Below are 60,948 nucleotides of genomic sequence, written 5' to 3'. Positions count from 1 at the left end.
TCCTTGTGGAAATCACGATCACTTTATATTGGAAAATATGCGGGTGGGCTTGCGCGTGCGTGCGTGCGTGCAGCCCACCGTGCAAACAAGGCTCGCGCTCGCTCTCAAACGCCGCACGCTCGAAATTCCTCCAAGGAACCTCTGCGAGCTTTTCTTTTTTCATCACGCGCGAGCTAAAAATAGAAACGGGGTTGGATCGTGATCCAGAAATAGATAGGGGGCATCACTCCTATAAAAGGCATACCATTCAAGAGTACAGTGAGAGAAGAGAAAATCCGGAGCAGATTTAATGGACAAATATGGTTTTTAGTCCATTTTTTAAAAGCTTATTTCCGTGCTTTTATCAGAATCTCTGCAGCTACAACGGTGAGTTGTTCTAACCTTTCTCTGAATGCACCTGTTTCCTTTTTATCCCAGTATTCTGCATCAGTATTATTCCTTGTTGTTCTTTTTACGCACAATTTTGGGCACTGCAACTCTTTGATTAGAATGGGACGCCTGCTTGAAACAAATAGCATTTAAGGAGAGCTTTTTTTTTTCGTAAGAATTGCTGCTATTTCTGCAGCTTGCTGGAAGGAACATCAACCGGTGTGTGCTTACAGCTACACGGGGATCACCCTCAGCCACTGTTATTAAAATAGCTAAATTAGTCTTCTCACTGTTTATGAGAGATGAATTGTCAGCATGAGTCTTGCTGTTGTTACCTAGTGATCCTCATTCTGAGATTTGTTGAATGGTTCTCAGCCAAGAAGTGTGAAGGGAGCTGTCCTTCTGGTAGCGGTGCTGAAGCGGTTCAGGTAGCGGTTGCTGGTTTACCCCCAGTGTAACTACGAATACCGCCATGGGCAACTCTGATTAGTTTGATGCACCAGAGTTTTATGCTTTTTGATGGGTTTTGATCTTCACGCATTACCGCTGTGTGAATAAACATGATTTTTATTTTTATGCTTAAACTGAAGCGAGAGGAGTTCGACGCCTCACACCAAATGCTACGTTTAGAATTTGAATTCGTTTGCAGAATTGTTTTTTTTTCCTTTCTTTCTTTTTTTTCCATCTCTCCTCCCTTTTGTGCACGATGAGCCTCGAGTCGTGACTGCTAAAAGTGAGTAAGGCGCGTGCTGCGTCAGTGGCGTCTGGCTCCGGTGCGCTCGAGACAGATGGGGAGAATCGTGACAGGCTGGGGAGACGCGTCCTCGACTGAAAGACTGGGCGGCCCAATGAAAACGAGGCGAGGGTGGGGCCCCTACATCAGCAGCTGGTGATTTGGAGCCAAAATTAACCCTTTGCAAATAATGAAATAAAACTTTATGTTTATTTAAGATGAATGCGCTCTGAGTAGCACGTCCGGTTTGGATCCACACATCTGATCTAGATGAAAAGTCGTGCGTTTTTAGCTGCAGCCTGATTGTTTTAAACCGCTCTGATGTCCATGAGAGCAGAGGTAGTCAAGAAACTGTCAGGTGCTTTGGCCTCCTGCTTTTAGGTGCTCTTTTTCTTTGCATCCCTATTGGTGGATGACTGGGTACCCTGTCCAATCAGACCACAAGCATTCCTCTGCTGCGTGTTAAAGTCTATAACGGCGATAAGATACCGCCTCTCTTCATCGCCGCTCTTTTTAATAACAAGGCTGCGTGTTGCTGCAAAGCCAAGACCAGTTAGACGAGTGTTCAGATTAGATACAATTCAGTCAGTGAACAAGTCAAACGACAGTGCAAAAAGCTGAAGACACTTTGAGGATGAAGACCCCCGGGGAGTCGTGGACTGGAGATTCACTGTGATTTATAGCAGCTGTCCGTCACGAATCTTTTTGCGGTCTGGGCTTGCTGTGCATACATGAATCCGGGAAGCCCTTACCCCAAAAAGCATTCGTGGAGGACGTTAACGTCGCTCGTGTTGTTTTGGATGGAGGAGACACACTGCTGCTGTCAAAACGGGCTCTCTGGTGTGTTGTAGCAACGAGAGCTGGACCCTCAAAGTGCTTCCGCACACACAGGCAGTGTTTGAATGTAATAGCTTTGAATGTAACGCTTTGTTAGATATTAAATACAACTATTATGTCTCTGCATCTACTGAAGGAGGAAAAGGCAACTACGAAGATGCACGCATCTTTCATACACAGTTCACTCTTCAGCAGTTTGCACAATTACGCAAAAATGTTGCTTAGCTGTGCAAAGGGGTAAAAAAGAATAAAGACATTTAAGAAAAAATATCTGAATTTCAGAAGAGTTGTGAAATAGAAAATAATTTATTTTTTGGACACTTATTTTTATTTTTTATATTATATATATATTGATTGCACTTATCTATCTATCTATCTATCTATCTATCTATCTATCTATCTATCTATCTATCTATCTATCTATCTATCTATCTATCTATCTATCTATCTATCTATCTATCTATCTATCTATCTATCTATCTATCTATCTATCTATCTATCTATCTATCTATCTATCTATCTATCTATCTATCTATCTATCTATCTATCTATCTATCTATCTATCTATCTATCTATCTATCTATCTATCTATCTAATCTCAGCTTGTTTAAATTTTGTTCTATTGCAATATGTGAATTGTAAACAGGTGCATGTGAAAGACTGCGTAATGTAATAAGTGGAAGAAAATAAAAACAATTATCATTATGCCCAGAATTTGCCATGTAATAAGTTATCCAATATCTGGTATATATTTTGATTTTTGAATTTTGAGACATCTATACAAATACCAAATTGCTTTCTTTTTCAACTCACCTTTCATGTGCAATTTATCGCATGTATTATTACGTACACTTAATCTGAAAATATAAGTTATTTGTACGTTTATTTTTTATTGAATCTATCCACGTTCATCATATATCCTCCATCACACCAGTGTGCGCATGTTTTCAAATCATTTTTCTATTTGACGCAGCAAAAGAAATTTAATTTTTACTGTTTCTGCTCCCTCACGTTGTGTTTACTTTCTAATTTTTTTACCGCTTTAACTCCTAGGCTCCCCACTTCACATGCAAATACAGCACACAACAGCTGGAGACAGCAGGAGTGACCAAACAACATCTAGGTCAGCAAGTGGACTCTACACTGAGTGGGAAATCCTGTAAAAAATGTAAACAAAAATTTTCATCATATTCTGTTTTTACTTTTGTGAAATGTTCAAGAATGTCTGCCTTTTCATCTTTAAACTGCACTTCAACTGAGTCTATTAAGACATCAAGAGTTTGTTTTTCTATCTAGCTATTAATGATGTAAATACTAAAAATTCCACTAGAAAGCAAATTAATTTGTCTCATCTTATTTTTGCAACCTGTGATTAAGTGTTCTATTTATGCGCTGTATTAGTGGTTGGTTTCTGAATATTCAGGGGAATGATTTAACCTTTTGTGTTCTTCTTATTTTTTACCTTTCACACATTACCGCATCTTTTATTAAACTCTCCATACATAATATTTTTTATAAGTAACCTGTACAAACCTTAAATGTGGTTTAAGGTTTAGCACTGAACAATTTATACAACATCTGAATGTTGTATAAATCTGAATGTTTTCTTTATTTCTCTAACAAATTGAGCACATGATTTTTTCGTAATATGTCGCTGACGTAAGTGACTGAACAGTTCATTAATCTTAAAGCTGCTTTAAATAGCTATGAGGCTGATATTTTACCCATGTCGAGGAGCATGGGCAGTAAACTTCCCTCACACTTGTTTCTGGAAATGGTCAAATTCATCCAATTCCTCACAAACTAAGGAGCGTCATGTTTTGTGATTCATCTCTTTCTTTACAATTTTTCATCTCATACACATCAGCGTCTGCACATCGATCACAATCCCTTGAAAAAGCAGGGGGATTAAAGTATTTTCTTATCATGTGACAATTTAAATGGATTTAAAACTTGTGTCTCTTGAAATAAACAATGTTTAGAAGCTGAAAATTTTTTTTATTCTTATTGTTTTTTGTTTTTTTTGCAGGGTTAAAATGTATTTTCATTATGCTCCTTTTTTCATGAGAAAATCCATCAGAACGCAGAACGTATTTTAACTCTTCATAAATAAAAACAAGAACTATGAATCAACATTAACTGTGATGACTGTGATAATCTTTGACACTATCCAGTCTTTTTCCTTCTCTTTTATTATTTAATTCTTTATTTCTGTACACAGTATGAGCTTGGATTTTAATTAGGAGCAGTTTGACGGTGCTAGGAGTGTACAAGTATCTGGATGGGAGACATTCTGATCATCATAGTTATTTACAAGCATCAGTCTAAATTGATTGAAACCATGCATGCATGTGTCCAATTGGTCTCTCTAAACTGCCCTCAGGAGTGAATGTGCGTCGTGCATGTCTATGACAGACTGACAATCTGACCAGGGTGTGACCTACCTCTCGCCCATTAACCACTAGAGATAGGCCACCCTTACCCCAGCGACCCTGCAAGAATAAGCAGGGGTATACAATGGATGGATGGGTAAATGGGTAGATGGCTGGATGAATGTGTTCTAGGTGGAAAGACATTCTGCTGCACAGTTAATGGGATTGCTGTGTTAAGCTCTCGCAAAGATGTGACGTGGTACTAATGTCACCAAAGACCAGCATGTATCAAACACTGAATTGAAAAAAATATATATATCTCACTATTTTGGGCTCAGTAGAAAGCAGTTGTAGTATGAATCTTATTTGTTTTTCTCCAATAAGGTTGGTGACATAAAACTGATACATCAGAAGTTATGTTAATGCCCATCTTTGTTTTAAAATCTACATGTATGGTAAATGTATTTACCCCTGTGTTTTCAATCAAAAAGTGAAAACACCCTTATTTGTGTTTTCATATCTCGCTCTGCTTTTTTTTTTTTTTTTTTTTTACTTATTCTTTTTGCTGTTATTATTATGGTTATTATTTAAGTGTGTGCAGTTGTGTATAGATTGCATTATTATTCAAATAAAAAATACATATTTTTAAACTTTTGTATTATTGGTGAGCTCACTTTGTCAACTCTACTGATGCATAAATGCAAAAGTAATATAGATTAAACACTGCTAACATGTAATCACAAATAATATAGATTAAACACTGCTAACATGTAATCACAAATAATATAGATTAAACACTGCTAACATGTAATCACTGTTGATGTGAATTCTGATTAATAATAAAAAAAAAAAACAGAAGGAGATCCAGATCAACACGAACATTTTACACAAATTTAGGAGATATAATATCCACATTTGCTTTTGTGGTTACCACTGTGAAGACGTAAATGAAAGTTAGTGGAAATTATGTTTATTTTATTGATTTTGTTCTAAGTTGAGTTGAATTTATGCAATGAAGAGTATATAAAAACATGAGTTTATTATTGTCATTGTACGCCTGCAAAGCAACTAAACAATAAGGTAGAGTTTAATAAGCATAAAATAAAAGGAAAGCCCAGGAAAATAAAAATGTGTGACCATGGGTCTGCAGCATTGTTTTACTGTACAGCCATTTTAAGTACAAATATATTAACAAGCTTGGCACTTTTTTCATGAACCAATCAATGCAACAAGTTGAAATCAACACTCTTCATTCACCTGCAACACACTCACTCACTGAGGCATGAGCAGCAGACTCACAGGACTTGCCTGGGGGCTTTCACAGTAAGGATCAGCTGCCGGTCCATCTGCGACCAAGACAAAGCTCTGATTTAAATTTCATTCAGGTTGCTTTGAAAGTCCAGAGCCGTCAGTTTTGACCCATGTTTACAATTGGTGCATTTCTATTTTTAGTAGCAATGCGCTTATGTAACGCTCACACTAACGTTATAGACCACTGATGTCTGCTCCACTTGACTGAACTATGTTATGCATATGTGTGTGTATGTGTTTGCATCTGCAGACTAACTTGGACATAATTATGTGGGTTATTAAAACATGAAGGAGTTGTGTTAACATTCATAAAGTTTTAAACCTATTCACATTGTGTCCTTGTGAATTTTTTTAGTGCCATTGCTGACTTAAGGTCTATTATTTTCAAACAAGGGAACAAGGTTCTCCAAAATGTTAATCAACAAATCTAACAATATAACCCATAGATGCATGAAAGCACAAAAACCTAAAGAAAGTTAAAAATAAAACAGTGTTGTATAAAATAGCAGTCAAATAACACAAGTGAAATGAAATCAATGATTGGCATTTGAGGTGAAAAATATAATTCCAACACAATCAAGAAATTATTAAAATACAATCAGACTAAACATTGGCTATTTCATTTTATTATATATAGAGTTCAATTTTTCAGTTTTTAATTTTTTAACTGGTTTTCTTAACATGATAAATCTAGTACAAAAATTATGCAAGATATAAATCATGTTCATACCAACATGATTTATGTCATGTTGGTGAAATTGAATATTGCATATTCAATTTCATAAGTCTTTAAACAAAGAGGTAGACAAACAAGCAAATGTCTATTACTTTTAAATATAAAGCATACAGACCTTATCTTCATATTCACCACCACATAACTTGTAGATTTGATTGTACAGTTCAGTCAAGTACCAAATATATCAAATGAATAAATATTTAAATAGACTTAAAATTCTGTAAAATAAATGAATATAAAGATGTAGCTGAAAATCAACTGTATAATAAAAAATGACAAAAAACCCCCCGAAAAACTAAATATATATTATTAAATACAATGGAAAACTTCTGAATTATGATACTTTTTAAAAATATCTTGAGATATAAAAAGAAATTAGATTTAAAGTGCAAAGACTACATAGAAAAAAAGAGTTTGCAATGTATTGAGTGTAAGAGTGTGTTTTAGTTCATTGGTTTATGGTTTTTAATTTTTAGTTAAGTTATGAACTGCACTGACTAGTATATTTTAACATATTGTTTTTTTGCACGTATATATTCAAAACAGGTTTCTCCTGAAATTACACCTTGTATTTTAAAGATTTAAGAGTATAAATATAGTGGGGAAAAAACATAACAACAAAAAGACAAAACATACACACACACACACACACACACACACACACACACGCAAACGTGCGAACACACAAAAGGCAAACAAACAAACAAAAAAACCAAAAACAACAACAAAAAAAACAGGCATAGCTGTAGAGTTAAGTAAATGATAAATCGGGTGTTTATATACAATCTATAAATAAATAAAACAAGCTTACATTAAAATTCCGTCTTTATTAAAGCAGTTCATAAGTGAAAAGATATAGCCCTGATATCTATTTTATAAAGTATAAAATAGGATATAAAATAAAAATACAACTCAAGTAAAATGTCTGTAACACAAAAAATTGTTTATTTCCAGAGAAAAAGAGAATGGTCCAGTTATCGATCGTCGAACAGTTTGAATTCTTGACATGTTGCTCAACCATAGGTGGTGATAATGCTTCGGTTTTTCACTGTTGCTAAGAAACGTACCAAAGAAGAAGAAGAAGAAGAAGCGGAAGGACCCAATCACCAGCAGCGAAACACAGATGAGGAAGCATCCGACACGGGCGTCTAAGCTTGGATTCCCTGTTGCACTTTGAGCAGCGGCTGTTTCATTAATAAAGAGGTTAGAAGTCCAGGTGTCAGTGTCACCACAGAGTAGAGACAGAGGAGGGACTGGTGCGGGTATGTCTTTCAGCGGAGAAGCCATGTTGAAAGCCGTAGAAGCGCCGCTGTTCTGGCTGGGTGTTCTAACCGCGGCCTGGCTCTCAGTGTGCTCCGTGTATCGGCTACTGTCCGGCTTCAGGGTGTGGGTGCTGGGCAACGGAAGACTCATCTCCCCCAACAAACTGGGAAAGTGGGCAGGTGAGAGTCTAGAAGGCTGGAAACACTAATGTCAAGTATTATCGCAGTTAAAACTGATCTTAAGCATCCAGAAATGAAGTGATAGTAAGTCTTTTTGATAAGGTTTGGGTGAAGTGAGAATTGTAGCAAGGGGCGTTAAATGATAAAATCAAATCTTGCATATTGTTGTACTAGCAACCCAACATGTATTGTTTTGATCTAACGTACAGTACAGACCAAATGTTTGGACACACCTTTTAATCCAATGAGTTTCCTTTATTTTCATGACTATTGACATTGTAGATTCACACTGAAGGCATCAAAACTATGAATAACACATGTGGAAATATGCACTAAACAAAAAAGTGTAAAACAACAGAAAATACGCCTTATATTCTAGTTTCTTCAAAGTAGCAACCTTTTGCTGTGATTACTGCTTTGCACACACTCTGCATTTTCTTGATGAGCTTCAAGAGGTAGTCACCTGAAATGGTTTTCACTTCATAGGTGTGCCCTGTCAGGTTAATAAGTGGGATTTCTTGCCTCATTAATAGTCATGAAAATACAGAAAACCCATTGAATTAGAAGGTGTGTCCAAACGTTTGGTCTGTACTATATATCTATATCTGTCTGTCTGGTCTGTATTTTATTATACTTCTCTTGTTATCGGATTACAGCAAGAGTAGAAATATGTAATCATAAAGATGCACCTATCAGTTGGAAAGAGATAATATTAACATGATTTAATTTGCCATCGAGAAGCTCAGACTGGTGATCGCCATGTCCAATAACTGACCTTATTTATTGAAAACTAAGTAAGAGAGTTTCTCGTCTAAAACCTAAGACAGCATGTAATTTGATTCAATTGCCATTTTAGATAGTATGGTGAAATTGCAGAGTTTCTCTTAGGCTTCTTCAGAGCCACTGCAATACAGACTACTATGAAGATCCTTCCTGCCCACAGCCATAAGCATCAACACATTTTTTTTATCCAAATCTAGGGAAACATTTTATACCATCTCTGACCAATAAATATATGTGGTATATTATTTTCATTTTGATATGCAACATTTGCTCCTGAAGACTTAAAATCTTGTTGCAAATGTCTGCATATCTACATGCCCTTTTTCCCATTGAATTTGAGTACCGACTTAAGGAACAGATAGTCTTTAGAGTAAAGACACTACCTCACTAGATTGTGCTTTGTATATAGCACTTAGAATGGCCTTGCAAATGAGAAAATAGCTGTGTCAGCATGAAGACAATGTGCACCATTCAACTGTAACAAACAACATCTAGTTGCAGTTGTTTTCTTTGTTCCCAGCTATAGTGTATCCAGTCTGTGTGAGCAATGTATAGAATTACAATGACAATGTGCTGAATCAAGTTTGCAAATAGGAAGATAAAAAAAGCCAAATGTAATAAACTTTATACATTTATCACAGTCTTGTTGTCCATACCCTTAAAATGCTTTTGGTCTGTATAACTAATTGTAGTACAGAAGTTCTATTTGATAAAATTAACATAGTAGTTTGTGACACTTCCATGCAGCTGTCTCATATATTTTAATAATTCACATCTGCTGAGTCTATATTTATCTTCCGATTCTGGAGCAGCACACAGACACCTCTTGACCTATCTTGTTTGCCCTAGCAATAAATGTGGGTGACAGCCTCTGGTAGGTTGAACACGATCAGACAGTTTGGTTGTAAACTGTAGTAAATCTTGTGACTGGATTATGGTTCGAGTGGATTATCAAATCAGATTGAATACTGTCCATCTTTCCATGTTGCTCACTGATCGAACCTTGACATTTGAACAGGCTACCTGATGTTACTTCATATGTGTGATCCTGGAGTTCGAAGTTCACATTTCAACACAGATGCTGTAAGAAGGCGTGTGTGTGTGTTAGAAATGAGCACACCGTATAGGAACTCTAATAGTTAAAAGTAATCTGTTTTGGGCTATTGATCTTGGTGATTTAGATTGTAGAGAAATTGGGCAGATTGATTTAGTTGAAAATATTTAGAATCCCTTTCAGCATGCACCGTGACATCAGTCTGCCAGAGAGAGGAAAATGTTTGGAAGTTGGGAACTGAAGTTGCTTTTGATCTTTTTTTGTGTGTGTGTGTGGCTATAAATGGAAAATCATCAGAGGGAGAAGGGAGTTTATTTTTGGATCACTCATGCAAAATGATTTAGAATATGCAGTGAGGCAAAATGAGCCTGTTGGCCTCCACTGCTACTTTCATTCACAAACTTTGTCTCAGTGAAGTGGACTTGATTGGGAGGACAGCCTGATTACATAACAATTTCAGAGTCATTCATAAATGAGGCACTCATGAGACACAGAATCCTCAAGATTCTGGTTCAGTGGTTCCCACAGTTCAAAAGACTGCGTGTGAAAGAGATGTTGCGCAAAAGAAGGGAGCATCTATGAAAACATGATTGAGCCCTTGTAGCTGCATACTAATGAAATCCACTTGCTTAGCAAAGACCTCAGAGTTATTAGTGGTATAGATGCCAGAAAAAAATTAAGTAATGCTTCAATATTGTAAGGCACATTATCACATTATAAATTTTACTCATTTTATTTTTGCTTATCTTTGGAATCCATCTAACACATTTGCTTACCTGCTGTACTAGATAGATTAGAGTTAGATATTTTAATGACCGTCCATCCCATCTATCCATCCACCGCTTGGTACAGGACCTGGTCCCTGACCCGGGGAAGCCACCCTACCCTTTTCCAGCTCAGTTACTTTGTCATGTTTTATTAATTGTGTGATAGTCTTCACATTTACCTTGCCATCCGATTATATGTGTAGCTTGAGATGTTGCTTGCTTTCTTCCTTTGTAGTTTGAGGCCTGCATGGCCTGACCCTAGAGTTGAACATGCTAAGTCGTGTATATGGATGAAAGTCATTGTTATAACAAAAACATACACGCTAAGATTTTTGCTTGTGAAGAAAACTTAAAATATTAATAATAATAAAAGAAGTATCCAATGTTTTGCATCAGTTATACATTTATAAGCATTTTTTAATCCAGCTAACCTGTTTATTCTGTTTTCTTTGCAACTTCTGAATTTTGTGTCTGTTGAGTTTAACTCCATGTCTCCCTCTGCTGGTTATTACCTGCAAGACTTAATGAGTTGTTTTGAGAAATTGTATGGATTGTTTTATTTTTTGTGATTTATTTACTTTTTTGTCACATTTAATGAGCAGTACATCCTGCTGTAGTATTATTCTTTATATAAGACAATTTTAAATGTAAATTAGCGCGGAATATAAACGCGGATGTTTTTTTTTCCTCTGAGCTTACCTATGAAGCAAACATCTTATCTAGATATTTGTATATGGAAAAATTAGTTTTAGATATTTTTATTATTAAATTAGTGAGGTAATAAGCAGTTATGTTCTATTATTTTGGCATGTGACTGACTTGGTTAATCATTTGATGGTCTCAGATTATTTTCAGTGATGATTACGTCTGCATATATATGGCCTAAAATTAACTGATGTTAGTGGAGACTTGAGAAATGAGGGGTTCTGTTGATAACAGGGGTTCATGTGCACATAGTAGCAGTATAATTTAGGATCCATTCTGACCAAGTTTTACAGAAGACAACAGCAGCTCTAAAAATAGATCCTTATTTATTTGAGTGAAGGGAACATGCACTCAGCTGTAAAATCTTTCTTTTTATTCCTGTTCTGCCTGAAAAACTGCTCATTCTTAAAATGCCTAAAAATAAACCAGTCTATGTTTCCCTCATCATTTCGCCTACAGACTCTCCCGTACCCCCACCCTCCTCCCTCCCTGTGCTATTTTTAGTTGCCCCCAGGATCCCCCATGTTCGTGTTTGTCATTTTCTTTTCTCTTTTCCTCGGCCGCTCCTTTCTGTTTGACTCTCCTGCAGCCCTAGAGGATGCGTGGCATCGCAGCATCATCTGCACTCAAGAGTATCACACAAAAGAGTGATGGGCTCAATAAAAAAGATGAATAGAGGAAGAAATAGAATAAATAGTGTAAAATAAGAAGAATGTGTGCTTTGAATAAGCTTCATTGTTATGGAAGGAATATTAGATTTTCTAAATAGCATGGGCACCATTTTATGAGAACAAATTTGATGTATCAAACCTCTGTGCAAACAGCATTGAATCTAATATGATTTCAGACTTATTGGGCTGAAAACATTAGAGAGGGTTTTGTCTACCATGCGTTAGATGAGGCAGTGAAAACAATTTAGAAAGTTTGGCTTAGGTAATTGATTATTCTGAAATAAATGGTGCATTAAAAGAAAAAACAAAAAAAAACATTGAATCCCTCCTGATGTTTCCCCTGTCTGTCACGTTCCAACCACAGATGTCAATGTTTTTTGAGGGATTTTATGTGGTTGAGAAATATTAAGTAATAAATAATTGAAGTGGAAGAGAGAATGATTCAGCTGAATTACTCTGATCAGCTAGCTTTACTAAGTAGGCCAAAAACTTAAAATGATCAACTCCTATATTAAATGTGTCTAGACTTTTACATGTTTGCTGCTTTTAACTATTTTCTACGGTGGCCGACAGGTGCAAATGCGCAGCAAAAGAGAAAACATGCAAACAAAAAAGAAGACACCCCCGAATGAAATGCAGCAAACAAAAAGAGAGACGCAAACACCCCCGAATGAAATGCAGCAAATAAAAAGAGAGACGCAAACACCCCCGAATGAAATGCAGCAAATAAAAAGAGAGACGCAAACACCCCCGAATGAAATGCAGCAAATAAAAAGAGAGACGCAAACACCCCCGAAAGAAATGCAGCAAACAAAAAGTGTTGAAAACGGAAGTGCTCCAGACCACTAGGGGGAGTCAAAGAAAATAGTATTCATTTCTATGGGACCAGATGCAAGATTCAGAGAAAGAAATTTGAAAGAAAGTAAAGGTATCTCTCTGAATCTTGCATCTGGAAAGTGCGATTATTGTGAGAAGTCTGAAACAATAGAGCATGTTATTTTAGAGAGTTGTAAGTATGAAGAAGAGAGAAGATGCATGCTGAGAGAGTGTGTAGGTATTAAAGAAAGGTTTAATTTAATAGAATTTTTGAGGAGAGATTTCGGGAGTAGACATATTCAAATAATTATTCGGTATCTTAAAAAAACAAAGCTATTTCATAGGATATGAGTAGAGCAAGTTGGGTGTGAATGTGTAAAGAATATCAAAGAGGGGTATATAAAGTTATAAGCAAGTTGGATAATATAAGCAGGTGTGTATGTGTGGGGGTATGTTTAATCAGGAGTTAATGGAGGGAAAAGGTAGAAAGTGAAAGTTTATAGACCATCTCGAACCACACTCCATACTGGTAAGTGGCGGTAATGCTACTGTAAGTTTGTTGCCAACCGCCAATAAATACCAAGAAGAAGAAGAAGAAGAATCTTGCATCTGGTCCCATAGAAATGAATACTATTTTCTTTGACTCCCCCTAGTGGTCTGGAGCACTTCCGTTTTCAACACTTTTTGTTTGCTGCATTTCATTCGGGGGTGTTTGCGTCTCTCTTTTTGTTTGCTGCATTTCATTCGGGGGTGTTTGCGTCTCTCTTTTTATTTGCTGCATTTCATTCGGGGGTGTTTGCGTCTCTCTTTTTATTTGCTGCATTTCATTCGGGGGTGTTTGCGTCTCTCTTTTTGTTTGCTGCATTTCATTCGGGGGTGTCTTCTTTTTTGTTTGCATGTTTTCTCTTTTGCTGCGCATTTGCACCTGTCGGCCACCGTAATTTTCTAATGAACATCTTAGCCTTACAGTTAATTCTAAAATATAATATGGCATACACAAACGTGTTTATATAGTGTATATTTTAAATTAGGACATATCTTCCTTATGAGTCAGACTGCTCAGACATTTGAGTAATATTGTAGCTTGGGGAAATCTATAAAATAATGGTTACTCAAACTGAATTTACTGAAATTACAGCATTTTATTTCAAAGGACTGAAGAATGCTGCTTAACATGTTCTTTTTTCTTTCAGCACTCTTTTATTTCTAGCCTTTTAAATGGAGATTCAAAGAAAATGCGTCATCTGTCTGATCATTCCAATTGCATTGTCTGGTGGAAGTATCCATGGACAATGATGGCTTTCCATCAAACATGGTCTTACACAGCATTTATGCACTGATGGCGCCTTTTAACTGATTCTTAGAATCATTTCAGAAAGCTGTCGGTTACTTTTGGTGCTCACAGGCCTGGATTTGCAGCTAGTTGTAGTGCAGAAAGGGTAATTGAGGATCTCAACTCATAGTGAGGTCTTAGATGAATATTGATTTGTCAGGGGTTACCAACCCTGGTCCTCGAGATCTACTGTCCTAAGGGTTTTAGACGGATCTCAGCCCCAACACAACTGAAACAAATGATTTAATTTCCTCTTCAGCATAACATCACGTTTGGCAAAGGCCTGTTGAGAGCCATTGATTTGAAGTTTATTGGAACAGGGTTGCATCTAAGGGTGTTTTCACACCAGGAGAATCATTTGGTTCGCTTGTTTGGTCCGGACCAAAAATGGATTTTATTTTATTTTTTTGTTTGGTGCGGTTTGCTTTCACATGCTTCATTGCAAGCAGACTATAATTTAGAAACAAAGCCACTCTGGTGACAATCATTGCTCTCATTCGACAGAAATGACGGGGTAGGAATAACATCTTTATAATTTTTGATTTGTAAACTTAACATTTCAGAATTGCTGTAAACCTGTTAAGATGAACCTTAACTGGTTAATCTTGCTGGGTTATTCTCCACAGGAAAGATTGCTAAGTGTCTGGCAATCTTCATTGTGAAATAACCTTCAGTGTGAAGTAATGTACTCATTACATTAGGGGAAAATCACTAATTTTACCTGTATATTTTTATTCCATACATTTATTACATGTGGCTAGAGATGGAGAGTATATAAAAGTTGTCAGTCTTTTGGGTGTAACTTTCACCTTGTATAGTCAAAGCTTCATTAAAAAAATAGAAAAACATAAAACTAAAACTTACCCGTCATCAAGCAAGGGACTTCCCTAAAGCAATTGAATTTCAGTACTGCAAGTGAAGTGCTAAAGGGTGCACAAAAATGTTAATATTTTGAAATTAAAAGGGACCATTTATTTATGGCCTAATGGAACCAACAGTGGAACAAGTCACAGGGGATTTACAGAAATCATCAATTTGAATTTATTATAATTAACCCAAATTGCCTTGAAAAGTGTGTGTTTGCATGGTTTTTTCTCCTGGGTGTCTCTGGTCAACTAGCTGACTGGTCAGGGTGTGCCCAACTTGTTGCCCAATGGCTGCTGAAGACTGACACCAGACCTCTGCAACCTTGCAAGCAGGGATGGCTGGTTGACAAATTCTTGTTTTCACCGTACCAATCCCCTTTGGGACTTATTTGTTTGCTCATTTTTTAACTCTGTATATTTAGTCATGTTCTTCCTTGTTATGCAGTATTCATTAAGCCTGAATGTATATTATCATTGCTGGGAGAGACATTAGAAGCTGTCCTCCTTACTGCCCCTAACTAATAAAGTAGTTTACTAAGTGTACTTTTCTCGCTTTCTAAACCGCAACTGGGAATTCATTTAAGAAAAATTCCATAAATGTAAATGACAATGAATGAAGAAAAGTGGGTTCACCCATAGATAAGATAAGTTTTTCTGTTAAAGAGAGCTTTTTTAGGTCACACTGGGACATATTGTAGCGCTTCCTGTCTCGATCCACGTTTTGTTATATTTAGCAAGGGATGTGTTGAATCGTTCTTTTTGAAAGCTGGGGACTGCTAAAAATAGTCTGCTGCTGCTGTTGCTGCTGTTTGTGCCAGGCATTTCCAGGGCATCTGCTCACTCTGTTGCTACCTATGACAGAGAGAACTTGCATTCTCTTTTCTTTGTCCTCATCTGTCACATTAGCAGCTCTCCACATCTCTCTCTGCAGAACATCAGTTTGAATTGACAGTCTCTTTAACCTTGAAGGTGTATTCAGTGTGTTATTTATTTATTTTTTTTTGTAAAGCTTGTTCTGCTCGGCCATCGTTGCCATCTTTGCACAGTATTTTCTAGAAGTCTCATAAGTTTCTGTAGGTGGCACTGTTAGTCTGTGTTTTGATACTGCTTTCTTTTTTGGTGCTATTATTTCTGTTTGCTTTGTTGGTTCTCCATGTGCCTTTTCTGTCTGTAAAGAAGCTTTCCTTTTTTATCACCGCTAACCCAAGAGCCAGATATTTCTGAAAGCTCTTGCTTCATTTGCTTCTGCCCTTTTTCTATTCAAACAATTTTCCACTCGTCCTTGCTGGGGCTTGGCCAGTCGTTGTTTATCTAATATCAAGTGTTCTTGATATAAGACTACACAGAGGTCAACAGTTGTGACTTACAAATACTTTCATATCTCTTAATGCTTCTACTTCAGAATAGAGTACACTAGCTAGATATCACCTAGTTGTGAGCTTAATATAATGGAGAATTGTTTGAAAGATTGATTAAATAGTGTATTTTATTTCTGTATGTATTTTTTACATTTGAACCACAGTCTTAAATTCATTGAAATGTGTATGATGGATAGAAGGATAATTACAAAGCACTTTGAAGTTTGAAGAAAATAATCAATGGTTTTCATAGATTTTTGCAAATCAAATCTGAAACGTGTGGTCTGCATTTGATTTCAGTCCCCTTTTACTCTTTTATCTCAAAAGAAAGTCCAGTGAGCAGTTTACTTGTGGGTTATGTAATCTCCATCTAAATGCACGTGTTATTTGAAGGCCTCACAGGTTTGCTAGAGAGCAGTAGTAAGAAGAACTACACCAAGGACACACAGAACACAACCAAGGATGTCTCACAAACAGCTGTGTAATTCTTCACCTGAAAATGGAAAGTGTGTGGTGGAAAACTAACACTGAGCATCACAGTGAGCATGCAATATTCACCTTGTTGGAAGGAACTAATCACATGATAATAATATATGCCTATTTTCATATTTTTTTTCTCTTCTGTGCTTCCATCACCCTGTGTCTTCAGCACTTTGGGTAATGTTGTTAGTGTCTGCTGTGAATGTTGGCTGCCGTAAAACTCTGATCAACTAACTGGATATAACATTAGGATGAAAAATGCAGTTTCATAGCACTTAAAATATATTAGCCAACAATTGTTGCCCTAGTTGAAGGATCACCTTCTGGAGTCAGAGCCAAACTGTTTTAGATCGTTTAAGTTTAGATTAAAGCATTTTTGTGTTAGAACAATCCAATTGAAAGCCACACTAAAATCCAATTTAGATTTTGTGATAAAAATGAAAACTGATATTCAAAGATTCTTTCCATCACAGATATCTAAGGTTAAGCTATTTTGCAAAGCTGAAAGGGTGAATGTTTTCAGTCTGTAATTATAAAGATGGTTGAAACATTTCCCACAAGACTTGCAGCTGTAACTACAGCAGACAAATCTGTAAAGTATTCCTTCACTGGCTTTGAAGACAAATGAGTGTCAAACTTTTCAAATTTCAATAACATTAACTTGACTTGTCAATTAGAATCCCAGTAAGCTCTGGCTAAAATAATGTCACTCCTATATACAAAATATACAGAGCACAGAATACAAAGAGCAGTGAGCAGTGTCTGACACCACTGACCTATCTTATTGTTATTCTTATAACTGCATCAGAACAACTTCTGCACACAAGATCCAAAATTTGTCTGACAGTTGCCCCAGACAAGTCAGACAAGTTTGACAGTCGCACAATATTACAGTAGCAGATTAATATGATTATTTGGTTCTACAAACTACTTCAACTACTCACAGTTGAGCGTGTGAATGATCTTAACAGCCATACCATTGACTCCCTTTTTCATTATAAGTATGCCAGATTAATGGGAAAAATGCTAATTCTACTTGTTTGACCTTTTTTGTCCAACTTCCAGTTGTAACAGGAGCCACAGATGGGATTGGGAAAGCATATGCAGAGGAGGTAGGAAGACATGGATAATGTTTCGCATTCATAGGTTGCATTAAAATAGTTTTGTATCTTATAATGCTAGTTTTCCAAGCTTCTTTATATATGTAGTGTATGGTTTTAGTTGTGTGGTTCTTCATAGAATCTGTCTTAAAATGAATCTTTCTCTGGTTCTGTTTACATGTGAATGAAAACTCAAATTAGTGATGCAACATTTTTTTCGCTCCTGTTTTATTGTTTCTTATTTTGTGTGATTACAGCAGCATGATTTGTTTGTTTTCTCGTAGACTTGATTTGTTTTTTTTTTCCTTTGCTTCTAAACAGCTTGCCCGCAGAGGCTTTGCCATCGTTCTGATTAGTCGCTCTCAGGAGAAACTTGATGATGTATCCAAGGCAATCGGTAAGACATGTGCACGCTTATTTTTTGACATCATCTTTGATTTTTTTTTTTTGTTTCTCCTTCTAACATGGCACATGATAGTAAAATATTAAAGGTGACAGAATATTAGTGCTTTTAAGCAATTATTCAAACAAGTCTTACATTTCTGTGTCAAGGGAAATCAATATTGCTTGTCTTCCCAAGAAAAAGACTAATACAGGTGATCCATTAGGGCAAACAGCTGCTGGACAAGGGCTTAGCCATCCATTGACATCCTTGCATATCCTTGCTGTATATGCTCATTCATCCTCAGCCTGAAGAGTTTTATCACCCAAAGGGCCTACTTGACAAGTGACTAAATGATATAGCATTGAATTGAGTGTTTTGCACGTGATCCTTTCAGTACTGTAGAGATGCATCAAAGGTTTTATTTTGGAGGAGTAAAGCCTCCTGCTGGAGCCAAGTGTGAATCCATGCAATTGGATAAAAGGAATCCTTTCAGTGATGAACATATTGGATAAATATTTAAATTAACCCTTTTGCTGTCTCTAATATTCCTATTTACTAAGCTCAAATACATGATTGTGTCCCCAGCAAGCAAATGTGGTGTGGAGACCAAAACGATTGCAGCAGACTTCAGTGCTATAGATATTTATGCGAAGATTGAAGAGGGCCTTGCGGGACTGGAGATTGGCCTGCTGGGTAAGTCTGGTGCACCGTTCACCTAGGGTTTAGGATTTTATTTGAATATAAGAAAAGCAAATTCTTTCTAAAATGCTCTTTATTTATTCCATGCTCTTTATTTATTTCATCTGTGTTAGTGCAAGTATTGCATATTCAGGTGCATCTCAACAAGTTCAATTACTTTTGAAAAGATCATTTTGTTACAGAAATTCAGTTTAAAATGTGAAACTCATTGAATAGTGATGTATTTCAAACATTTGTTTCTGTTCATTTTTCAAACTGACATTATTTTTTTTAGAATATTTCAGAATATTTATGACATTACCCAATGTCACAAATTGACATTGGGATAATCTCAAGTTATGACACTTGACCCTGTAATGCTGTAATTCATGCAAAAGGAGCCCCAACTATGTATAGAGTGCTTATACTGGAAAAGGCTGCACGTTACAAAACAATTAAATGCAATAATGTTGATAAATGTCATTGGTTTACTTGCTGAATTTACTTGTGATTAATAAATAATTTAGAAATGTTGTTGGTGTATGTCTTCTAAGGGTATATAATAAAAATAGTCCTCATATAAAGATTGGGGGAAATAAAAATATTTCCATTGTATTCCAGGCATCATATTCTTTTAACTGGCATCTGTCTACAGCTGCTGTTTCTTAATGACCTTTAACTTGAACAACTCAAATCAAATGAATCATTAAATATCTAACTGGCACAGAGAGCTTGATTAGATGGTACTTAAATAATGGAATCAACTAATATTTCCTGCAGTTAAAGCAGTTATTTGCAAAATTTATATTGCGTACAATTTGTAAGAATGAATTTAAAATATATTTTACAGCCTTTTACTGTGCACTATACTTTTTTAAAATGCATTTTTTGTTTTAGAATAATGTTCTGAGTTGTTTCTCAATCTGTTAAATGCATAAACATAAAATATTAAAATACAACTTTATGTGCATCTGGTTTAACAACCCATTGCTGCCCCCAAAAGACAAGAAAATGAATAGCACTTTTCCACATTTTTTTAAATAAAATTGAGTCTTTTTCTGGTTTAAAGTTTTCAGTGTATTTTCAGGCTCTGTCACTTAAAAGAAAAAATCTACTTTTATTTTGTAGTGAACAATGTGGGCACATCCTACTCCTACCCTGAATTCTTCCTCAACATTCCCAACCTGGACACGGTAAGTTGTCTTTCATTTGACAGCTGTCTAATTGAAGTTCTGGCTTTGTTCAGATCACTTATGTTGTGATCTTCAACATAATATCACTTACGTTGTAGATAATAAGTAACCTTATTATCTTCAATTGAATTAAAAACCACCTAAAAGCCATCTCTCATAATTTAATAAATCAGTTGGATTTGTAAGAAATGGACTTGTGTTTTTTGACCATGTAAATTTATAAAACCTTTAACTCTGAAAATAATTCCTCAAGATGATTAACTGGTCTTGTTCTTATTTCAGTTCATTGACACAATGATCAACATTAACATAACGTCGGTGTGCCAGGTAAGTATGAATAAGTTTTTAATCGCAGTACCTAAAAAGAAGGATAACATTTTTAAATAAAAGCCTGAAAAGAAACTATTTATACTGAACTCATGGTTGCGTACGTTTCTCTGCCTACCATTTGATATGTAGATAATGCACTTTTAGCTGTAATTACAGCCTTGATTCTGTTGATGGATTGGTAGTTCTGCTATTGAACTGACAGTCCAGCATGTTTCTAAAAAAAAAGAACACAGGTTGCAAAAGATTTGGTGGAATAAAACTAGAGTTTTATAAATGTTGTCTTATGCAAGCTTGTTTGGAAACCTTGTAGCAGATATTAAGTTAAATGTCTAGCTCAGTCCCAGTCTGCATTCAATAAACTTTATAAAGTTTGAATTTTGCTCATATCATTAGTTTTCCCCTGTGGTATCTGAACCACCTCTGAGTAATTACGTTTGTCTTAAGTGGATTCAGATTGCCGGGATCTTTTTCTGATGTGTGTATTGCCAGTTAGTCACACAGAGATGAGAACACTCTTTCACGCACACACAAAAACATTGGAAACAGTGACATAAAACACAGTAAGTCACTTCCGTCCCTGTTATCCGCATATAGCAGCTCCCAGAGAAGCAGCTAAAGTCCACCCACTCTTTTAACACTTAATTTAGGTCATTCAATATTTCTCCAAATGGCTCCCTGTGCTATCATTAACATTTCCTCCCTCTCTTTGTGTTACCTCACTGACCACTTCTTCACACACCTCCCACACAGGTGTATGTTTGCAGGCACACATCCACACACAAACAATAAGCATTCTTTGTCTGTAATTTCTATTCAGCGTCTCTCTGGCATCTCTTTTTAATTGCTATTTCCCCCCCCCCAGATGACTCGTCTTGTTTTACCTCAAATGGTAGAAAGGTGAGTTTTTGTTTTTTTGTTCCCATACAGAAATGCCATCGATGCTGGAAAAAAGTATTTACACTTTTACTTTATCCACACAATAGATTTATTCTAAAACAGATTTATTGGAATAAATCTTGACTAAGTAGCCTATTATGATAAACTAAAAATACCTATGATAAAGTTAGTTGACTTTAACATGATTTGAAATCAAACACACTTGTCTGTAGAAGGTCACACAGTTGACAGCATCGGTATATCAAAGGTGTGACCTGTAGACCTCTAGAGACTGGATTGTTTCAAGGCACAAATATGGTGACAGAACTATTTTGACAGCATTGAACTCTCTTGAAAAACAGTTCAGAAAGGGAATAAGTTTAAAACCAGCTGGACCCTATTTAGATCTGACCAGCTAACAAAACTGAATAATTGGGGAATACGGATCTGAGAGGTGACCAAGAACTTGATGGTCTCCACGGCAGACTTCCTCTGTTCTTCTCTGAAGATGGAATGATCCAGAACTTCAGCCATTCACTACTCACTCCACCAGTTTGAAATATGGTAAATTGATGTCAAATTCATTTAAATAGCATATTAAAAATGTAATTTGACCAAATTGCTAACAATTACACCAACAGTAGCAAAAGAGGCAAATCGAATAGACGGTAATAAAACAAGACCTCCGATGTCTAAAAACCATTTAGCATCTGATTTGGATAAAGAGATGTTTTTAGCTGACATGACAAATTCTCAATCACTACTTAATTTTAAGTTTGATTGTAGAACAAAAAGGAAAAACTGGCTGATTGACTGAAGTGCTTTCAAATATGAGTGGATGTTAAGTAGATCATGTACATAAGATGGGGCTAGCCCAAATATGGCCACTGAAAGGCACTTTTCAGCCCAGTTGGATTTTGCCAAAAAGCACCTTATAGATTTTCAGACTACGAGAAAAAAAAACAAAACTTTGGCCTGATGAAACAAAAACCATTTCCTTTGGCCTGAACACTGAAAAACAAAATAAAACACTGCTGGTAAACATAGCATTTACAGCATTATGTTGTAAAGATGTGTTTAAGCAAAGAAAGTGGGTGCACAAGGATACAATGACAGTGGGGAAAATATGGAGAGATCCTTTGAGATCTCCCCCCACAGAATGCTCTGGAACTCTACGTCTTCCAACACAATGACTCAAAGCAATCACCAGGAGAAAGGAGTGGCTCTAGGAACAGTTTGTGAATGTATGTCCTTGAGTGGCTCAGCCAGAGCTTAGACTGAAATCCAATTGAACATCTCTGGAAAACTTTGTTTACAAACACTCCTCATCTGACCTTGCTAAGAATAAGATTTGCAGAGACGAATTGGAGAAATGGAGAAATACCTTAAAATATGTGTACCAAGTTTGTAGAGCCGTTTCTTGATTGCTGCCAGAAATGCTTCAACAGAATATTGAATATGATGAAACTCTGGATTAACAAGCTTTTGGCTAAATAAAAAAAATACTTATTATTCAAAAAATGTTTTTTTACCTTGAGAGGTTATATGTGTAGGTCAATAACCAAATCTGTTTTAGAATACATAGTGAAAGGATTAAAATACTTTTTATTCATGTTTATTCAGTAAATGAGTATGTAGATACATTATATGATGAAGGCACGAAATGAGAAAAAGAAGTAAAATATGATTGGATTCTTTTTCCACTTCTGGAGCTGTGGCCAAACTTAAATCAGACCCCAGCAAAATTCTTCCACTGACAGTTTAAGGGTTTTTGAGAAATTTGTCTGCAAAATCTACAACTCGGTGAAAAAGTGGTTCCTCCATTAGAAATTTCTTTGGGTTTTTTTTTTCTTGCGTGTTTCTTATTAGCATGTGTAATAGTTGACAATGAGTTTTTAAATATTCCTGTTGAGGAATTTTGGTGCATCTCTTATTGCAGTGCTTTTCAGTCTGCACAACAGTAGAAAGCCAAAGTCGTGGACCATTAATAATTGCAAGCTGTCTCAGAAGTTGAAGAACCAGATCTATTCCAGATAATCATACTGCATTGTTTTACTTTTAACATAAGATGGGGTTTTGTCTGAGACGTTATTGGTGTTATGCCAAATATCACACCCTTCTAACGACCAAGTTGTTTTGGAAAATCTTTGTCCTGGAATACATGAAGTCCATATTTAAAATCCAACAAAAAATTAACTAATCTGACACAGTTTGCCAAAACAATTTGGCATTTTCCAAATGTTGCATCAACTGAATGCCAGTGGCACTGGGGTAAGCTCTCAATCAGCCAAAAGGGGGAGACAGTGTTGCTTTTTCTGTTACAAGCTGGAAGACGCAGATGCCACAATACAGAAGTATTTTAAAATGAATTTGAATTTGATTTTCAAATGAATGAATTTGAAAATCTATAGAAAATAAATATGTATTTTTTTAAATCAAAATTTCCTATATTATTTAACATAAAAAAACTTTAGAAATATTTTTTTTGCAACATCTGACTTTATTTATATGTATGCATATGCTTTCATATAGATTTATGTATGGTATTCTTCTATTATCATTGTGCTAAGGATTTATGTCCTGCTGAATATTTTCCTTACAGTAAAGTTTATTTTCAGAATGGGAAAAAATCAGAATGAAGGTACCAAGAGCTGAAGCAAAAATGTCATCAGATTGTAAACATTTAAGTATTGATGTTGCTGTATCTTTGATCTTATCATTATCCACCAGCTCTACTTTGATGTACTACGAGTGGAGTTTTGGCTCAGCATGCGAGTACATGTGCTACCATATTCTTTTATCTTGCTGGGATTGATTTCAGGCTGAAGTGTCTGCTGCCCCCCACCTACCAGCCTTTTTTCCCTTCTTTCTGGTGTAAAATAATTTTTTTTTGTCATTGTATGTGGTTTCTAGGAAAAAGGGAGCCATCCTAAACATTTCATCTGCCAGTGGGATGTACCCTGTTCCTCTCCTCACCGTTTATTCTGCCTCCAAGGTAATTGCGGTACATGGTGTATGACCTTCGCATCAAATGTTACTTGAAGGAATACCTGTAGGCACATCTCGGCTTCATAAACAGTTTGTTAACATGCACTGTAGCCTTCGAGGAGAAGAAGGCTGTCTTGTTCTCATTTTACAAATTATTGTTTTATTGACAAACATTGCCTCAGGCAAAACCTAATCGATATGTGTAGGAATAGAGCAGCATTAATGTCTATTAGTGTTATGTTCTCTTTGGTAGCTGGAGAATGGTCTGTCCCTCGCTGCAACACTTCAGTTTGTTGGCATCTTTTTTTTTTTTTTTTTTTTACTGAATCCCATTATCCACACTTTCAATGTGCAACTAAACTGTCACTGCACTGCAAACTTGAAACACTGCTACATGTTCCAGGCCTGGATAATGATGAAAAAGGAAAACAAGAATGTTGAAAAGTAGCTATATCCAGATTTCCTGCTTTCTTTTTTTCTCCCTTCTATCCTTTTCCTTCCTTATGTCCTCCTTTACTTCTTCCTTCTTTGTATCCTTTACTGATTCCTTTTTATCTTACTTTCCTTTTTTGTCCTTTCCTTTCTTTTTTCTTTCTTCCTTCTCTTTTACCTTTCTTGGCCTTTCCCATCATTCCTTCTATTCTTTACTATTTTTTCCTTCCTTCACTCCATTTTTACCTCCCTTTCTTCCATTTTATTTGTCCTTTATTTTTGTCCATTCTTCCCTCCCTCGTGTTTCTTTTTCTTGGATTTTTAAAAATTTATATTTTAAGTTGAGTGCAAAGGATTGAGTAATCGACTTTTGAGTTTGAAAAAGTCTGGAGTTTTTAAATTAAAACTTTGTAAGAATTCTGCCGATAGACCTTTTTTTATTTTAATTTTTTCCATTAATAGAATGGTGAGAACTTGGTTAAAGGGAATATTAATCACATGCTTTTGCTTCAAACAGGCATTTGTGGATTTCTTCTCCCGAGGACTGCAAGCTGAATACAAGAGCAAAGGGATCATCATTCAGGTAATTAATGGACTAATCTAATCTAAGGGTTCCTACGCTGTTATCAAGTGCTGTTGATTAATAACTGAAGTTTGGGGAGGGGTAACAGGAAATTAAGCAAAGATAATGAGGCTATTTGCATTGATGTCTTTTTAAAATCAATTTCTCTGTTTTTAGAGCATTTTGCCGTTTTTTGTTGCCACCAAAATGAGTAGAATTCGTCGCCCTACCCTGGACAGGCCTAGTCCAGAGCACTACGTTGCAGCTGAGCTCAACACCGTGGGGCTGCAGACTCAGACCAATGGGTACCTGCCGCATGCTATTATGGTATGTCATGAAATGAACCAGAAATTTCTCTAAAACTATGCTACTCTCTTTAACCTGTTAATTGTGTTGCCTCCAATGGTAGGTGGTGTTGTATTAAATCACACCAATAAAGGATCCGTCTGATTGTAGCACAGTGGGTACAGTCTGAAATATTTCTAAAAGCACTCAGACTTTAATTGCTTAGATCCCAACATCTTATAAAGGAAGAATATGAGACATTAAAGGAAAAATAACATCAAGGCCACTAACTTATTATTTCACAGTGACTACACTTTGTTTCTTATGTCAAGTCAGTCTAAATACCATGCAAGGTGTAACTGTAACAAGCTCTAAATGCAATTCATAGCTACAGACTTCCTTCCATGCACATTTGAGGCATGGAAAAGAGAAGAGGGATCTTCAGTTGGCATCACAACCTGATATTCTACAGTTGCAAAACCTCAATCTATTGTTTCTTTTTTTATGTCTGCTGCATTCTAAAACAGAATAAAACCTTTAAGGAAATGCTCAATATTAAATCTCTTAATATGTTAAGCTGCACACACAACAGTCACACACCTTGTTTTGTTAAGCTTAAATCTTTCTTCAGGTAAAATTGAAATTTACAGAAAATATAAGCTGGAGAGCTGTTTTAATTGTATGTTGTATTGTTCCAATCAGAGAGTTTTAGCTCCCTCCACAATGCTCCGCTCCAAAGGTTTAGAGTTCCTCATCACCTCCTTACCAGGGCTGTGTTTTCTTTTTACCCAGTTAGACATGACAAAAATGAATGGATGGGATTTGGGGTTCAAATGTCCCTCGAAAACTACCCTGTATCCTGAAAAAGAATCCTGGTGGACTGTATATACGTGTATGTTAATTAAGAATCATTTATTTAAGTGAACTGCTTACGTCATTGCTGTGGTTTGTTTAGTCAATCGTTTCTTAGGAAACACCTGGGAAGTCATTCCCTGCACCGTTTCATAACATTAAGCTAAAAAACACTTCTTAGTATACAGACAGTTAGTCCTGTTCTGAGCAGTTATTCGTATTTCAGTTCAAGTTAGTGAAGCAGGGAGCAAGAAAAGGTTATATTATTTAATGGATAATTTGAAATTGATGTTTCACCCTAAATTTGTACTTTTTTACAGATTGTACTATTTTATGAATTTTGCTCTATTTTGCTCAGAAACACATGGGCAACTTCAGCTACATTAGGCCTTAGGATGTACTGAAGCATTCTTTTTATTGATCCATGTCTAAAAACAATCCAGCACAGCTAAGAAATCCATCCCTTATTTTATCTCTAGTTTATCAGTTGTGTAGCCATAGCAAACAACTGCTGACATTTTTTGTACAAAATAGAGAAAAATATTTTATTTAGCCTGTTTATATAACCTTGTGGAGCAACTAAAACACATTTTGTGCAGACTTGGTGACTGTGGAAGTTATGAAAGCATGCTTGTAGTACATAAGTTATCCATTTTTTAAAGAAATAAGCTTTCTTTCTCAACGCTATAGAACTGAAACAGCATAATACAGACACAGCATGGTGAAGGTATGCCATGGCAACTGTGTTAAAAGCTCATCAAGCTCCGGTTTGACTTTATACAAAAAAGCCTCCTACGAGCTCACCTCTATTCACAAAGGTAATGTTGTTCCAACAGCTGCTCCTAGCATCTGTTTGGAAGTAAACATCCTCCAAAATAATGGAGTGGGATGCCTCACTACCTTTCAGCATTGTCTGCATCCTAATGACACCTTATCAGAAATGAGGCGGAAACTTCAGTCCTGGCCTGATTTTCCAGTCTGTGCCTTCATTCATCAGAGGTCACAAGCATATGTCAATGTCAGCGTGCTGCAGTGGACTATATGACCTAAATATCAACAATCATGTTTATTGATTATACATTTAGGTGACACTATTTATTTCAGCACACAGGTGGTCAATGAATTATGTTCATCATAAAAAGGCTTTTATTAATCCTGTGCAGTCACTGGGTTTTGTGCAGATAGCATCAATTCAGCCCAGATCTTGTCTGCCCTCAGCCACAGTATTTCAGCCGTCCATAAGCAGCGGACAAGCAGAGCTGTTGTGTTTATCTGATAATCCCTCTCTGTTCAGCTGTGTCTCAGCATTCTGCACGTTTTACAGTTTTAAGCCACAGTTCACCAGTATCCAATTTAGACTGCTGTAAAACTGCAATCTGCACCTTTCTGGGGATAAACAACATCTGTTCCTTTAACTGTGCTGCTGCTTATTTTTCTTTGGTTGTACAATTAGAATGACATAGTAACACGCTTAAAATAATAAAACTAAATGGATAAGTGAGTGGAGTGTGAAATTTCATGCTGTTCCTGCAGTTTTTGTCCAACCAGTACATGTAAATTGCCTGATGGTAATTCATGGTCATCTTTAACTGGACTCAATCAGCTTCTCATTTACCGGGTTTGTAGTCTTTAACTACAGAAAGTAAACCACTTCTCTCCTTTTACTATAGCCACATTAGGTTGAGTGAAACATAGATTTTGTAAAAGAGAGAAAAAAATTGCAGCTACAAAATATGACGAAACTTAATTACGGTTATTAAAAATAAGATAAAATTTTGTTAGAATTTCAAACCGCACGTAAGCAATTTAAAGCCTATTCCATTTTTCTTTTTTATTCCACATCTTAAATGAAAACGGATCCAAAGAGAAGTTTAATGGACTCTTTCTTGGCTGCCTCTCCAGCAAGTTCCATGTGATTATATGTGGTTGTGTTTTTTGTTTGCATAATCAGGCTAACAAACAGATAGGCAGCTGTAATCACATACCTTCTCCTCAGCTCTCACCATGCTGGAAGAATGAGTTCATTATGGTTTCAGTTAGTCTGAGTAAAACTGCTGATTAGACCGCATAAACCTGCTCCTCACTTAGGGAGAGGACTGAAATTCTAAACCAAATCATCTGGTTTTACTGCGAATCTCTTCTGCAAAACACTTTAAAGTTAAAATTAATTTGCATTGCAGGTGAAAGGTTTACATACTCAGCATGAACATTGATGTCATTAATTTGTGGCTTTTTATTGTGAATTTGAACCAATCTTCTCTTGGAGTGAAGTGGTGACAGATCAAATGCTTACAGTGATTCTAAAGTTGGAATTTATTGTAGCTTTTCTCCCAGACATTTAATTATATTCCAGAAATTATTAAAAGATTAGATGTTTGGGCCATTGCAGCAGCTTAATGTGAACCTTCATCATCCTTTCCAAAACCAGTTTTCATGTGTGTCTGTGATCTGGGCATTTATTTGAGAAGTTGAAGAACATGGAGGTTGCCCTTCTACAGTATTCCATCCACTTTTTTGATAATCCAGTATCAATGGGAGTGCATTGATATTTACCATAATTCTGACACCACCATACTTCACAGTTGACTCATTTTTGTGGGTTTTGTACATTAATTTCTTCCAACACATTTTTCTTTTCATCATTGTTCTGACTTTTCATGGATGGATAAATCTGCCTTCTCATATAGCATTTTTAAAATTCCTGGCCTCAACCTATTAGTGATTTGTGAGCTATGGCTCTCCCAGAGAAACAAGATATTTAAGTTAACTTTTCAGACTTTGCCAGAGGCTGCTCCAGAATTACACCTGGAGCTTTTTGATTGCTGCAAAAAGCACTATGGTTGAGTTGCTGAACATTAAGGCAGGGGTGCCAAAGTCCACTCATTGAAATCTACTATTTTCACCTTTTGGATACAATCCTGCTCCAACACAACTAAATTAATGATTAAATTTTCTCATCAACATTTCTTCAGCTCAACAGCAGCCTGTTTATGAATAGACTATTCATTTAATTCAATTATAAAAACACTTTTTTTTATATATAATTTCATCAGTTTCTTTCTCCTAGTTAAGTCTGTGGTTCTGATTCTGCTACTCCAACATTGGAGTAGACTTTTGGATTGGGAATATGATCCTGCAGAAAATCATACTTGTGAGCAGAAATCTTGGTTTTGAAACCTATCAGTTCTCCATAAAAAAATTATTAATATGCATCAGGAACATTCCAACTAGAATGATATTGAACTCGATGCCAGTGGAAGAATATGTAAACTTTCCAGCTGTACTACACTTCCCATGGCTGCTAAAGTAGTCATTTGTATTCCTTCGTAATGCACAGGCTCGTAAATTCGTCCACTGACCCCAGAAAGTGTGACCTTCTAGCTACAAAAAACTTGGATTGTTTCTTTTGCTTTTTAAAGTGGCATTAAGGAAAGCATCAAATAGTTCCCAAATAAGGACATGAGTTTTGTGATCTCTGACTTTAATAAATGGCATGTAGTTCAGACATAATTAGAAAAGGGCATATACAATAAGATGGCACAATTGCTTGAGTTTTTTCCCCTTGTACAAACACGCTTGCCACATTTGTTGCTCCTGTGGGTTGAAGATTAATAATGAATGCTAATCTGTTATTTGTAAATGCCACCAGATGACCATGTAATTTCCCTCTGTAGGGTTGGGTGACTACAGCTCTGCTTCCAGCCAAGATGCTCAACAGCTACGTGATGGGGATGGGTCTGTCCCAGCGCGCTCGTTACCTCAAGAAGCAGAAGCAGGGGTAGGGGGATCAGATGGACGGTGAGAGCCGCAGCAAGAGACGGAGGGGACCAGGTGCATTAATGTCATGTCCAACTGCTGTCATCATCATGGACCAGGCAAAGAGAAAGTGACAGTTTCTGGGCAACATCTCAGTTTTCCTCCCGCAAGTAATAGATGATGTGAGCCAGTCTCTATGTGCTCAACCCAAACAGTTGTATAAATTAACCATTGGACTAATTGGTGCATTCAGTAAACGGCTTTAATTAAACGTAGAAACTAAAATCAGACCATCTGTCTAAGAATCGTGATGAGAAATTAATCCTACAAGAGAAAGGAGGCTACAAAGTTGGAATTATCAAGGGCATGATGTCTCTTGGCATCGTACATGCATTTTATGGCTTCTGTTTGCTAAAACACTGGAAGTGTGACTTGCTTTAAAGGATGATTCACCAGTATTCACTCTTCATAGTTTTGTATTGTTCTTTTTTTAGTGTCTAGTGTTCACCACATTGATTTAAACACTTTCTGTTAAAGCACCAGCTAAATCATTCCAAAGCTTTAGCTTTTGTTTTTGTGTAGTTAATGTCTCAGTAATTTGTATTTATGACTGATACTGAAATAGTTGAACCAAACACTTTGATTAATTGATATTTGGATTTCTGACAACAACACATATGTTGTGTGTCCATCTACTTAGAAGTTTCCACAAATATATTTTGACCTGCTATGTTTTGAATTATTGTGTCATGATGGCTGTTTGGCCAAACCATTGGTAGTTTCTTCAAGTATGTTTTGATCAAGTTGGGTCTGTAAACAATTTCGGATTTGCCATTTCAATTCTCTCATTTCAGCATACACTTATTGTCGTTGTTTACCCTGGATGATTGACTTAATGTTGAAACTTAGATTGCACTTGTTCTTCCTGCTATCAATAAATCTAATTTTCAGATCAATTTGTCTTGTTTTTTTAAATGCATTAGTTTTGACTTTAGTTTTGTTTATTTTTTACATTTTAAAGTTTACGCTACTTTTGAAGTCTGATTATTAAAAATAATTAGAGAAATCACAGACAGTCAAGCATGTTATTACTGAATTGATTCATTTGAATTATCAGAATTATTCTACTGGATTTAGGTGTAACAATACATTAAAAACCTTTATTGCAATGATTCAGTTAATTGTAGCATATAAATGTACTATATGTACAGGGATACACAATAAGTACTGAATACATCACATTTTTCCTAGTTTAAATTTTTGAGATAAGGCCATTATCAAATTCACGCCAGGTGCTCGAAACAATCAAAAAAATCTAAAACAAATTAATCCACACATTTAGTTATTTGTATTGAAGTCGGAAATAAGTACTGAAAATGTACTTATTTGCATGTACAAAAATGCATAGAAAGCCCAGATCTGCGCTAAAATCAGTTGGTAATAAAACATTGCTGCAACTACATGTACATCAATATCATCTAGTTTTAATATAAACTGATTGCCTAAACATTTTTTATCATCACTGACGTGTTGTACAGTTGCAAAGAGCTCTTCACACAAATGTTTTGTTGCTGCAAAATGTGAATGACAATGGCTGCTGCTGCATTTCTAAACTTCTGGATGTTCTAGTTCTGTTAAGAGTCAAACTGGAAGAGAATTTTTTTTTAATATATCATAAACCAGCCACGGCTTGGCGTCCCATCGTACAATTTCTGAGAGGATTTGAAAGACTAAGAGTTGTACAAGAATCAAGAGGCTCTTGTAGAGAAGCGGATGTCAGAAAGAGGTATAGTTTCCCCAATGAAAAAAAAAGGTAATGCACTCAACCACAGTGCCTGCAGAATTTCTGCTCAAGACTCATTGCTAAAAATTGTTGAGGCTTTATTAAAGTTTGCTGCAGAATATTCAAACAAGTAAGGCAAATAGTGGAAGAATAGAGTTTGGTCAAGGCATTGTCACATGCCTCATGTTTAGATGAAGAATACATATCAACCCGAAAGCACCATGCCAACGGTGAAGCTTTCAGACTGCTTGCTTGACAGTTTTCCAGCTGACAGTTCTTTATGCTCTACACATGGAAAGTAACACAGATAAGGTTATTACTAATGCGGCAAGCTGTTCAAAGTTGATCTATGAAAAGCAAAGTGGAAGAAAACAATAAAATAGGGGGAACAAACAAAAGAGATAATATATAGTCAGTTGTAAATTCTCTTTAGAGCAGGGATTCCCAAATCCAGGCCTCAAAGGTCAGTGTCTTGCAACTTTTAGATGAGTCCCTGAATCAAATAGCTGAATTACCTCCTCAGTATGCAGTCGAGTTTGCCAGATTCCTGCTAATGACCTCGTTATTTGGCTCAGGTTTGTTGAAGCAGAGATATATTTAAAAGTTGCAGGACACTGGACCCCGAGGCCTGGATTTGAGGACTTCTGCTGTAGAGTATTTTTAAGAGGTAGATGAGGGTTGGTATTAAAGTATTCTGGCTTCCCTTAAGACTCTGCATTGCCACAGGCTAATAACCAATATACCACACTGTTGATACAGGAATGCAAAAGGAGGTCCAACCAGCTGTTCAGTTACATAGAAAGAGAGAAACTAAGAAGCTAAGAAAGAAAGAAAGAGAACAAACAACGTACAACAAAGTTCTTGTACAACTGGTCCATTCCAGGAGAAGAGTGGTTCAATCAAATCATTAAGAGCCCAAAATTAATACCATTAATACAACTACCATTTTGCTATTATGTCACGTGTTGTCTCCTTAAACAGAGGAAGGATAAAACTTTGAGATTTTATAAGCCAAATTTTCCATTAGGACACATATTGCATCTGTTTTTACTAGTGTACGTTGGGTTTGGTTAACTCTTTAAATTTTTTTATCATACTCACAAAACAAGTGAAACTAAACATCAAAATATGGGATTTAATCTTTAGTTTGTGATTTATGAACAGAGTGAATGTTTTTGACATTTCTTACAACCAAACAGTTTCTGTGAACTTTGTCTAGCAAAGATGTTACTATAGAGTTACTGAACAGTATTTATAGCCTGTCAATCAGCTCACATAACTTTTTAAAGTGATTGTACAATTATTCATAATTTTCACAATCTGCATCAATGTGTTGCTTTTTCCCCGTTCTGCCTACTCCCTCCTAAACGTCCCTATCCGGTTCCCATGCCAACAGTTTCTGGGAGGTTATTCCGGTGCACTGGTATGGAAGCTGCGGAAATGTGTCATCAATGAGGATGTAGGAGGGGAGAGGCGCTCTGTGCGTGGAGGGATGCCCAAAGGAAGAAGTGAGTGGGCTGCTGAAATGTATAAAAGAAGAGCTCAGTGGTGCTCAGACACAACGGCTCACTCAGACTTGTTCACATTTTTTCTCTGTTTTTTAAGAAAAAAAAAACTAATTGGAGAAGGAGCTCAACAGGATCTCTCAAAACATCTTATCAAGCAGAACCCTGGGGGATTTTTTTCAACGTCTCTCATTGATTAAATCCCACTGTTACAACGTTTTTGTCATTTTTTGCATCATTTGTCCCAGAACACTCAGGACAGCCCATCAGATACATCTGAATTTTTCCATCTTTCATCCTCTGCTGCGTCTCCTCTAGAGCTTCACTCTACGCAGCTCGTCATCCCTACATTTGGGCCTCCTTTCTCCATGGCGACCAGCATGGACACTGTTCCTGCCCATCTGCTGCCTTTAGCGATGGAGGAGTTCCCTCAGTCTCTGGCCACAGCTTGCGTCTGCAGGGCTGGACAGCGAGAGCCCCGCCTCCGCTGTGTTGAGTGCGGCATCATTGAGGAGGAAGATGAAGACTGCTCCACCCTGGAGGAGGACCAGGCCCAGCGCTCCTTCCTGCAGACACTGGAAAGCCTGAGAAGGAGTACCAGATGAACTACTCCAGGGGAAATTGTAGCCTGATGTCTTTGACCTATTTGGCTCGACTGCAACTGTTTGGGAACCAGCAGATGTCAGAAAGTAGCTTCTATGAGTGGTGATGTACTCAGACTTCCATTGTTGGATTAGAAATGACTGTATGAGGCAACAGATGAGACAGATGAGTCCTGACATTAGAGTTCTTAAAAGAGCAACTTAAAAGGCACTAGCAGCATTTGGCACAGCATGTTTGGTCAAAGTAAATTAGCTTTGTTGTGTTATCATTTTCTGCAAAGCAATGCTTTCACCTTCTCTAATAACTTGCACATTAAGGCAATTTGTACTGTTTCTTTTCGTGTTGATATCGCCTGCTGTTAATGTATAAAGTTTGATAAAGTTTATGTTTCAAAATGTATTTGTCTTTCTTTTTTTGTTTGTAAGCTAAATTTATCAGAAAGCTGATAAATAGATTTCCTCAAACAACTTTTTTTTACACTTCTTGTTTCAAAATAATACTTCCGCTTATTAGTAGAACTTTTGATTTGAAAGTATTCAAAAAAAACCCTTGAAATGTTTTCAGCCCTTCCATTTGGGGGCAGTATTGATGCACTTTCTGGTGTTTAAAAGCCAAAACAGATTCAACTGCATAGCAACTTCTCCATTATTTCAAAAAGACTTTGCAACTTCTCATTTTAATCAGTTATTATAGCTAATTTGCTGTTTCTGTGAGATGATATTTTCACCATTCATAAGGAACAAGCAAACGATTACAACAAAAATTCACTGATTAATATAGAATGACCTCAACTGGGCTCTAAATGAGACAAAAATGTTGCCTTTTGGCTCAAAATCAATTTACTTCATTTTTTTTTCATAATGTGGCAAATTTATGCCCATCATGTCTATTTGAATGTTTTACACACGGCCTAGCTTCATATTTGCACACTATTCCCAGTATAAAATGATACAAAACTATTCTGAGCAAGCTATTACAGAATAAATGTTGCTCCAATCATGCACATATTAGATTGCAATCTCTCCATTTCTTGATAATTTTCATAAAATAGCCAGAGAGGTTTGCAGATGTCCACTCCATGAATCAATTTAGTTGGCGATATTGTGCACCATCTGGAATCTGTTTAGTGTTTGGTTGTTTGGTAAATACCTGCTCTGTTTAATCTTCTGCTAGAAAAGTAGTCTGTTACTTCTGCTTGCTGCACCGTTTGATTACAAAATCACCGCTGAGTAACAGATGCAGCAGGTTCTGATGATGACGCAAGACAGTTAATTTAGGATAATTTTGTAAAAATGTCAATTAATTAGATCTTTTCAGGGCGTACCATACCTAATGCCCAATAACTGCTGGACATAGGCCCCCGACAATCTTCCACTCCAACTCTCCCTCAAAATAAAGTTAGACATTTACAGAAATTTTAACATTTCATATCCTCTTTTTGTTCAGTTCTTGCCTTTTTACTGGATGTCTGAATACCATTAATGTGTGTTTGGACGCTGAGTCTGTGCCCCGAACATTTCTTTTGAACTTGCAGCCTAATGGCTTTGAACCGCCACAATAAATGTTGAGTCTTTTCAAGCATTTCTGAAGTATTTTTCAGTCCAACACACTAAATCTTGTCTTGTGAGTTAACAAGACAGCTGCACACATGACAGATGGAAACGCACTGATCTAAAGTGAAAACTTCAGGGTTTTTAAAACTTTCTTTTAGGGGAATTTTCAAAGTAATGCAACTAAAAGAAAACAGTAAAGAGGTGTGAAAAGGGGTTTTTGAGAAATAGAAAATGATTTCCTTCTAAATTAATGAAATTAGAGTAGAAATGTTCAGCTTCAGCCAGAATCTTATCAAATAGAATACATTTTATGTCATTTTATTTACATGTGCAAATAATTATAACATGTTTATAATTAATACTAGAACACTTGAAAGCAACAAGACAATGAGGCTTCAGTTTAATTTTCTTAAATTTCCTATTTATTTTTTTTATGAGGTTGGTTAAAAAGAATAAAATCAAATATTTAAATGCATAATTTTGCCCTGCATGTTGGTGGAGTTGTTAACAGTCATAACCAAATCTTGTCTTGGGCCCTTTTGCATGTTTCATTTTCCTCACTACTACTAAGTAGTGGAATTTTCTTCCAGCTGTAAGAATGTTTACGTGGGATCACCTGCCTACTATAGATTGGTCTTTGTGTGCATCAACATGGTTTTGTCTCATGGTGATGACCTGGGCATCTGCAGTCATGATCGTAAATATCTTCTATACTTGCGATCAGGTATAGAAGATTGATTGAAATTTATTTGGAAGGTGGTGGTGCATTGTTAATTAATGCTCATCACAGCAAGTCTTATTTAGAGATAAAAATACAGACAGGTTTAACATTGGTTATGGAGCAAATGACAGATGGGAGACTCAGCCCTCTGCAGCTTAAAGTTTACAATCAAATTCGAACCTACCTCATTCCTGGCTGTATTTTTCAAAGGTACTTTTTGGTATGACTGGTGTTGAAACTTGCGAGCAAAACCGCCGGCAGACACATAAAAAAATGATGAATTTATTTATATGAGAGCAAAGTTTATCTGGCTCCAAATATATTTCTTTTTTTGTTGTTATTGTTATTTTTTTTATTGGGCATAGCGGAAACAATTAGAGATAAAATTTGATTCAGGTTTCCCTGAGGTCTACTGAGACCCTATTGTTTCTTTTCGTTTTTTGTATTTGTTTTTCTGTACAAGCTTTTAAAAAGTAGCAAGCGCTCAAACAACAAGCCACTAAAGGGACACCAGGTCAGCCTATTTAACCTTCAGATGTAGGCTCATAATTCTGTATGTGCCTTTGGCTTTGCAGATAAATTGTATTAGTGTTTTCCTTTTGGTATTGATGGTGGTTGTAATGGATTGGACCTGCATGTTCCAGAGAAAATGATAGTTTTTCATGAACTATATGTTCTTTGGCATGGAACTGGCCTATCATTAAGAATCTGAATTAAATGTCAGAGTTACTAGAACTATGTTCTACTTTTTATCATGTTTTTAATGAAGTTCAGCTCAGAATAAAGGAAATTCAATGTCTACTACTAAGGTTTTAGAGTATAATGGTGTTAATAATAATGGGTTAATTACACCAGAGAATATTGGAGGAAGACAAAGATTAGAGTAATGGCATGAAGCTTCCAACCTCAAAAACCTGGATTTTCTTACCAAAGATAAAATGTCAAATCACCAAAAGAAACATGGAAGAAACTAGTCAACAATTGTAGGGAGGGTGTTTGCATTGATAACTGAGATGATTATAAATATTTTTGTCATGTTGTTTTTGATTAAATGTAAAAAAATTTAAACGGGCATAGTTGTTTTTTGTATTTAATTTTTTTCTATTTAATTTCTTTCTTTTTACATTATTTTATTAATTGAGAGATGGCAATTATATTCCCAATCCCAAACAGACTTTGTTGATTAAAAATAATTGTGAATCTACATCGACTAATAGTTTGCAATGCAAAAGTTTGAGCTTAACTGTACTTATATAAAAACTTTCTAAAACATTTTCACTCTTTATTTACTTGCACTTCTGTTTATTTTTATATGGGTTTTCTGCAAAATGTAACTGAGAACACTATAATTTTTTGCGGGGCCCAAACCAATATTTACCACAAAAGATAGTCATAGGAAGCTTAACTTACCGTTTTCTGCACACTCTGATAACTCACAGCTAAAATTGTTTACTATAAAACTGTTTAACAGCTCCTATTGTAGGCTTTATGTATGAGCATATGTGCTTGTCACATGCTCATTGTTGTATTTCTAAAATCGAAACTGCCTACTTACAGCTTCAGGTTTTGTGAATTTTAAGACGATATGCATAATTAGCTTTTGTGAAGCTTTTATGATTCAACCTGCCTCTGCTGCAAATCATGATTGCTGAGCTTAGATTTATCCTCTTCATTTCACTAAAGGTTTCGCCCCCTTGTGGTTTCAGGTGCCCAGCAGGGGGGAGCGGCCACATGGCGCTTGGCGCCGCTGGCGTTAGTTCTAACTTTATTGCAAAAACTTGCAGCTGCCTTCTTGTTGCATTGCATAAAGCACTGCCCAGCATTCACCTCGAGGCTTTTAAATTTTTCTGGGGGGAGTTTACTATCATCACTGCTACGTTTTCACTGTGCTGAGGTATGTTTCTGCTTTTGGTGAATGACATGCTCAGAAGCTGGCAGCAAATATCAGTTCTCAGCATGCTCCTTTTCATTTGTAATGAGTTGGGCTTATGGATGCTTGACAGAAACAAGTAAATAAATAATAAAACCCACATTTTGTCTGAGGGCAACAGAATTATTCACACTTTATGTATAAAATCTCAAATAAATCCTTGTAATTCACCCAGTTTGTAAATACTTGTTTTCATGGACTAAAGCAACTTTTGGTGTGACCTGCATCTTGGCCTTTTTGTGTTTGCTGCCTCTTTTGTCCAGCTATAATAACACCTTTATGTGTTCATCGATTTTTGCTCCTCAGCAACATTTCGTGTCTATTTTTCTGAGCCCACAGCTTAGAGCTTCACTGGGTGTTGCTTCATCAAAATCCAGTGCTTAAGATCAATCCAATAGACACAGAGTACTTGGGTAGCATATGCAACTGTTATTATTCCACAGTGTCAGTATATTTGTACCAACATAATTGCACTTGCCCTTCTATTTTACCAGCAAATCATTCGTATGTTGTTGGGTTCACTTCATTTGGGCATGTCATGCTATTAGGGGTTATTTGTATAATTTACTACTTCTAATTCCGAGGCTCAGCCATATTGGCAGCAACATTCAAGACTAAATTGAGTGTGAAGATTGAGAGGAATTAATGTCTGCTGGACCACAGGCTTGAAAGCATGTCTTCAGTGGGCCCTCGGCCACCACAAGGACAAGAGTGTGAGCAGGATTTGTACGTTAAAGCTTGACTTAGCAAAGTCAATAATTGAGCTACTCTGTGGGAGTTGGACCGCCCAGGAGTAATCATCCATTCTGTTTTGCTAGAAGAAAGCAGTGGGAGAAAAGTGAACCTACAGGACAGAAAGGCTCAAAAGGAGAACAGAAAAATGGAAAACAAATGTATTATTAAAAGAACATAAGTTTTACCATGTTATTCTAATCTTCAGAAAGCTGCTTTGAAGTCAGATGTTTGTAGTTAGTATTATCTGTCTTTTTCTGTTCTCCTATGAAAAGGTTTCATGAGATGCTTCTGTGTTTCATAATGCAAAAGACAGTGATGGCTTCTTAAAAGTAAAATGTGGAGACAAAAAATTTCTCACTCAAATCTGCATCTCCAGAAACATTAAAATAATGCACTGTTCCTGGGTCCTTTTAAGAGTGACCTTTTTTTTTTTTTTTACTACAGACTCTGCAGTTCAGCTCAACAGGTGACATTATTAAAAGAAAAAAACTAAAGGGGAAACTCAAGACAAAAGAATCAATTGATCACAGTCGGGGATAGTTTCATACACCTGGCTAAGCGCTGTACTGAGTTCACATTTAATGTTACACAGCTGGGGTTGTATTCAGAGCTGCTGTATGTGATGTTTGCACCCGTGACTGAACACAAATGAAGATTAAGTTAGTAAAGACTGCTATTTAAATGACACACAATTCCTGCTGTTTGTTTAATGTGACTTTAAAATGCTAGGCTCAAATCTAGGCTGTTTGCTTTGCAGTTTCATCATGAGCATATAGAAAGACCTGTTAGGGAAGAAATAAAATTGCTAAGTCAAAGTCATTCAAAGTCAGTATACATGAATCTCCATGGAAACTGATATCTTGAAGTAACAGATTTTTTAATAATATAGTTTAGCTCATAAATGTACATACTCTGGCAGAGTATAAATTTTTATTTTATTGATAATAATAATAATAATAATAATAATAATAATAATAATAATAATAATAATAATAATAATAATAATAATAATAATAATAATAATACAAAAAGCTTATGATTTGTTCATGTTTAGAGGTTGGGTAAAGCCAAATGATCATGAAAGTGTACATAACCTAACTCTTCATAGTGTGTATTTCCAATTTTTAATGATTATTTATTATTATTATTTCCATTAATTTTCCCAGAAGGAAAATCTTAGCATTCCTTTTGGCAAAAAGTCTAAATTTTCTGTAAACTCTTGGACTGTCTTGCATAAACAGCATGTCTTGAATCTCCCCAAAATGGCTCGGTGATACTGTGGTCAGGAGACTGAGGTGTGTCCACTCAGAAGTGGCATTTTAACTTAGCGTCATGTTTGGGATCATTATATTGGAGTGTCCAAGTATGTCCGATTTGCAGCTTCCAAGCTGTGCAGTGTACATTTTCCTACAATATGCTCTGTCAACATTCATCTTGCTATTAAGTTTGACCACCTTGAGGTAACTTTGTAACACACAGATAAAACATCAGCAATACACCGGTGCATTTCACAGTAGATAGACACACTCTTCATGAAAGACCTTGTTGACTTCTTTCCAAATGTGAGGTTTATGGTTTTGGTCAGAAAGTTCAATTTTCGTCTCATCACTCCAATTAACGTTGTTCCAGAAGATTCTGGGAGCTTGTCTCTGTACTGTTTGGTACAGTAATTGCTCTGTTCCACATATTTGGCCATGCGGTTTGTTTTCTTCAAGATCATCCTTCTTTTGTAACTTGAAACAGCTACACAATATGCCAGCTGAAGTTATTTGCAAGATTTTCCTTTGTTGCCGTTTTTCCATTCCAATCGATTTCCATGGCAGTTGTGGTAGACCTTTTTGTCAGTGTACCGGATCATTGTTTTGTTTCAACAGTTCCTCTGTTTTACTTCTTAATTGCAGATCGAAAACTGCTTTTGGCCCCTAAATTCCTTGGATATTTTATATGTTCTTGTAATGTTACATATAGATCAACCACTTTCTCTCAAAGGTATCTTGGTAATTATTTTGCCTCTTCAGTCCAGGAGTTTCCAAGCAGCACTGAATGAAACTTACAGGTTCTCCTGTCAAGAGCCCAGAAAGTCACATACACACAAATGACAAGCAAGCAGATCACAGGCAAGGAAATGCTTCCTTTAATAGCAATCCAAACCCACATACTCTACATCACCTAGCATTTATATGAAAATGATTTGACATTTTTTATTTAAACACATTGAATTATCTTTTTTTTATATATTTGGAATGCAAAAACATATAAAAACAATACAGAGATCATCTTTAAAAATTACCATACATTCCAGTGAGATGCAAGCACAGGACACTGCAAATATTCTAATTATGTCAAGGAAGAGGAAATTTGTACAAAGAAAATCTTTATCACATTATTTTCATTTTAATCTTGCAGGCCAGTCATAGCTAGTTTTATTTGTATAACGCTAGTCAAACAAAAAGGAAATTCAAACTTCATATCTTTGCAAGTAATTACATGTTACATGTCTCTGCAAGGGTAGAATATGGATAATATTAAATATGCAAAGATACTATAATAAAGGTGAGCACTGCATTTAACATTAAACTTTAAGCATTGCATAAAAAGAATGAAATAGTAACATTAAGCTGTAATACAAATAACTAGCAGAAACATAAACAAAGATCAAATATAATTTGACCCTTAAACTGCAACTTTATCAATCCTGATTCAATGGAGACAACAGTTTCTGACTTCCTTTATATCTGACCTAGCGCTGGTTCCAGAGCTCCAATTCCAATAATACATACATACCTGCTGCATACCTGATTTGTATTCCGTTTTGTTAGGAAACCCTTTACTCTGTCAATGTTTTACAATGATGTTATGCTGATTTTGTAACAGACTTTGTATGGATGCTGAAATTTAAACCTGAGCTCATAACTACACCCAAGATTTTTTTGGTCATACTCTTTGACTTCTAGTCATGAAAACTGTTTTATTTTCACTAGGCTGGAGGAAATTCTGGCCCATCCATTCACTGATAGGCATGTCTTTTTTTTATATGATGCACTACCAGCTGGTCCAAATATAACAGAGAAGTTTTTGTTTTTCGGCGATCATAAAAGCAATGTGTTGAGTGCATGCTCCCTTTAAGAACATCTAGATAAAAATATGATTATATTACTTCATAATAAGAGTGTTTGACTCAGCCTCAACATCCCCTGCACCTCTCTATGACAAATCTTGGTATAAAAACAGTTTGACAAAAAGTTTGATACTTGGCAAATGTTTATTGTTTAAATGTGTATCATGACAAGATACAGTACAGACCAAAAGTTTGGACACACCTTTTAATTCAATGAGTTTCCTTTATTTTCATGACTATTGACATTGTAGATTCACACTTAAGGCATCAAAACTATGAATAACACATGTGGAAATATGCACTGAACAAAAAAGTGTAAAACAACAGAAAATACCCCTTATATTCTAGTTTCTTCAAAGTAGCAACCTTTTGCTGTGATTACTGCTTTGCACACACTCTGCATTTTCTTGATGAGCTTCAAGAGGTCGTCACCTGAAATAGTTTTCACTTCATAGGTGTGCCCTGTCAGGTTAATAAGTGGGATTTCTTGCCTTATAAATAGTCATGAAAATAAAGAAAACCCATTGAATTAGAAGGTGTGTCCAAACTTTTGGTCTGTACTGTATATCAAAACCCAATATTTGTTTTTCACTTCTTACTTAATTTAGTGTGTTATAAAACTTTCAAATAGGGTAAATATTCTGAGGTTTAATTCACTGGATTAATTTGCATGACTGTATTATAAACTATAACCATCTGTGATTTAATTGTCACTCGGGGTGGAACAGCAGAGTTTGAAGCCCTTGGAAAATGACAGTTTTGATATGAACACATACTGTATATCCAGGAGAAAAAAGCTTTCAAGGCCGTCAATTAAAATGTTGGACAAACTGAGAAGTGCTTGGCAAATTCTGTTGAATGTAACAGGTAGCAGATATCGCTTGAATTACTGATCATCAGCATCATGACTTCTATAAAAGTTGACATTATGACACCTTGATGGTATGGAATATAGAAGTGTGTGTTTACATAAATCTAAAAGCAAATTTTGCAGCAAATCCAGCCTTAGATTTTCCAAAGCGTGGGGACATAGCAGAAAATCTAAAAGCTTTGTCTGAGATTCCACATACCTCAGCTAGCATTTTAAATATTACAGCTCATGAAAATACAATTACGAAAAGGCTGAATAAGTGTAAAGTTTTTCATCCAGATGAAAAGGGAAAGGTTATTCTGTCTCCAAAGATTGCGGCAGCACTAATTTTGTAGTTTCATTTGAATGAACCACAAGACTTCTCAAACACTGTGTTGGACAAATGTGACTAAAGTATAGATGATTGGCCGTATTTCACAGTGCCATGCTTGCAAAAAACCCCAGCACATTAGCCCAAAAATCTCGTAGCAACTGTTGAACGTAGTTTTGATTTGTTCTTCATTTTGCAGCTACAGAATTTGGGTGCTTTGTAGTATCTGATACATGAAAGTCTCTGAATCAGAGTTCAAGACCAAATTCTGTGACAGTCAATGTTCCAGAAATCAGATCATCGTCAGGTAAGGTTTCAGCATTGACTAAAAGGAAGTCAGTGTTCCAGCTGTTTTGCAGTTTTCTGGAAACTTGTTCCAGATTTGTGCTACAAGCCGAATGCTGCTTTTAGACATGAACACAATTTCAGTGTGTAGTTTAGTGTCAACAAAATTTAAAAAACAAAACCTAAATGAACAGAAGCAAAATGGTAAAAAAAACAAACAAAAAAACAGTGCTAGACTTGCTCCACCAGACGAAAGAGAATTATTTTATTTTAAAAATAGCAATACAAGTGTACCAGCAACAAAGGGAAGTGCAGATGGAAACTTACATGTTCACAGGAAGGTAAAAATATAAAACAAATGTAAAACTGCGCAGCAAGGTTGTAATGTACTGCATAGGAAATGGGATTTTTTTGTGCTATTTTATTGAACCTTTATTTTAGCAGGATAAAAACCCACTGAGATTAAATACCTCTTTTTCAAAAACGTTCTGGCCAAGAGGCAGCAACAAATACAATAAAAAAAATACACAGTTAAAAAACCGTCAAGCTATAAAGAAAGAAAAGTAAACGTCATTGAATCGGCCTCAAGAACTTTTAGTTTGAATGCAAAAGCACTAAGCGAGATGAATTCAGCCAATTTCAAAGTTTCTTGTTAGAAGTTCCAATAAGAAGGAGCAGAATGAAAGAAAGCCTTCTTACTCAATTCAGTCCAAGCAAACGGGACAAAAAGATTCAGCAATCCTGTGAGCAAAAAGCATAAGAGTCAACATTTCTCAGTGCAATTGCAGTACAAATATAGGCAGACAGGAGTCCAAGTTGTGCCTTGTAAATAAAGATTAACAACTGGGAGTTCCTTTGGGCAGCCAGACCAGTCCATCCCACCTGTGAGTATAAATCACAGTGGTGTGTTGCAGTTTGTAATGAGCCTCAGAGAAGAGAGGTAGACAGAGTCAAGTATCCTACATTGTGTGAAAGCAATCATATACAAAAGAGCTCACAGTCCAACACAGGCATAAAACGCTACTGAGAGGGTGTGAAAAACACAACAAACTGTTTAAACTAACATACTCAGATTGGGGGCATGCTGTGGTGGCATAGGGGATAGTGCGACCCACGTTTGGAGGCCTTGAGTCCTCAATGCGGCCATCACGGGTCCGATTCCCGGAACTGGCGATATTTGCCGCATGTCTTCCCCCCTTTCCTGTCAGCCTACTTTCATATAAGGCCCACAAAAGACCCCCTGGAGGGGAGCAAAAGAAACTAACATACTCAGATTAAAAGAAATGTACAACTGAGTAGAATCATTTGAAACAAAGTATGCATTTCAACCTTACATTTAAATTCACATAATGCTTTGCCAGTTATTGCAGGTGCTTACAATTAACAGTTTTCTAGTTTAACTCAGTTGTGAAACTTTTGAAGCAACTTCTTAAAAACACAATCCAAGCAGCATTTCCTGTTGTTATCAGATTCATTCTCTAAATGTTATTTCTGTGTGTTGAGCATCGTTTACACATTTTGCTGTCACCATGCTGAGTGCTTTATGCATCATGTGCCAGTCAGATTTATCTTGCTTTTATATAAAACCCACATTTCCTCTTCGGAGTCTAAAAGCTTTTCCTGTCTGCATGACAGCAGTCTATTCATCTGAGGTGGTGTGTTTCTGTAAAGCTGTGCTTCAAAGAGATTAGAATAATACCTGCAAAGAATATTCATTGATAGTGCAATTCCGTAAGCACAATAAACTAACTCTAATGCTATTACAATTTGCACACTCTCTCGTGAGGTAGATTTGTCTATGAAGAGGGATCAGTGTTATACAGTATTTAGCTTTATTCTTTCCTTTTGCTGCTTTATTGCCTTGCCTCGTAGCTTTGGTGACAAATGACCCCCGTCTTCCTCCCACAGTTCAACTTATGTATGACTCCCTAAACCCCATTTTAATCAGGACAACATAGTACCATTATAAGTCTCAATGTCCTTAAGCTAATATATATAGTTTTAGTATTAAAATGTAAGTTCAACTTGTCAGGATGCAAAAGGTTTAACTTATAAAGATGTGGGAATATTTTGTTCTCATTATTTTTATTATATGCTAAAATAATGTACAGTAGTTGTACAGCCACATATAAACAATGTGTGACCTTTTATTTTACCTAAATATACAATGCTGTGAAAGGTTATTTTTAAATCATCAAACAAATTGCAATATAAGACGCAGATTAACCTGGATAAATATATAATAAAGCTTTACAATGATCCTTTCATCTAGATATAAAAGAAAACTATTTGAACAAACTGACTTGGGTTTATTTGAAGAAATAAGAAAACCTCTGCTAAACTGAACATTTTATCAACCACTTTTGCGGAAACCTGAGTTTATGTTCACTACACACACACAGGCTTTACTTCTACAAGACATAAGAATCGACAAATAACAAAAAGCATTGAAAGGACTGACGAGGAAACAGTGGATATTTTATTAAAGCTTTTCATTATGTTCAGTGCAAAACTAACAGGACTATGTTTGATTAGTCAGTCAAACATAGTGGTGGTACTGTAATGGTCTGAGACAGATTTGCTGTTACCTGTATCAGACTCGCTATAATTGATGGAGCCATGCATTCTTTTCTCTTGCAGAAATTGTGACCTTCAGCACAACTGCATTTAGGTTTTACTGCAGGACAAAGTTTAGAAGCACTGCAGGAGGTCCATGTCTCCAAGGCCATGAAAACAAAGGCTACAAAATGGAACTTTGTTACCCATAAAACTAATCATTGCTTTAAAAAATTACATTTTGCATTCATTCAGGTTGTCTTTATTTGATTTTAAAATTAGTTTGATGATCTGAAACATTTAAAGGTAACAAAAAGCTAAACCACAACAATTCTGTTAGGGGAGTACATACTTTTTTGCAGCACTGTATAATCAAAATATCAAAATCAGTACACCCTTTGTTTGTTTATTTAACACGCAAGGAACCACCAAGCACATGATGAGTTGATCATCAAAAAGTAAGTATACCTTCATAAATGCAGATATTTTATACTGACAATGGGGGAAAATACCAAATAAGAAAATGTTAACCTTCTATAACCTGATTAATGGGCAGATTCTAAGCGCCTCAATAAGTTAAATGTTAAAGTTCATGACATGCAACAAGTAAAACAAATAAATAGCAAAGATATGGTATTTTGGAAATGCCTGGAAAAAAAGTATATCCATCCAATAAAAAGGCAGTAAAGTTTAGATTTGAAAAAAATGCAATAACTGACTTGAGTAAATATCTCCTTTGGACAGATGAGACCCAAGTGGCAATGTTTGACCATAATTCAAAGTGTCACGTTTGACAAAAACCAAACACAGCATGTCAGCACCAACACCTCGTTCTATCTGTCAAGCGCATTGTTAGAGCACCAAATAGACGGGCTTGTTTTGGAGCCATATGACCAGGACATCTTGCAGCTATTGAATCTTGTATGAGCGCCTTTGTCTAAAGGCATCTAGACTGAACTATAATGCTGTTTGATTGCTGAAGTTTAGCCTCTGTCAGGTCAAGGATCAAGCAAATGATGCTAAGTAGACCGTGCAGATTTTCAAATCCCATGGAGTTATCTGGAAATATCTTGTTACGGCCCCTGGCCTCTTGAGGCTGTGCAGGCTCTTTTCCTTGTTATGCAGGTTCAGCTGTGAGAGCACATCTTCTGATTGGCTGCCTGGAAACTGCGGGAGCTACACCTGATTGGACCAGCAGAGGATTACAAGCCAATCAGATGTTGATGAGCCTCACCTATTCACTATAAAAGGCCTGGAAATCATTCCTCCTGTGGGGCAGCTACTAGAAAGAGGTTTTGTTCAGCTGTTCCCCACCTTTTGTATTTTGCTACTGCTTTGGGAAATTTTGGAACCTTTTGTTGTTTGGTCTGCTGAAGCAGTTTGACTTTGTTTGCTTTTTCAAGCTAGAAGCTTGTGCTAGGGAGGTTTGGTGCTCCTTTTGTGTCTTTTCTTTCGGGTTATTTGAGTTTACTTTGGCTTGACTTGTTTGGACACTTTGTAATTTCCTTTACACTTAAAATTCTTTAGTTTGTTAGTTCTCCTTGTTTTGTTTTTTTTCTTCTCGCCTGTATTGTTTGGGTTGAATTTTATTGTGTCTTGGTTCTGCAAAACCTCTTTTTTTTAATAAATCACCTTTATATATAATCTCTTTTTCTCTGGACATTTTTATGTTACCGCCCCTGAGCCCCTAGACGTAACATATATCCTCAGAAATAAATGGCGCATATGTTTATAAATATACCCAGAAATGATAAAAAAAAAAATAGGTTAAAATCCCACACAATGATGTGACAAATCAAAGGTACATTGAATTATTACTATCTACTGTACAATGGCTTTACTTTGTATGGAAATCATTTATTGAAAAATGGTGCAATAAGAATTATCATTCTTACCTGAGATTACATTTTTAGGAGTAAATTATTATTATTTTTTAATATGTAAAACAAGACAACTTAAATCAGTGGACTTTTAACATGCTTATCCCCATGGGCCTCATTTGACAAGACTGACTGGACAGAGTTTTCAAAAAAAACAGTAGATATGATTTAGTGTCTTGTCATATGAAGGAAGAACGGAAATTTTTCATAATATTAATAAATAAAATAGAAATACACACTAAAAATTAGAGACTCTGGAAAGGTAAAAGGCCATTTTTGTCATGTAAACAGTGACCTCAACCAAAAGACTTTTCCAACTTAGGTTCTGACTTTCCCTTTAAAGAATTTGTCCTATTCAGATATTGCCTGAGAAATGGTTTATTTAATAAAGTGTACTTTTGTATTAGATTAGACGACCGATCTGAATGATGCTACACTGGCAGAGTCATAGCTCTGTCGTTTTAGCATGAATTACAATGCGGAGATGATGACAAAAGCTATTTTGCAAGGTCACTTGTCTCAAAGAATTTAAAAGAATCCCAAAGTGATTGAATGACCTCACTGAGGGGAAAAAGAGAGGGACATGCTGCACCATGTTTGGGCTGTTAAACAACATTAAGAATAAGGGGATTAAAGGATGAATGACCGATTATTGGTAGGAAAGTAGTCAGTGGTTGCTGTAACAAATGCAGAATGAAGAAATGTAAACATGGATTTGTTTCAGCTTCAAAAATGTTTTATTTTGTTTTTAAGGCTGTTAGCAAGAAAGACAATCTTTAAGCAAATTAATTTCTACAACAACAATTAAGTTATAGATACAGTGAATTTGTTTGGTGTTCTATGTCTAGGGACTAAGACACAACAAAGTAAATTGGTCTTTTATTCGACTTAGTCTTGGCTCTCCCCACACTTGGATACTTACTTTAACATGAACAAAGTGTAGTTTGTTCTTGGCTCTTGTTTCGCTCATCGCCCATCCATTTTAGGAAAGTGCAAGGGCTGTTCATCAAGGAAACTGAGCATTCATCAGACAACCGATTATTCCCCTAGTCCTGCTTTTCTGTCCATCTCATTTCATTTCCATCAGTGAGGACTTGTTCTCTCGCTCTGTCTGCCCTACCCTTAATTAGCAAGCACAAAAAGAAAGTTACCATAATGAAGCAAGGAGAAGGGAAACTCCAATTTGGAGGACAAGTAGGCTAATTCTTTGGAGAAGCACTATTTCATTCTTCATTTATCCCCCAAGCCAGCCTTACCTGCATTATGTATAGATCTGAAACATAAATTTGGCTTTAGCTAGTCCATAGATATTTTTTAGCTTTTTTTTTCTACCAGTTCGTGTGAATTTTATGTACACAATAATAGTAATGTTCAATATAAAACATGCTTTGCAAAACAGAAAGCAAAGACTAACTATGTGAATTCCATATCTGAATGAAAAGAAGAAAAATAGTGTTGAACACACATAAAAATGTATTTTCCTGACTTCCCATGACACTTGAACTTCTGATGGTTACTCTGGCAACACTGAACACCACAAATCCATCAAAATCTTCAATGTAAATAATCATAGCCTAATATGTAGATCCTTAACCTTAACTATAAATGCAAATAGCAATGTGATATATGGTATAGTTCAGTAATTTCCAGCACAACTGTTAAATTATATCTCTAATTTGGAATATTCCTTCTCCAATTATGCCAAAAAGGGTCAATGTCTGCCCTTACATTCATTTAAATCATGCAGTGAATAACTGATTGCTATCTCTTTAGGAGACAAACTGATAAGCGGATTGATTGACAGATCAGTGGGTGTTGCTGTGGGATGATTTATCTCCAAATGGTTGCCGTGAGGTTCACATTGAGGGAAGATAAAGTCATTTTGCTCCTAATAAGCTAATGGATCCTAAATCCATTTTTTATCTTGCATTTGAGCTGAGCACCATTACTGTAATGGCGATGCACAGACTAGGGTTGAATAAAATGGCAGGGAATGTTATTTGAGTTTAAATCCACTCTAACCTCAAACATGTGGGGGTGGATTATGAGAGAGGATATGATGGATGCAGTGTTTTCTCTCCAGTTCAGCCTGCCTTGGTGTTCAAGCTATTTCCTCGGAGGGATTAGATTGGATTATCTGGAATTATGGCAATTTATGTTTGATTGGGCATAAATCCCTTTTTGAATTACTATTATTAACTATTTAAGAACATCTACTTAGAACTAGTTATAAAATATAATTGAAGTTTGACTATAACGCTTTTTACATCTATGTTTAAGTTTATAATGTCAAAAGAGATCAAAACTATATAGTTTAAACTATCATAAAAAGTCTGCAATCAAAAAACATTTTTGGGTATTTCAATTGTACACTAAATTGGTTTAAGTAGGAAAATAAATGTTAGTCTTGAGGTTATAAAAAGAACAGTATTATTCCTAAAACAGCATTAATTGCAAAGGTGTTAAAATCTATTTCAACTACAAAACCAAACTGTCATTGTAGAATTAAACGTAGATTTTTGGATGAAAATTGAATTTTTAAGCTTTCCTTTTTCTACTGTAACCAACTGTGTGGTTTTATCTGAGTAATGGTAAGGAAAAACATGAAACTCAACTCTCATAAAAAATATTAGCATGCAGGTAATATCAAACCGGAAACATGCACATTGTGTTAATATTTGGCAGTTGCCAGTTTGGTCTCAATCAAATTTTAGTAACTCACACTACTATTCATTCAAGATTTAAAATTACTTTTCAACATAAAAAACACTCTTTGTCAATTTTGAATTTAAGTAACATGTTACCCCCTGATGAAAACTGTTTTGTACTGTAATAAAGTACCAAAGGGAAAGAAATGCCTTAACATGCTGCCTAGATGTTAATCAGGGAAAAAGTCTGTTTTTGTACCATTATAAATTTTTTAGCACATTCATTTGCTGCAGCATGAGATTTTATATGCATATGTAGTGTTATGTGATCTGATTCACAACTCTGAGACACCACATATACTTCATAAAGGTGACAAAGAAATGTACATAAATGGTGTGTAAATATAGCAGCAATGACCCAATACTGATGGTACCTGAACTTATGATGAGCCATGCTGATGTTCTGTCTGCATGAATGAAGATTTCCTTACCTTTCTCTGGTAAAGGCTTTAAGCTGCTGCCACAGCAGAAGATACGCTAATTAATTCAGCTAATATTTTTATTTAACTATCAGGGCACACCTAGTCTGTGAATTGAGCAGTGAACTTTCCATACAAGATTCTCAGGTAATTGTTAAGATGTTTATAGAAATGTACAAAAAGAGACGAAGACTTGACAGCAAAAGATAACACATGATCTATTATAGATCAATATGGTCCAGAAAATGAACTTCCTTTCCTCATGTCTGACACATGAAACAAATTAAATACACCAACATGCGTAATGAACTTTACAAACTACAGTTACATTTATATTTTAATGAAATCTTCTTCCAAATGTTGGAGTTCTGGACCAGTATTTGTTTAAGGTCTTGCCAAAAAGTCAAGCAGCTGCACATAAACCTGACCAGCTGAAGAACACAGAGCCCCACCATGCACTCACAGAGGGTGCCAATAATAAATTCATCACTTTATCACGTCCACTCTTCTGATTCTGATCTGCTCATCAGTATCCAGCCGGGTAAATTTAGGATTACCTGACTACATGGCCAAATTTCTTTAACCTCAGGTGAGACTTTTTTGAAAAATATTCAAGCATTCACCCCATAAACAATGACAGGTACTTCCAGTGTGTATGAACTGCATTTTATGTTAGTATTTTGACTTCAAAAATGTATAAATATGTTTTCTTATCATTATCAATCTAAGACTACATTTTTTTTTAACATTATAATTTTGCTACTGACATTCAAGAGGTTAAGATCAGACAATTCACACCAAACATGCTGTATTTTGTCCAAGCTTCTCATTTGTTTTGCTTGTTTATATAAATTCAAAGCTGCTCCATAAGCTGAGCGTGTCCAATCACAATTGCCTGTCAGTCTAACCCACTGCTGTGTGCCCCACTTCTTGCCCTGTGGCAGCTGAAATGGACTCCCGCTCCTCCACAACACTGGACAGGATAAAATGGATGTGGAAAATCGATGACTGAAAAAATGCCTTAATTCGGTGTTCCCCAGTCTTCATCCTTGGGGCACGTGGCTCTGCATGTTTCATATGTGTCAGAGCTAGAAACACCAGATTCAGACCAATTTATAGCCTGTTCTCTAAGTCATTAAGCTCCACTGAAGCTTTTTAAAGGTCTATAAATATAAACCATCTGGTCAGACGTTTTTGGAAAATTAAACTCAGTTTAGAATAAAGTTTTTTATCTGTGGGACAATCACCCTGGTCAGTTTTTCTATACTTTTTTCCTCATGTTTGGTATGTCATTTAATTATTACAACCCTAGGGCCAGAAAAACAAGCTTTAACATGTACAGTACACTCTGAAGACTGATTAGTTATTTTGAGAATATCTATTTGTCACATAAGCTTGTAAAACAACAACAACAAAAAAAACAAAAAAACAAAATGAAAACATGAACATTTTTGCACCAATTAAAACTCTGAAGCTGGTCATTGTCATCATTACTGTTTTTCTCAGAGTAAATGGCAGAAGCCGTCATGGCTTAGAGCTTAACATTGTCAATCTTTGACTCAAAAAAAAGCAAAATACACAATCCAAAATTAGAAACTTTGTTTCTTCAGTTCTCTTAAACTTTGCACTTAAGAAGAACTGTGGGATTAAGCTTCAGAAACATTTATCATTATACATGCACCTTGCTAAATATACTTACCCATCTAAATTAATTCTTTGGGGACCAATTTTATTCTTTTTCAGCGCTGATGCCTCTAAGCATCTGTGGTACTGATGCTTAAAAACATCAGTCCTGAATGAGACAAAGATGTTGTCTTTTGGATCTGTGTTTCAAAATGTCAAGAAAATACAGGCTGATGAGGGAATGTTAGGTGTTCTCTTTGATTTTTGAAATCAAGAGCACCACTGAAACCCCTGTTTCTAATCTTGATTAATTTTGTCCTTTATCTGATATCGCTTGTATTTGTATGCCAAGGTCTTCTCATGAATCAAATACTTTGATAAAATCTCTTTTTGTCATTTGTTCCTGTGATTGAACACCTTTGAGGCAGTAGTTTTCCTAAATCACACAACAGGACCTTTGATCCTGATAATAAACCAAATCTCGTTTGCTGCTTTTGCGTGAATCTGTGCTCTAGTTCTTTAATAATTTTCCACTGACTGAAGTCCTAAAGAGTTTACAAAAGCATAGCAAAGCAAAAAAAAAGAAAAAAAAACATGGAATGCTAATAGGTTATACAGAGAAACACATCGTGAAAGATATATACACACACCACTGTCAGATAGCAAAGGATTTTATTTTTTACATCAGGGATTTTATCATCTTTTAGTTTGGATTTTATCTAATTATTTATGTGAGCTTGGCAATTATTGACAATTGTTCATGACCATCAGCATTGGCAGGTAAAATTAACCAAATACACTGTCTAGAATGGAAATGTTTTATTGCTAAACATAAGAAAAGTGTTTTTGTTCTAAAATGTCCATTTAGTTAATTAAACAACTTAAAGTCATTATATTGTGAGAATCCAAATTACTGCAGGCACACTGTATTATTTTTAGGCATCTGCAGGCATTTTTGGGGGGGCAAGATTAATTTTCTTTTTACTCAACGGTAAGCAGTGCAGAAGGACATGATGGGTTTTAGGCATGGCTGGTATAGCAGCTGAGTCATTGTCTCATACAGAAAATAACGCATGAATCCTGAAAGTCAGTACAGTCTTTCACTTTAAGCACATTTTGTCATTTTTACTTCCTTCTCATCATGTATAATTGCGTGAGGAAGGCATTTAGAGCAACACTGGGTTTTGCCACAGAATAAATTTTGAAAGAATGCATTTAGTCTTTTGTGTTTCTCACCAGCTATTAAGTGTGCCATAATAGTTTTTATATGAGCAGTCATTTGACTTGGTCCATCATTATGTATAATATTTTTTTTTCTATATGAGTGTACAATGCCAGAGAATGTGAGGTTATTCCACAAGCACGTAATAACAAAGCAAAAAAAAAAAAACACTTTTATACAATGGGCCCCTAGATGGATTCAAACCTTGTCCATTATGTAGAAATCATGGATTTTTTTCATGCCTTTTGAAGTGCATTTAAGGGGTCTTTTATTTTAAGCCATTATCTCAAAGTGCATTACAGCTGATGGCTGCGCTAAAACATATCTTGATCTAATGAGGTGCCATAGAAAAAAATCCAAAATTTTCTGATGAAATAATGCATAGGTCAACTTTGCTTTTTTAAAAGCCAATGTGGTATCAAACGGCCAAGTTCTGTCTATTAATATTAAGTATTGGATACATATTATTTTATTTGTGAGTTTCCTGATATCCCCTTGTAGATCCATAGCTTTTTCTAAATAGGGAAAACACTAACATCGTATACTCCAATACCAAACTGCATCGTCAAAACTGTTTTTTCTCAAACCAATGGGTTCACATTTATCTAAGCAAAAGTTTTGAATAATGATGGAAAATATTGCATCTTTAAAGTATACCTGAGAAACAGTATCTTGAGAAGAATTTGTATAACTGTGTTGTAAACTCAAAAACTACCTGATTTGACCTTTCACCCAATCTAACTACTTTAAATTCTTGTATGTAAGATATTTTGTATACAGAACGATTCAGATTTAGTTACAACAAACATAATTTATTGTTGATCCTAAATAAATTGCAATCATATTTACAGATATGTGCAGAAATTTACATAAAGAATTAATTAACATTTTGGTATAAAAAAATAAAGATGTTCAATGGGAAAATGAATAATTTAAGAGAAAAATAATTCTGATATATAAAGAGACTGCTTTATTTAAGAAGTACAAAATAGCTCAACATAGCTTAACATAACTACACATAAAGCTTATAAATCCCCAAAACACTTAGTGTGATGGGGCTTATTTTTGTGTGATCAAACTATGTTTCTATGTTTGGTTGTTTGAGAGCATCATTTAACACAAGGTTTGTTTCACAATCAATACATCTAACACTGCTTGGTATTGCTCACTAGTATAGTTATACCAGCATAGTATACCAGTTGTGCAACTGGTATACTAAAGTGGCCAAAACTCCCTGTGTGAATCAAATAAGAAAGTTATCTGTCAAGGCTCTATATATTTATAGATCCATAAAAAATACACTGTCATAAAATGTTATACTTGTTATTGTCACTTTTATTATCACTGCAATAAATATGTGTTAAGAGCTCACAGGAGTTTATAAAAAAAAGTGAAAGTGTTTTGCCAGTTGTTTGTTGATTCTTGCATTGTGTGTGAATTGTGAGACAGTTATTTTGTGTTTTTGGGCATGTGCACCGACTGATGGCACCCTTTGAATTTCGTTGTCCTTGTGACAATGACAATAAAGATTTATCTTATCTTATCTTATCTTATCTTATCTTATCTTATCTTATCTTATCTTATCTAAATACTTTTGCAAAAAAAAAAATCTTTTTGCCTGATCTTCAATTCATGAAGGTCTCTTGTCAAACAAAAATGTATTGGATATTTTATTAAGATAGTTGAACATGTATGTACAGTGCAGATGTTGTAAAAAATATTTTGAAATCATTGCGGCTGTCATTTCATCCAAACGTTTGTACTTAACCTTACTTGTTTGGAAAGCAAATTTGCTCATATTACTAAACCTTTTACTTTCTAGGTCACATATTGTTGTGGCTGTTGAGTCACTTTACCGATGCCACAGGAGATTTATGCATAGTTAATGATGCCATTCTCAGCATAGTGAATGTTGTCAAGTGTTATCACAGTACCCACTACATGGGGCACTTTTGTGTTGCATTGGCAGCTGTTGTGCATGCAGACTTTTTGTAATCTGTTATGTGCTGTGCTCCTGTAAAACAAGCGGAGCATCGGGAAGCTGGTTTCTTCAATCATGCCTGCCTGAGAACCCCAGGAAGGAATAACTATTTTGATGTTATAGAAACATTTTAAAAAGGTTTAAAAAATAATAAATATACATAAAATGTGTGATTGTGTATAAATAGTAATACAAACTGTATCTTGAGTATGTTGATGACCTATTTCCTGGTAGAATCTGTGCTTTTGAGCTTCAAAATAACTAAACTAACATGAGTCAATAACACAAGCTACATTTACTATCACAACATTCTGAAAAAATGATAGCATCAAACCCAGAAACTTGTGTTGCAATATTGCTGTTCTCAAAATACAGTAATAGTGTGGGCTTCTTCAAGTAATAACACTGGACTTGTTTCAACTGATATTATGTGTTATCTTCAGGTGAATCAAATGGCCCAAATTATCTGCTGTCGCAGTCTCAGGTTTCAATGAGTTGCAAGAAAACAACAACCTTCAGGCCTAAGACTGAGGATTCACATCACAGCATTGTTTAGGTTTGGTCTGCACTGTAAAAAAAACGGCTCTAATTTATGGTAAAACACTGGCAGCTGTGGTTGCCAGTACTTTACCGTCTTTATACGGTAAAGTTCTGGCAACCAAAACTGCCAGTATTTTACCGTATTCCAAAAATATGGTAAAATACTGCCTACCAAAACTGTTAGTATTGTACCATATTTTAAAAATACAGTAAAATTCTGGCAACCAAAACTGCCAGTATTTTACCGTATTCCAAAAATATGGTAAAATACTGCCTACCAAAACTGTTAGTATTGTACCATATTTTAAAAATACAGTAAATATCTGGCAACCAAAACTGCCGGTATTTTAGTGTATTTCCCAATATCACACCAGCATTCTATTCTTTGTAAAAATTACTTTTACAGTCTGGTTTACGGTTTTACATTGTAGATATGTCATGAAGCGGTGTGTAGAGGTGGTGAGGCAGACGCTGTAGACCCAGGTGGGATGAAAATGATGATTTTAATGGTGAAAATAAGTCCAGTAACAAGAAGCAGGCACAAGGAAACACTGACGAAACATAGACGAGGACCCGACGAGGAACAAGGGACACAGGTGGAGTTAAATACACGGGAGGGTAATCACAGAGACGAGACACACCTGGGAACAATCAAGGGGAGGACAGGACAACGAAGAGACGCAAGGACACAAAAAACTCTAAATGAACACAGAAAACACAGATCCTGACAGTACCCCCCCCCTCAAGGGCGGCTACCAGACGCCCAAAAAAAAAAAAACCACAACAAGGGTGGGCGGAGGGGCGCTGGACGGGGGGCCAGAGTCCAGAAAAACAAAAAACTACCCACCATCGTGGGCGGAAACACAAGAAGGGCCAAGAGTCCATAAACAAACAAAAAACTACCCACAGGGTGGGCGGAGGCAAAGGAGGCGGGAACCACGGAGGTGGTCCGGTGGTCGTCCGCGGCGGCGGGAACCACGGAGGTGGTCCGGTGGTCGTCCGCGGCGCTGGAGGCGGGAACCACAGAGGCGGTCCGGCGGCCGTCCGCGGCGCTGGAGGCGGGAACCACGGAGGCGGGAACCACGGAGGCGGTCCGGCGGCCGTCCGCGGCGCTGGAGGCGGGAACCACGGAGGTGGTCCGGCGGCCGTCCGCGGCGCTGGAGGCGGGAACCACGGAGACGGGAACCCCGGAGGCGGGAACCACGGAGGCGGTCCGGCGGCCGTCCGCGGCGCTGGAGGCGGGAACCACGGAGGCGGTCCGGCGGCCGTCCGCGGCGCTGGAGGCGGGAACCACGGAGGCGGTCCGGCGGCCGTCCGCGGCGCTGGAGGCGGGAACCACGGAGGCGGTCCGGCGGCCGTCCGCGGCGCTGGAGGCGGGAACCACGGAGGCCGTCCGGCGGCCGTCCGCGGCGCTGGAGGTGGCGATGAGTCCCGGGGGCCGCCCACAGCCGGCGACGACGAGCCCCCCGAGGCAGGGTCTCTGGTGGAGCACAGGGGGTCTCGGTCGGAGCGCAGGGGGTCTCGGTCGGAGCGCAGGGGGTCTCGGTCGGAGCGCAGGGGGTCTCGGTCGGAGCGCTGGGGGTCTCGGTCTCGGGTGGAACGCTGGGGGTCTCGGTCTCGGGTGGAACGCTGGGGGTCTCGGTCTCGGGTGGAACGCTGGGGGTCTCGGTCTCGGGTGGAACGCTGGGGGTCTCGGTCTCGGGTGGAACGCTGGGGGTCTCGGTCTCGGGAGGAACGCTGGGGGTCTCGGTCTCGGGAGGAACGCTGGGGGTCTCGGTCTCGGGAGGAACGCTGGGGGTCAGGGTCTCTGGAGGAACGCTGGGGGTCAGGGTCTCTGGAGGAACGCTGGAGGTCAGGGTCTCTGGAGGAACGCTGGAGGTCAGGGTCTCTGGAGGAACGCAGGGAGTCTCGGTAGGAACACAGGGAGTCTCTGGAGGAACACAGGGAGTCTGAGTCGGAGCGCTGGGGGTCTGGGTCTCGGAAGGAACACTGGGAGTCTCGGAAGGAACACTGGGAGTCTCGGAAGGAACGCCGGCTGGAACGCCGGCTGATTCGGCCTCGGGTGCGCCGGCTGGAACGCCGGCTGATTCGGCCTCGGGTGCGCCGGCTGGAACGCCGGCTGACTCGGCCTCGGGTGCGCCGGCTGGAACGCCGGCTGACTCGGCCTCGGGTGCGCCGGCTGGAACGCCGGCTGACTCGGCCTCGGGTGCGCCGGCTGGAACGCCGGCTGACTCGGCCTCGGGTGCGCCGGCTGGAACGCCGGCTGACTCGGCCTCGGGTGCGCCGGCTGGAACGCCGGCTGACTCGGCCTCGGGTGCGCCGGCTGGAACGCCGGCTGACTCGGCCTCGGGTGCGCCGGCTGGAACGCCGGCTGACTCGGCCTCGGGTGCGCCGGCTGGAACGCCGGCTGACTCGGCCTCGGGTGCGCCAGAGCGAAGCCTTGGAACCGGCCGCGGAGGCGAGCCGCAGCGAAGCCTTGGAACCGGCTGCGGAGGTGACAGCTCCGGAAGGCGACGAGGGGCCGGGTCCACCGGCGGCTCACGTCGCTGTCTCCGGGCGGCCTGGGGTGCGCCTGCTGGAGGTGCTGGTCCCGGAACTGGAGCAGGATCTGGGCTGGTGGAGAAACTGTGCGGCTTGGGAGGCAGAGGTTCGCCAGCCATGACGGCTAGAGCCGCCATACGCTCCCACTCTGCCTCCCTCTGCAACTCCACCAACCCCGGGTGCGGAAAGCGAGGAACCCAGTAGTCCAGCAGCAGTCCCAAGCGGATGGCGAAACCGAGGCGTCGGATGGCAGCGTACGGCTTGGCCATTGCCTCCTCGTACTCTCTGATCGTTTCCGTCAGCTCCCTTAACTCCTCCGGGTCCATGGTGGAAAGTAAGAATAGCGTGCCTCACCGTTCGGTCTGGTCGGGTCCTACTGTCATGAAGCGGTGTGTAGAGGTGGTGAGGCAGACGCTGTAGACCCAGGTGGGATGAAAATGATGATTTTAATGGTGAAAATAAGTCCAGTAACAAGAAGCAGGCACAAGGAAACACTGACGAAACATAGACGAGGACCCGACGAGGAACAAGGGACACAGGTGGAGTTAAATACACGGGAGGGTAATCACAGAGACGAGACACACCTGGGAACAATCAAGGGGAGGACAGGACAACGAAGAGACGCAAGGACACAAAAAACTCTAAATGAACACAGAAAACACAGATCCTGACAAGATATAAATATCAGCAAAATTTGTTTAAACTTACTTAGCAATTCCATGTATTTTCAACGATAATAAAATGTTTTGGATATTACAGTCAGTAACTGTAGGTATTTCACAATTTTTTACCGTAAATTTGCAGATTATTTTGCAGTTTCAACTTACGGTAATTCCATGTATTTTCTACGGTAATAAAATGTTTTGGATATTACGATCAGAAACTTAGTATTTTGCCATTTTTTACTGTGGAATTTACTGACTTTTTTTTACAGTGTTGACTTACGGTATTTCCATGTATTTACTATGGTCATAAAATGTTTTGGATACTACAGTCAGTAACTGTTGGTATTTCACCATTTTTTCCGTAAATTTGCTGATTTCTTTTTATAGTATGGCATCAAGTTACTCATAGCATTATTGTTAATTAGCCAAAGATGCAATGCCAGCAGTAATGTTTGTCACATTAATTAGCATAAGTGATGTTCACCTCAAGCCAAAACATAAGGAGCTGCTTTTCAAATGCTTGGATTCATTTTACCCCTACCTTGATTGTCCTAAAACAAATTTAAACTGCTAGCTTGATAAATCACTAATTCATTTATTTATTTGCTTGTTTGCCCAAGCCCTGACTTTCCATATAGATTTGTAGCCTGAAACGGTAACATAGACGAGATGATTTACATTTCGGTAATTAAAGAACAGATACCAAAGTCCTTAGAGGGGTATTTAACAGATGATATATAAACTTGTTAGTTCTCTTTAGGGCAACAATTACACCCTTCTATCCCAGATTTATGTTTATGCAGAAATAAGCAAATACACAAATTGTTATCATTTTAAATCAGCTCAGGATTGGATTGAAAATCTGCATGGGAAGATGGAAAAATCGTCCCATGCAGATTTTCCCATACATGAAGGAAAATTTTTCCCATGCTGAGAAAATCAGGAGGCTATCAGAGAGATGTAAAAAGAATCAGTGAACAGATTTGTATTTTTAGTAAATACATAAAAACAGAAAATTTTCAAGCTTTAATTGCTAATATCTGCCAGTTGTTTGTGAAAAGCCACATGAAGCAGAGTAGCCTTTAAATATAACATTACAGCTGTAAATGTCTGACAGAACATGATGCATTTCTGGTAAGTTATCTTTCATTGTGCAATCAGTGGTCTGGGCTTTGGAAAAGTGGATGAGCAGTTGCATTGTTGTTCCCTTATAACAGTGGGAGACCTGTAGGGAAGAATACATTCGCTTTCTTTATCCCTGAACAGCAGTAGATATGAACATGCAAATTACTCAGATTGCAGAAATTATTGTGTCTGGACCTCTAAAAG

General features: G+C 37.1%; 1 protein-coding gene across 1 annotated transcript; it reads left to right on the top strand.

Moving 5' to 3' along the window:
* The first annotated feature begins 7,444 nt into the window (after positions 1-7,444).
* LOC102221080 (very-long-chain 3-oxoacyl-CoA reductase-B) lies at positions 7,445-31,026 on the top strand. The gene is made up of 11 exons (XM_005811070.3): positions 7,445-7,800; positions 17,699-17,745; positions 18,055-18,130; positions 18,704-18,811; positions 19,925-19,989; positions 20,272-20,316; positions 21,182-21,216; positions 24,109-24,190; positions 25,133-25,198; positions 25,355-25,504; positions 29,989-31,026. The coding sequence occupies exons 1-11, from the start codon at positions 7,623-7,625 to the stop codon at positions 30,094-30,096; spliced, it is 960 nt and encodes a 319-aa protein (XP_005811127.1). The 5' UTR covers positions 7,445-7,622; the 3' UTR covers positions 30,097-31,026.
* Positions 31,027-60,948: the final 29,922 nt, after the last annotated feature.

This window comes from Xiphophorus maculatus, chromosome 4 (genome assembly GCF_002775205.1).
Source record: "Xiphophorus maculatus strain JP 163 A chromosome 4, X_maculatus-5.0-male, whole genome shotgun sequence".
NCBI classification, from domain to species: domain Eukaryota; kingdom Metazoa; phylum Chordata; class Actinopteri; order Cyprinodontiformes; family Poeciliidae; genus Xiphophorus; species Xiphophorus maculatus.
Note: the sequence above shows the minus strand (reverse complement) of the source record. Positions and strands in the feature narration are given on the sequence as shown.

Bases quoted from the DNA above. Each gene is read 5' to 3' on its own strand.
- LOC102221080 (XM_005811070.3), top strand. From the start codon at position 7,623: ATGTCTTTCAGCGGAGAAGCCATGTTGAAAGCCGTAGAAGCGCCGCTG. The intron at 19,990-20,271 runs GTAAGTTGTCTT...TTCTTATTTCAG, and splicing joins ACATTCCCAACCTGGACACG to TTCATTGACACAATGATCAA. The intron at 25,199-25,354 runs GTAATTAATGGA...CTCTGTTTTTAG, and splicing joins GCAAAGGGATCATCATTCAG to AGCATTTTGCCGTTTTTTGT.